This window comes from Zalophus californianus, chromosome 14, assembly GCF_009762305.2.
Source record: "Zalophus californianus isolate mZalCal1 chromosome 14, mZalCal1.pri.v2, whole genome shotgun sequence".
NCBI lineage: Eukaryota > Metazoa > Chordata > Mammalia > Carnivora > Otariidae > Zalophus > Zalophus californianus.
The window spans coordinates 89,615,069-89,687,157 of NC_045608.1; the positions used below are offsets into that span (position 1 = coordinate 89,615,069).

A 72,089-nucleotide genomic window follows, 5' to 3' on the forward strand; every position below is an offset into this window, starting at 1 on the left:
CCGAAGGCAGTCGCCCAACCAACTGAGCCACCCAGGTGCCCTGCCCACACAGTTTAAACATGATTTAGCATAATGCAACAACCTTGATCTTCATGAAGGAGAATCATACAAACTAGCGGGTGGAATCTTTAAGAGGATTCTTTCCCATCTTGAATGCATGTGAGTGAGATAAAGGGAAACAAACATAAGTAACTCAATATACCTGGTAAATTGAATACGCCTGTCCACAGGGTTGTCATCAAAACGTATCCTGTCAGTAAAGTTTTTCCCTGGATAAAAATTCTGGCTGGCCCCTATGACATTTTGTGTTTTATTAATTAAAAATAATGATGTAATGTTCATATAAGTGAATGCACATACATGTTTTGAAGAAAAAGAATATAAATGAGCACCAATGAACGCTTGACTTGACTTGGGGACTATGGGCTCCTCCTACATCCCATCCTTCTGCCACCCAAAAATCATTATTATCCTGAATTGTGCTTATTGTTTCCTTGCTTATAAAAAAATATTTATGCACATATAAATACATCAAGAAACAATTCATTGTTTAGGTTTTCTTGGAGAACTACTGAGCTTTATAAAAATAGAATTATACAACTATGTAGACTTCTAGGATTTTTTCTGAACAAGAATGCTCTTCGCAGCATTCTTCATAATAATCCCAAACTGGCAGCAGTCTAATTGTCCATTTAATCTCAGAAAAGGTAAAGTATATATATACACAGTGGAATGCTATCCAGTAATGAAGATGAATAAGATACTGCTACCCTCAATAATATAGATCTCACACTCATAATGTTTACAAAAGAAGCTAGACACAAAACAATTCATGTCATATGCTTCCATTAATATAAATTTTCAAAAGAAGCAAGATTAACTTATGATGCTAGCAGTCGAAACAGTGATTACCTTGGGGGAAGTGGGTAAGTGGCTGGGAGAGGGCACGAAGGGGAGTGTCAGAGATGCAGGTAATGTTCTGCTTTTAGGTCTGACTGGTGGGTAAACGAGGATGGTCCTTTTTGAAAAACCATAAAACTGTCTACTTATGATTTATTTACATTTTAATTTTAAAAGATTTATCTATGTTGTTCCATAAGGCAACATTTCATTTTAATGGAATAGAACTGGACATTCAGTACTTGGGAGTTTGGTGATGTGGGCATAATTGAAAACTTCAAATATCTTTAATTCTGCCTTGTTAAAATTGTTGAAGCCAGAGGCCATAAGTCCAATAGCAGAGATATTAAGAACATGAAGTGCTGACAGGTGTGCTTTTCAGAATGAAGAACACGAGACTTTATCTGTACTTAAATAGATAAGAAAAGCTAGTGAATATATACATTTATTTAAACTGAATCTATATTTATTTTCACCTTGTCCTAATGCAGTTTTTTTTCCTACGTGTATATACCAGGTAGGATAAAGAGCTTTTCTGTAATCTTCAAAGATTTGTTTTAATAATTCCAATGCCCGCTGACATAAAGCCAGACTATAAAAGTTTAGGACGGGGTGCCAGGTCATGATCTCAGAGTCAAGAGATCCAGCCCCGCCTTGGGCTCCACATTCAGCAGGGAGTCTGCTTCCCCTCTCCCCACCTTGGGTGTATGGGCGCCCTGCTCTCTCTCCCTCTCTCTCTCTCTCTCTCAAATAAGCAAACCTTTAAAAAAAAAAAAGACAAAAATTTTGTTTGTTTTATATTTGCTTCAGAAGATTGTATATCGTTCACCTAACGTTGCTGTTTGTCACAGGAGGCTCATTTTGGTCATCGATCTTGGTCATCGATCTTGTGATAATCACTTACTGTGATCTCCCAGCTGGTTATAAGTAACCAAACAAGTATTGAGCGCTTTCTTACTGAGTTACAAAATACCTAAAAGCACTCCTCTTTGCCAAAATGTATTTTGCAAGTACAAAATAAGTAAATTACTTTAGTGGATCAAACGTTAAACACAATACAAAATCTCATCCTTTCACAATACACCTTTTGGAACCCGGTAAAATATGAGGTTGAAAAATGGCTCTTCTCTTAATAAAAATATCCTGGCACTCCACCCAAGAGGTTGCTCCTCATCTCCACAAACGTACTGATGTTGGAGTCTCCCAGGACTCAGTGTAAGGACTTCTGTTCTTCCTACACTCACGCTCTTGGTGACCCGGCCCCGTGCTTTTAAATTCGGCCTGTTACGTACAGATGCTCGTCACTTCCCAACACCGGCAGGCCCAGCACTGCACCCCTCCTGAGCCTCATCCCCAAACGCACTCCTCCTCCCTCCCGTGGCCTTCCCCTTCTTGGTTAGGGGCAGCCCTGTCCTTCCAAGCCCCTCCTACAAAGCCCTCGGAGTTACACGTGGCTCCTCTCTCTGAAACCCCGGATCAAGGCACGTCCGAAACGCACGTAACGTCAAAGCATGTTCACACCCCAAACCCACCTCCCCAGCCCTCCCTGACCCAAGCCGCACCAGGGCTCTCCTGGATCACGGCCATCACCCCCAACGGCTCCCCTTCCCGGCCCTCTGTCCTCGCCTGTCCATTCTCAGCACAGCGGCCTGGCTGCACCTACTGCAACGCGCACGCCTTAGGACCAGTGCTGTGTGCCCCACTTCAACCTCTCGGGGCTCCCCCGCGGCCCGGGGCCACCTCCTGCCTCGGCCCTTTGGACTCGCTGCTCCCGCTCCTGCACCTTGTCCCCCGACCTCCGTGCGGCCACCCCCTCCATCGCCTCCACGTCCTCATGAGGCCTCCCCCTCCGTCGCGGCCTCTCCCAACACTCCCTGGCTTTCCATCCTGCTTTATTTTTCAGCAGTGCACCTACCACCCTCTACCGCATTCATATTTTGCTCATTTATCCCATTTTCTGTCCCAAGTAAAATGCAAGGTCCGCGAGAGCAGGGAATGTTATTTGCTTCCCGGTCCACTACTAGCTCGTAGGAAAGCTCCAGGCACACAGCAGGGGCTTCATAAATACCTGTCAGACGAAGGAGAGGTGCCCGTGAAGTGCTCGCACCCAGCTGCCGCTCCACAGCGTGCTGCGGAACCTTCCGGTCAGGGACCATTCGGCCTCTGCGGGCCTTTCGTGGGAGGCAAAGGGCGCCCTTGCCTACGTGAGCCCGGAAAGCCGGCCAGCGCGCGGAGGGGCGCCTACAGCTCCCCAGCGGATGCGCTTTGGGGAGGCGGGTGTCCTCTCCCCCCACAGCTGCAGGGCCTCGCGCCCCAGGCCCCGCTTGGGCCATCCCCAGGTCTTCTCTAAACGAACGGCAGGGGCCACCGGGCACGCGCGGCCATCAGCAGCGCGGGCGGGAAGAGCTGAGGCGCGCGGGGCATGCCGGGGACGCTCGGGGCATGCCAGAGGAGCACGTAGCACATGGGGCGTGTTGGGGGTTTGTGGGGCATGTCGGGAGAATGCACGTGCCGCACGGGCGGGGGGCAGGCAGAAAGCGGCGCCAAGAACGGCCAAGCGCAGAGGTTGCTGGGAGCACGTGGCGCGCGGGTGGTGCTGGGGGCGTGTGGGCCTGCCGGGACGGCGCGCGGGGGCACGCCCCACAGCCGCGAGGGGAGCGCAGAGGCGGCAGGGGAGGAGCGCGGACCCTCAGAGCAGAGGGCGAACGTCCCTTGGGAGACACCCGGGTGAGGGATCCAGAGGGGAGCACGCAGGCCCCTGCAGGCCCCGCCGGCCGCCGCACCCCCTCCTCGCGCCAGTGCGAAGGCCTGGGGGTCCGCCTCACGAGGCGACGGCTTCGAAAGCGCTGCTGGTTGTCTGTAACCGTCAGGGGGCTAGTCCGCTGGGGGGCCCGCGCCCCGACAAGCGCGGCGCCTCTCTGTGGGGTAGAGCGGAGGGCGCGGCGGGGCCGCGGGGCCCAGGGAGCACGGCTCGCTGTCATGCCTGGAGGCGGTGCTCCGCGTGTTCAAGCTGAAGAGCTGGGGGGTGCTTCCTGCGCGGTCCGTCAGCGCCCGGAGGACACGAGGCCCGCGGGCAGGCGGGGAGGCCGCGCGGGCAGGCGGGGAGGCCGCGCGGGCAGGCGGGGAGGCCGCGCGGGCAGGCGGGGAGGCTGCGCGGCCCGCCCCCGGGGCCAGCACCGCGCGCGGCGCCGAGGGCCGGGCGCGCAGCGCTCCGGCCGGGGTCTGGGGCGACGCCGGGAAGGAGGACGGGCTCTGCCCGCCGCGCGTTCACCGCTCCGGGGCGCGGAGGGCACCCGCGGCGGTGCCGGTCCCGTGCAGCAACCTCGCGGCGCCCCCGCCGGAAGGTGTTGGGAGGAAAATGGCAGGGGTCGCAGTCGGGGGAAGCAGGCTAGGGGCGAACGAGGGAACCGCAGACTCGGGCTGGTCTGGGAGCCGCGTCCCTCCAAGGCCTCGCAGTTGCTCCTCTGCGCCGTCATGAGTTCTGTGCTTTCTGTTCTGCCTCATTCACTTCGGATGCCCTTTATTATAACGCTTCAGGGAAAGCGGATTTTAGGCAGAATTGCGAAGTAGGTTGTCTTTGCCTTAGAACTTGTACTTTTCAAAAAACCTTTTCATAACAGTAAGCGTTAAAATAGGAGAGCGGAAAAGCAGAAGGAATATTTTTATTTTTAATGTCAGAAATCCCACTGATGAGGTCATTAATACCGCATGGGAATTTGTGTTCACCTTTTCAAGAGTATTTCCCATTTTAAAGGAACCACGTGGTCCTGGAGAGATGGAGGTTCCGAACGCTCAGGAGGCGGCGGCGGCGTGGGAGCCTGCCAGGAGGGCACTGTCCGCCGCCGTCGGGTACCGCACGGTCGGTGCCTGAGAGCACGCTCAGGGCTGGTCGTGCCCCAGATTCCTGCGCTGATCCTGTGCTTGCTTTTCTTCTTAAAGGGAGAGAACATGTGGATGTTTAAAAGTTGGAAGTACTGGGATCTCGGCTACCTGCCGCCTGCTGTGTGTGGGCGCGTGGGAGAAGTTGATGAACTCGGCTCCTTTAACATTCCGGTTTTCTCTAACACACAGGACAGGCGTCGAAGGCCTGCGCTGTGAGCTATCAGCTATAAAATATGTCCCCAAAGCTAAGTAATTTTGGGAAAGGAAACTAGATAACAAACATTAGAGACCTTCGTAAATACTTCTTTTCACGTAAAAAAATGAAAAATATATTCAACCTGGAAGTGCTTTACAGAGATAACCTGAAACAACAGAAGACTTTGCTATACATTTAGATTTTCAAAAAATTATTATTGTCATAGGAAATTCTTTTTTTTCCTGAAAACAAAATGAAACTTAAGAATAGCCAGGAACTTTAAAAGAAGTTTATTAAATAAAGACAAGAGGGTAGAAATATATCTACTATCTAGATCAGAGTACGCATTTAATAAATAGCTCATTTTTGTATTATTGTACTCAAATTATTTTACTTATGATATAGAGCTTCAGGCTTGTAATTCTACATTATCTTTTTGGAATGATTAAAATTTTCTAATATGTATTGTAATGATTGCATAACTGTGATACTAAAAACCATTGAATTTAATAATATAAAAAAAGTGAATTGGGGCACCCGGGTGGCTCAGTCGTTAAGTGTCTGCCTTCGGCTCAGGTCATGGTCCCAGGGTCCTGGGATCGAGCCCCACATTGGGCTCCCCGCTGGGCGGGAAGCCTGCTTCTCCTTCTCCCGCTCACCCGCTCACCCGCTTGTGTTCCCTCTTTCGCTATGTCTCTATCTGTCAAATAAATAAAATCTTAAAAAAAAAAAAAGATGAATTGGAGGTTATTTGTATTACATCTTAATAAAACTTGTAACAAAAAGTTCTAGCAGGTTAAACAATTCGTTTTTAAAGATTTTATTTATTTAGAGAGAGTATGTGTAGGGGAGAAAGGGGGTCAGAGGGAGAGAGCGTCTCAAGCAGACTCCCCACTGAGTATAGAGCCTGGCTTGGGCTAGATCTCACAACCCTAAGATCATGACCTGAGCCAAAATCAAGAGTGAGTTGCACAACCGAGTCACCCGGGCTAAACAATTCTTCAGGGCAAGATGTTAGTGTTATTTAAACGCTAAAGTCTGCTAATTTGTTTTTATTGTCTTATTTGAACACAATATCAAATATTCTGTGATGGGTTGGTATTAAAACCTTTTTGATAAGATAGTTTACTACCATTTTATTGCTGTTTGTTTATTTTTAAAGGCCTGATAGCGGAGACATTCAGTCAACAGGAAAATATGAATGATTCTAGGCAGCAATCACTGTTCTTCATCACACCTCCAGATTTACACAAACTCTGTGCTGTCAGGATAATATTGAGTAATGAGGTGGCAGATACTGAGATTAGAAGTATACAGATGAAGATGTGCAGGTAAAAAATCCATTCTATAAGTAAGGCTTTCTAAGTTTTTTGAGATCTTTAAGAGCTGTTTCAGAAGTATCTCCTTTAAAACAAAACATTCTTTCATTTAATCTGTGTATATAATTTTAAATACAGGAATTCAGTTATGTTCTGACCAGGTATATTGGATTATATTTAGGGAAGGGCTTAAAATATTTGAATGTCACATTACTCGGTTTTTATATTTGTGACTTCTTGTGATCTTTTTAATTTAAATTTTTTACGGACATTGATAAGTCAGGTTCCCAAAAACTTAGAGGTAGAAATTAATAAATATTTACTTCTGTTTATGGACACTTTAGGAGATACTGTAAACATTTTAGATTAATGCAGTTTCTTAATTTGTGGGTCAATATAAGATGATTTCTGAAGAGTATTTTTCCAAGAGCTGTTTTGAAATGTCTGACCCAAGATAGTCTTTGAAAAACAGCTTGATTGAAGCCTAAAGTATAACTCCATGATTGCTAAGAACCCACCATGTATTAATTAGTCCCTTAAATTGTTTGAGTCACTCAAAGAAGGACTCTTAGAATACAGATTATATCTGTAACTGAATTTCTTGGAGAAGAACAAACACAAGATTGCTAGGAGCCAGAAATAAGGAAAACACTCTTGGGGTGTCTTCCCATTTTGCTCTTATTTACAAAAGTTTTCTTCTCCCCATTGTATATTTTCCTAATAAAGTACATCTGGGAGCCTGTACCCTTTGTGTTAAGGTATCATTTGATACCTGTTGGACATTTACCTGTGACTCTTTTTGGAAACAAGTGGGTGGAAAACCTGAGGTTTTCTGCTGTTTACCCTCAATTTGAGGGTGGCCATGCCCACAGAGTGAGGTGTCTTGATTCGCTGTCCCAGTAACTGACAAAGAGACAGGAACAGATTGAGGAGAGGCTTAGCTATGTTAGACAAAGGCAGGCCTTGCAAAACCAAGTACCTGCTGCACCTGGTTCTGCACCAGGGTTCTGACCAGAAACAGACTGGCCCTTCTTACTTTTTGAGGTAACCCCTCCCTGCCACACATTTTTATTTTTTAAGAGTTTATTTTCGTGATATTAATTTTGAAATTTTTCATGTGTTTTATCCACCTTTTCCTTGATCTTTGAAACAAAATTCTTTTTTTTTAAGATTTTATTTATTTATTTGAGAGAGAGAATGAGAAATAGAGAGCACGAGAGGGAAGAGGGTCAGAGGGAGAAACAGACTCCCTGCCGAGCAGGAAGCCGGACGTGGGACTCGATCCCGTGACTCCAGGATCATGACCTGAGCCGAAGGCAGTCGCTTAACCAACTGAGCCACCCAGGCGCCCCTGAAACAAAATTCTTGATGATAATTTGAATTATGATTTTTGTTGTGAGTTCATTTGGCTGTTGAATGCTAAAATGAAACCACTACTCACTTCATTTAGGTTTGGAAAAAATTTCCTTTTTGAAGGAAAAGCATCTAGTCAGTAGTTCTAACCCTGAAGTAGTTGATAACTTCACTGATAGATGAATCCTTAGACTCTTGCCTCCAGTACCTCCTGACTACCGCTTAAAAAAAGGAAAACAGAAGTTAGAAGAGCTGGATTCTTAACAATATTTAGACATTTTCAAATCTCTATTTGGACAGAAATGGAGTTTTGTTTTGTTTTTTTAAGATTTTATTTATTTGACAGAGAGAGACACAGTGAGAGAGGGAACACAAGCAGGGGGAGTGGGAGAGGGAGAAGCAGGCTTCCCGCGGAGCAGGGAGCCCGATGTGGGGCTCGATCCCAGGACCCCGGTACCATGACCTGAGCCGAAGGCAGACGCTCAACGACTGAGCCACCCAGGCGCCCCCAGAAATGGAGTTTTAAATGAAGAATTTAGGTTCACAGATGAAAGAGATTGGGAAACCAAGATGCAGGGACAATATTCTTATCAATATCTGAAAGCTTGTAACAGTCTTAAGTCTTGGCTGAGTGGCTAACTATTCAAGTTACCATGTTAAGCGTGGGGAGGGATACAGAAGTCTATATAACACAATCCTTCCCTAGAAAAAAATGTAAACTTTTGAATAGAACTAAGTAATTTTCAAAATGTTCTGATAAAGTAAAATCAGACAGAGGGCAAGTCCACTTTAAAATTATACATTTCATCTCCACAGGCAATTGCTGTATTTGCACCAAGATATTCTTACATCACCTGTGCCTGGAATATTAAGCCAAATTTGGGTAGTGATGGCGGTTAGTATTTTAAAATTTTATGAAGTATTATTACTTATTATTGGGAGCAATATTGATAAACAATAATTCAAATATTAATTTTAGCTCAAATTGAAGGTGGTTTCTGAAGCCAAATTACCTTGTGTTGTAGTTTGAACCATTTATAGACTTTAACTTTGATATACCTGATGTTTAAAACTCATTTTTGTGGTTCTAATATTTACTTTTTCGTCACAAAGGCTAAGATAAAGACTATTAATGGATAGTAAAATTATAGCATAATTTTAAGATAGCATGGGCTTAATCTTTTTTTAATATTTTATTCTTTAGAATTCCACTTAATATAAAGGAAGAAGTTTCCTATCCCAATGTATCTCCAGTTGTTTTTAAAGAATTTAGATCAACGGTTTGTTTATTTTAAACTTGATATTTCCTTTCTTCTTTCTCCCCCCAAATATTTATTTATCTATTTGAGAGAGAGAGCGTGCATGCGCTTGCACACGCACACACAGAGGGAGAAGGAGAAGCAGACTCCCCACTGAGTAGGGAGCCCAACATGGGGCTTGATCCCGGGACCCTGGGATCATGACCTGAGCCAAAGGCAGATCCGTAACTGACTGAGCCACCCAGGCCACCTGACAGTTCTTTGTTTAATTTGGAAATTTTATTTAAAAAAATTTTAGGCACACTTGCATGACTCAGTCAGTTAAACATCTGCCTCCAGCCCAGGTCATGATCCTAGGGTTGAGTCCCACTTCGGGCTACTTGCTCAACAGGGAGCCAGCTTCTCCCTCTGCCTGTGGCTCCCACTGCTCGTGCATGTGTTGTCTCTCTCTCTCTAACAAATAGTCTTTAAAAAAAATTAAAAATTAAAAAAAACAAAATAAAAAAATTTACACATAATAAAATTACAGTGAGAAACATATTTCCCAGTGCTGTATGTCACTGGGAATAATAATGAAATGCCAAAAATCTTTATAAAAATTATATTATCCTGAGATTTTTGTCAAAAATCTTTCTGAAAATCCTCATATTCTGAGAATTTAGATCTTCAGAATTCAGTGAAATGAACATTTTTTAATACAAGCCATCAAAAAATCTAGTTCCTTTATTTTTCTTCTATTTTATGTGTGGTTATATATTCATCTTTTATTTTCTCATTGATATCCTTTTTAAGAAAGATAAGCTGTTGACGGACAAGTAAACACTACTACCTCTTATTTGTATTCTTCTCTACCTGCAAATCTTTATGGAACAAGGAGGACATTGTTTCAGAGTTCTAGTAAATCCAAGCCTCCTAATCTTAGCAAGAATATTAAAAGAAAAGTAACCATCTAAAAACGTGTTTTGCTTTCTTACAAAGATATTACATACTATAAATTTTTTAAAATATTTAAAGTAGAAAATTGGATTTTTATACATACTATTTTGAAACTTGCCTTTCATTTCTCCTTGAATAGCCTCTCCTGGATGTTGTTCTGTTTCAATACATATATCTTATTCATTGTTAAGGCTGTCAAATATTTCATTGTATGAGTGTATAATAATTTAGTTAATATTTTCTAATGCACATCTGAGTTTCTAGTTGTACTACTACAAGACTTCAGAAAGCATCATTGAAATTATATCATTTTTATTTGGTAGTTTCTATGGTTTAAATTCCTAGAAGTGCAATTGCAGTATATTTTGAACTAAAATCTAGGTAATGCTAAATTATTCTCTGAAAAGCTTGTACTAGATAGCATTTTAATAGCATATTGAGAGAATCTGTATTTCCACATTCTCATAAACACTGAGTATTAACAACCTTTACATATCTGCCAATCTTTTAGGTTAAAAATAATATCTTCTTTGATTTCTGTTTCTTTCATTGGTTAGTTGAAGCACCTTGGTCTTTTGAACTTTCTCTTGAGGTTACATTTGTGTCCATTTTCCTTATGTGCCTGGAAACTTATTATTAAGAAAGGTGTTAAATATTATATGAAATTTATTAGCCTTTTCCTTTTCTACATTCATATCGCTCTCAGAAAGGCTTTTCCTCATTTTGAGAATGTACCCACAGATTCTGTTTTAGGGAGAAAATGATTATCACTTGCTTCTCCAAGGAATAGAAGCTGTTAGGATGATAGCCTGATGATGGGTTGGCTGCTGTAGGTTTAAATGTTTAAATTCTTTATATTGCATTATTTAATAATATATTTGTGTTAAGTAATTTTTATAAATGTGGATTTTTGTTGATTTGTTGTTATAGATACCATTTTATAAAGCTGGAAAACTTAATGCCTATATTGAAAAATATGGAGCTAAGGTAAGTTTTTAAAAGGATAATAATTCCAAATGCTATTTATACTGATGTTGTATTCAACTTCTTTTGTCAGCAAACAAAAATTAAAATATCTTTTTCATATGATATTGCTTTGCATGTAAAAGAACCACTTTTTTAGTTTTTAGAGTTTGTATAGAATTTTTTATTTTTTATTTTTTTTAATTTTTTTTTAAGATTTTATTTATTTATTTGAGAGAGAGAATGAGATAGAGTGAGAGAGCATGAGAGGGGGGAGGGTCCGAGGGAGAAGCAGACTCCCTGCTGAGCAGGTAGCCCCATGCGGGACTTGATCCCAGGACTCCAGGATCATGACCTGAGCCGAAGGCAGTCACTTAACCAACTGAGCCACTCAGGCGCCCTAGAGTTTGTATAGAATTTTTATTTCTTCCATAAATACTTAGTAAAATTCACCAATCAAATTATCTGGGCCTGGCATTTTCCTTGTGGGAAGGTTTTTGACTACAATTTCAATGTCTTTGATAGATGATAGAGTGATTCAAATTATCTATTTCAAGGAATTTGTCCATTTCACCTAACTTATTATATTTATTGACATAAAGTTGCTTGTAATACTCTCTTAATTTCCTTTGCTGGAGAATATGTAGTTAGGTCACCTGTCTCATTCCTGATATTGGTAATGTGTCTTGTCTTTTTTTTTTTTTTTCCCTCCATAATCAGTCTTGCTCGAGGCTTAGCAAGCTTATTGATTTGCAAAAAAAAAAAAAAAAAAAAAGCTTTTGGTTTGGTAGATTTTCTCTGTTGTTTTACTGTTTTGTATCTCATTGCTTTTCATTTTCGTCTTTATTATTTACTTTCTTAGGCTTTGGGTTTACTTTGCTCTTCTTTTTTTAGTTTCTTAAGGTGGAAACTGAGGTCATTGATTCAAGAACATTCGTTTCTAATATTAGATACATTTAGTGCTATAAACTTCCTCCTATGTATGTGTTCTGTTTTAATTTTCCTCAGTTCAAAATGCTTTCTAATTCCCCTTTGATTTCCTTTCTAACTGTGGGTTAGTTAGAAGTGTGTTATGTAGTTTCCACATATCCAGGGGTTTTCCAAGGATCCTTCTATTGTTTTCTAATTTTTTTTTTAAGATTTTATTTATTTATTTGAGAGAGAGAGAATGAGAGATAGAGAGCACGAGAGGGAAGAGGGTCAGAGGGAGAAGCAGACTCCCTTGCCGAGCAGGGAGCCCGATGCGGGACTCGATCCCGGGACTCCAGGATCATGACCTGAGCCGAAGGCAGTCGCTTAACCAACTGAGCCACCCAGGCACCCTGTTTTCTAATTTAATTGTGGCTAGAGAACATGTTTTATATAACTTGAACGTTTTTTAATTTATTGAGACTTGTTTTATGGCCCAGAATATGGTCTTCCTTAGTAAATATTCCTTGTCTAATTAAAAACAATGTGTATTCTGCTGTTGTGTCAAGTAGTCTATGTTAATTTGGGTCTTATCTATCTATCTATCTTATATCTTATCTATCAACAGCAGTTGATAGTGTTGTTAAGCTACTATATTCTTCTTATTTTCTATCTATCTTTTGTATCAATTATTGAGAAAACATGGCACAAAATTTGGCCCTGACTTTAGCTGCAGTGGTCAGTGACCCCATCTTTGCCCTGAAAGGCATCCAGGTCATGAATCAGGTTGGTTATGGATGACAGAATTGCCCTGCATTTCCTCCTTGTATGCCAAGGCTGAATGTATGCTGATACATTCTACTGTATCTGGGTTAATGCCTCAGTCCAAGCAGAAAGTCAATACAGAATCAAGGAGAAAACCATTTGGCTTTCTAAGGAAGATCCTGATAGTTTATGGGATTTGTTCAGCTGTTTAGGCCTGAGACCCTGGGTTCATATTTGAGGTTAGTGTTACAGGTTGGCTTCATCCTGCTGCTTGAAGTCCTATTGATAATATCCTTAATTAAAATATCTATGAAACGAATTGAAGAGATTTGGTCTTCTTCACTGCCAACAAATTAGTTACTTGTATCCTGGGAAAATTCACCAGAAACCAAAATAGTACAAAAATGAAGGGTGAATAATATTGGGAAACAATTCTCCTTGGCTCTCTCATTTTTCTGCATATCTTGCTAAAAGCAGGAATGGCAGCATTTTCTTTTGGACTATATTTGTAAGGATATTTGTATAGAAGAAAACCTTGGTTCTTTCCCTAGCCCTGGGTATTTTCCTTACATGCATGTGGCTAATCCATACTCAGCTGATGACTCAAGAGGGACTCTGCTGATCTCAGAGTTCACTCTCTGTGCAGCTCTCCCCGGTCTAATATTTTGCCCCCAAAACTAGCTCCCTTGGCCTCCTGGACTCTCAGCTATCCCTCAACTTAGGTAGCCCACTGACTCGTCCAGGGTTCTGCCTCCCTGCACCACAGCCTAGAAACCCTCTTTAATTGAGATACTGGGGTGTGTATGTGGGGGGGTGGTAATTGTAGGATTACCATCTCTTAAGGATTGCTCTTCTTTCTTGCTAGATGTCCAGAGTCTTGTGAAATACCATTTCATATAACTTGCTCAGTTTTTTAGTTACCTCAAGTGGGAGGATAAATCTGGATCCTACTACTTTTTATTAGTCAGAAGTAAAAGTCTTGATTTAAAAAAATTCTCTACCCGTAGAAATAGTCTGCTGGTTTCATGTGTGCCCATGTAAGTAATTGTTTTCTGATACTGAACTAGAGTGAACAACAATGAAAATTATAATATAGTTGTGGGCTGGTTTCCTCTGTGCAGAGCAGAACACAAAGTATAGTGTAGGGTCCTAGCGCAGAAGCTCTAAAACTTTAGGCTTATTGGGACGGGATAAGAAGGAAGAATTTGGCCATTGTAGCATGATAGTCCTCATGGTTTCAAAGCGAATATGTTTTAACACTAATTTAACTTTAGAACCAGATAGGATTAATTGTAGTGATGACTATAATTGATATCCAAAATAACCCAGGTTTTTGGGTGGTGATCTAAACACACATTTTCTTTGAGTTTATAGGGCATGCCAATTGCTGGAAATTTGCCTGTGTTTTGTTCTTTAATATGTTTAGGTAGCGGCTCCACAAAGAGTAATTCCTGTAATTCTTCAAAACTGCCTATCATATTCACTCACAGCTAAACTTGCTCCAGCCTGGAATAAAACTGGCCATCTCTTGGTGCAAGGTGACTTTATATCTTTCAGTCATTGGGGGTTTCTGAATTAGATTACTTCTAGTCTGTGCATCTGTTTTAAATTTCAAGATACATTATGTTTAAGGAATAATTTTTAAAGCATAGCCCCAGCTAAGCCTTCTCAGGCAAGTCCACAACAACATAAATGTCGTCTTCTTACTTAGGATTATATCCAGAGGCCTGCTGATGTTTTTTCAAAGAATTTTTTAAAATTATGTAATACGTGATGTTTACAAAGGACTAAATATAAGTTATAGAGCATTATAGTAAAATGAATACAAATTACCAAAAATGGTTGGAACCAAAAGGCTATTCTGGATTTTGTGTTGAGGTCTGACCATTTTCTAAGTACTTGATGCCAGGAAATAAATGTTAGAAGGAAGAATTGGGTATTTCTGTCCTTTTAATTGAAAAGATAGTTTTTGAGTGGTTATATTTTTTCTCTGAACTGTCTTTAGATATTCCTTTGTGTAAAACTGCATTTTAAGGTATTTTCCTTAGCTTTGATAATTAAACATAAAAAGTTTGTATTTATTAAGCATGATTTAATAAGTTGTAATAATGTGGCATACCCTATGAATTTTTTAAGGGAGAGAATTTCTTTCTCAGATGGGAAAGCAAAGTGCTGTTGGTAAGTAAAAATGCATAAGTCAATAGATAAAACATTAATATGGCTAACAGTCATTATAGAAAACAATGTTACAGATTGTTGGGTTGTTACAATCTTGATGATTATCAGAATATAATCAGGTATTATTACAATCACAATTTTACCCAGGACATCATCTCTGGGTCACAATATATGTTCTTATTTATAAGAGAAAAAAATTTACTTCTCATCATTGGAATAAAATCTATATTTTTAATTTCTCTACTTAATTGAAATTATTACTCTGAAGAAGTTAAATTCTGCAGGCATTTGTAATGTATAGCTTCCAGAGTCATATCACTGAAAATTCTTTAGTACTGTTGTTAAGTAAAAGATGTATTTCTTATGAGAACATAATTCTTCTTTTCCATAAAAGAGAAAAAAAAGATTGTCTAAAGACAAAGATGACCTAAAATACACAGTTTATAGTATGGTCTCATTCTTTCATTGATAAGCATGGCTGTTCAAATAGATCTGTTCCTAAACAGTAGTCCACAGATAGCAGACAAGTGGAAGTCCTAAGACCAAGTAGACAATCAGTCATGGTAGCTTTCACTGCAGTTTGGGCATAGCCTGAGATCCTGAGCTAGCACTTATAATCCACAGCTATTTAATTTGAGTTGACTTTCAGGCTGAAGCCTATTTGCCCTCCTTGCACTAGTTTTAAGTTGGACACAGCAGTCACTGTGCTGTAGCTCTGGACGAATGGGTTCATTACAGAAATTCAGTTTCATCCCCAGACACTGTCAAGAGACTATAGCTGTCAGAGGTTAAAGATAAAACTTTAGAAGAGAAAAATTCCTCACTCTTGTGTTAGAACTTTTCTTTTAGTTTTACCAAATGTAATATTCTATAGCAGAACTGATAAATTTTAAGTGTATAGCTCATTGGATTTTCACAGACTAACCATATCCTCATAACCAGTTCTCAAATCAAGAAACAGAACGTTACCCCATGCTTTCTTTCAGGTACTACCCCTTCCCAAGATAACCACTCTCTGACTTATCATAAGTAATTCTAATTATGAGAAAGCAAGGTAGAAGCCTTGGGTCTCTATGAGATCTGTATTGTATCTGCTGGTATATTGATGGGCATTTGTTAGGAAAAGACTATAAAGTTAGGAGCTTGGCATGGCACCTCTCCCAATTTAAGAAGACAGTGTCCGTTTTTCACATGTAAATAGAAATCAGGCTTGTAAAAGGTACTTGTTGAATTGTTCTAACTGTGGGATGTCTCACTGTTCTTACTGTAACCTTGCCCTGTGGCCCCCCAATACATACATGTCCATATATCCATGTTGTTTCAGGCCTCTGTCTCATCTGCAGACTCTCAAACATTATATGGTGATTTTTTTGAATTTTACCATGTGAGGAAAAAATACATATTCTTAATTGAGTTTCTAATGTGAATAAATAAAGTTAAGGTTATTTTTTTGTTACTTAAAATATTAACTTAATAAAATGGAGTAATAATTCCAGAAAATTCACAGTTAAATATTTTATTTTCAGTATTAGACATCAGCGTAACCGAAACTCAAGTTTGTCTAAGTATAGAAGCTTACACAATCAGACTGCCATTACCTGAGGTACCACATATTTTGATTTCTATAATTAACTTTGCTATATTTACTATATACTTTATTACAAATATGCTAGTAGGCTTTAATTTTTAACAAGAGTGATAAGAAGGGTTTTTTATTATCAAAATCCATATTATTAAATGCTTGATATGTTGATACTCTTCTAAATCGGTTTACTCAAAGGAAACGTCAGTTTAACAAATTTTTTTTTTAATTTTTTAAAAGATTGTATTTATTTGAGAGAGAGCATGAGCAGAGGGGAGGGCCAGAGGGAGAGGGAGAAGCTGACTCCCCACTGAGCAGGGAACCTGACTCGGGGCTCCACCCTAGGACCCCAAGATCATGACCTGACCTGAAGGCAGATGCTTAGCCAACTACAATTACACATTAATAGTAACTCAATAAATATTGTTTTCCTTCTTCTGTGACAGTGGTTCTCAGTAGAGGGGGGTGGAGAAGGAAATGAATGACTTTGTTCCCCATGAGTCATTTGGTAAAGTCTGAGGAAAAATTTGGTTATGACAAAGGGGGAGGGGTATTTAGTGGTTTGAGGCTAGGTATGCTGCTAAAAAACACCCTATAGTGCTCAGGACAGCAACCCCACCTCCACCCCAACAAAGAGTTTTCCAGCCTGAAGTGTCAGTGGTGTCCACGTTGAGACAGATGACTCCTTTGCTTAGAGTGACCCTCTCATTAGCTATACATCCTGCCCATCGTTTAAGGGCCAGCTTCAATGCTATTCCATTCATATTTCTCTTTAATTTTTTTGATTACCTGCTATGTTGAGGCAATAGACAAGTCAAAAATAAATAGGCTCTGCTATCTGGACTTCAGGAATTATATAAGCCAGTAGGGAAAATGACCTGCATAAAAATAAATGGAATGGGCAGCATGACATGAATATCTTGTACTGCTGAGGAACCTTTCCAAGGCTTGGACCCACTATGACCTCCCAGCCTCTTTTAAACCTTCATTCTATTCTGCACCATGCTCACATACTTAGGTGTATGTTTAGAATTATACTCATTTTTATATCCCCAATTTACTTTATAATAAGCTTCTTAAGGACTAATACCATGTCTTACTGCCCTTTGAATTTTCTGCAGATGAGACTTGTGCTTTATATATCTGAGTTTTGAATCAGTTAGAGATTGACAAAGAAGAGTAAGACATATAGAGATCAGAATACCGTCTTCATTACTAGGATGAGAATATAACTTATGGTCCCAAATGGATACTTTTGAGAGTGAAAGGGACAGTAACCTAAGGGGATACTGGCCCAACATATATGAACTGGGGTGTGATAAAAATAAAATCAGATCAATTAAAATTGTATTTATTGAATTTATTGTACATAAAAGAATAGTTTGTGAACCAAGAGTCTTCAAACTAACAGTGTAATGAAACTCAGAAGGGTGTTGTTGCAGGACAGTTTATATAATGAAAATGTAGAAGCTATTTTATCTTTATAATGATTGGTTATAGTAATGGGGTTTTCCAGATGACAGGGAATTAGTTAAAACTGATTGTCTTACTCTGTTTTGGAAAACAATTTAAGTTTTATTTATGATTTTAAGAGGCATTTACAAGAAATAATTGAAGTTAAATTTCAGTTGTGTTATAGAATGAGCTGGATTAGGTTTTACTTATGTGCTTAACTGGTTTTGTCTGCTTAAGGGATTTTCAAGTTTGGTTTTCATTTTATTTATTTTAACAGATATATGGTCACACTGTTTATTATGGGAAAAAAGAAACAGTTGTTAGAGAATGTGTCCTATCTGAACCCTCGAATTAGGTAGCTTCCCCGCCTACTTGTGGGAGTAATGGAAACCCACAGGCTCCCTTGAGAGATCAGGAACCGTTCCCCACATGACAGAATGCAGTACCCACCTTCTGCCAGCAAGCCAGTTCCCAAAAGGAAGAAGGAATTGTCCCAGTTTTATCAGCCAGATAAGTCACCTGATCTGCCCTCGGGAGGAATGAGTGGAAGGGCAGAGAGACATCAGGAGTATGTGTTAGAGCTTTCTCTAACATGGAAGCAAACACCAAAAGTGGAGAAGATGTACTCCTATCTTCTACTCAACATTATATACTCAGTAGACACTTACTCTATTCATTTAAATTGATTTCCTAAATTATAATCGATAATCAGCTCCTCCAAATCTCACTTTACCTAAATTTTTGATATGGCATTTTTCATGTTCTCACTGTTATAAAAATTAGTTTCATACATGTCTATGTTCCTATTAAGTTGTGATCTCTTTGAGAGTCTAGTTTTTCCCTTATTTATCTTTGTTCCCCAAATAGACTAAAAGATAATTGCATTGAATTTTCCTTTTATCAAAATGTAGTATTGGTTATAGGTCTGGTGAGGGGAATAAAAGTGAGGAGGAAGATGTTTACCCCTTCTCTCCTTTCCAGTTTATCTTCTACATTTTCATTCCCCATAAGTAAGCTGGGACAGAGGTTAAGTAACTTGCTCTAGGTCATAAAGGTAGTAAGAAAGTGATTTAGGATTTAAAAGTTTTTCTTTTGACTCTGTCCTTTCTGCTACACTGCATTATACTTCCTTCACCTAGCCTTAGGTTTCTTGACTCAAATTTGTACGTCCCATAGAGCCTGACAGGAGTAGGTATTTATTATGTACTGAAAAAAATAACAGTGTTTGATAATATAGTACCAAACTAAGCATCATAAGAACGACATGACTTTAGGAGTTCAGAAAAAAAAAAGGAGATGTTTGAGAGAATTCATATTTGAAACCTTGGAACTGTGACATTATTTTCTACCCTTTCCTTCTTGAAATCATATCCTTTTTTGGTTTCTCTGAAACTGCTTTATCCCGAATTTCCTACCACTCATTCGTGGTTCTTCCTCTCTTACTGCACCTTAAATGTTGCTGTTCCCTAGGGTTCCATTTTCAGCCCACCTTCCCTTTCCTTAGCAGGTTCAACTCTTCCAGTGGTAAGCCTATACACTTACTTCCCAAATATTCTTGTATAATTGCAATTTGTCCTTTCTCAGATATTTTCACATGAATGTACTGATGATGCTCAGTCTCGGTTATGCCTGAAACTGAATTATTTGTCACCCTCACTAGCCCCGACTCTGTTCTTCCTGTATTTGCTCTTGGTTACTGGCATCAATAGCCAATAAGTTAACCAGCTACAGATTGCAGAGTTATCCTTGGGTCTCAGTCCCTACATCTAATCAGCCTTTAAGAGCCTACCTTGGTCTCTGAAATCCCTTCCTCTCTCTCCATTTCTGCTGCTCTGATTGAACTCTCTTCTTTTGCCTGAACTATTAAAATGGTTTCCATATTGGCCTTCTTTTTTCCAGTCTTTCCCCTTATTTATTCTCTAATTCTTCTTCAAAGTATCAACAGAGTTCTCATTCTAAAACAGATGGCCCCAACCTAAATATCTCTAGTATCTCAACATTGCCTAGAGCAAATAAAGTCCAAATTCTTTAGCTTGGCATTATAAAGAAGAAGGTATATTTACTGAGTACCTTGTTAGTGCAGGTCTGTTCAGGAAAGGACACATTATAAATATTTGTTAAGTAAATACATGTAAGAGGTTAACTTTCTCTTGGGGCATATGGTGAACACTTGGGTAGTTAGCCAGTCTTCAAAAAAATCTATGTTGAGAAAAACCAATATAGACATTAAGTGCTGGTACCATGGAGATCTCTGCAGCAATTTGCTTGAATCTCTGAATAGTGTTGAAAATAGCCAGAAGGATATAAACTCAAGCTATATAAGTGAGTGTATATGAGAACCCATAAATTGAATATTTGGACATGATACCTACCCTCTCTGAATTCAATTTTAGGTTCTGTTTTCCCTCAAATAATCTATTTATTCACCTGCAGTCAGTCTTTCCTGACATTCACAGCCATCCCAGCACTGACTACGCTTTTGTTTTTTTTTAGATTTTATTTATTTATTTGACAGAGAGAGAGCACGCACACACAAGCAGAGGGAGCAGCAGAGGGAGAGGGAGAAGCAGGCTCCCCACTGAGCAAAGAGCCCAACGTGGGGCTGGATCCCAAGACCGGAGTCAAAGGCAGATGCTTAACCGGCTGAACCACCCAGGCGCCCCATGACAATCCTTTTCGTAGGTCACAAATTAGACAACTTAGCTCCTAAGTACAGTATATCACCGGGCAAATTTTCTCCAGTGCACAGGACAATATGAATCCTTATTCATTCTTACTGTCTTTGCTTTCTTACCTCACAACATAACCAGCAGTTCTTATCTTCCTATTTCTGCATTCATGTTTTTCTGCTCTGCCCTGCTCCCTAATTTCCATTAGTCTTAATAAATGCTATTAGAATTCAGGGAGGGATCAGTCACTGAACGTAGAGGAGATGGGTCTAGCTCTAGGCCTGTAAGGCTCTTACTGGTAGAACTCAGATAAATCAGAGTAAGGGCAGTGCTTTAAGCAAGTGTATTGTTATTTATGACTTGTCTAGGCAATAAAAAACAAAATGGCCAGTTTAGTTGGAGTTTGTTGAAAAACAGTAGTAGAGAATGAAGTTAGAACATTATTTCCCAAAATCTGTATGATGATAGGTTAAAAAGGGGGTGAGGGATTATGAACCATTCTCTCTGATCCTAACGCAGTATCCTCTTAGGAGGACATTAATACTTTACTTATAAAGTCTCTCCTTATCTTTGATTCACTGTATTAAAATGCCCCACAGGGTAAGAAAACCATAAGTAGAAAAGGATTGGTAAACTATCAGCTTAAATACCCTGCAGATAGGGCACCTGATGACCAGAGGAAAAGCATTCCAGGAGATGGAAAAGGGATACAGAAGGAGAGTATTTGCTCTGTGCTCTACCCTTCAAAGACCAAAGAGAGGAACAACTCCGTAACTCATCCTCCATTTAAAAAAAAAAAAAATTAAGACACTATTCTTACAAAATGTAAATACCTTCCTTTAGAAGGAATTCAACTTCCTGTAAGCATAATCAAAAAGTTGAAAACCAGTTGAAATAAGTATGAGAGAGGTTCAGGGTTGGAAAATGAGAGAAAGCATGAAATACTAGATATATTGTACAGAGAGAAATAGGGAGAGCTGAAACATTGATTACATTATGTAAAGTGTTATGTATCTCCAATATAAAGTAAGCCTTTAAAACTACTTTGTAATTGACTATGTATGTGTTTCTTTTTGTTTGACAAATTCTTTTGAGGACTTACACATTAAATCTTATTTCTATTAAAAGCTAAGAGAATTTGGTATTTCTCAGAGTATTATAAAGGATTTTGATACCGACAAGAATGCTGTCATTGAAGGACATTCAATTTTAAGCAACTGGTGCTACGTTTTGCCAAGGTGAGATTTCAATTTGTATCATCTGGGATGGGTCCAAGTTATAGTTAGGTCTCTCTCATTTTGCTTCAGCAACAATGTATACAGAAGTATAAAGGAATTTTTTTAAAGATTGTATTTATTTATTCATGAGAGACAGAGAGAGAGAGAGAGAGTCAGAGGGAGAAGCAGGGTCCCAAGGAGCAGGGAGCCCGATGCGGGACTCGATTCCAGGTCCCTGGGATCATGACCTGAGCCGAAGGCAGACGCTCAACCATCCGAGCCACCCAGGTGCCCTATAAAGGAATTTTTGAAACTGAATTTTTGAAAGCGATTTGTAACTTAAAAAACATCATACAGAAGCCCTCAATTTCCTGTATCAAATTACTAAAACAATTTTATTACACACATATACTTTTGTTAAATATAGTCTTTACAAAAGTAAAATTTCCAGATATCTCATTATGAACCATTATAATAATAATATATAATATATATAATATAATGTAATAATATCAGTAAAACCTTTTAAACTGTGCATATAATTAATGTTTCATTATCATTTGATAGGAACTGTTTTAAGTTTGTACTGTCTTTAGGGGAAAAAATGGCTTGTTATTAATATAAATAGGACTATTGGGATGAAATTTTAACCTTCTTAGGAAAAAGAACTTTAAGTAACAGAATGTGCATGATAATTTAATCATCAAAGCAGAGAGGAGGTAGGTAGAGAACACAGATTTGACTCTGATTCATTTACCTCTTAACAGAATTTTCCTTAAAGTCTAACAGTTACTAGGCATACTTCTGTATGGCCACATTTACTAAACATTATTTTCTGTTTATAACTGGCACATTGTATTAATTCAATTTAGTTTTTCCTAACAATTCTGGTTGTTAAGGTTTAATAAAATGATGTACTTGGAACTAGGAGCAAATGATTAGTTTATTACTTATGTATTGATAGTGGCTAAATCTTTTTGAGTATTCTCTAAATTAAATTATATAATTAAATAAAATTATATCCAAGCACTGGCTCATAATATTTTATCAACTCTTATTTTTCATAGTATGAAAAGGGGACAAATAATAAGTATTCTTCACACCACACCCCCTGACTGTCCTTTTCACTCATATGAAGATTTCCAGATGCACTGGAATGACCTGGTAAGGAATAGAAATGTATATTATGTTAGAAGCTATTCTTATAATTGAACCTAAGTTTAGCTTTCTCTTAAGAGAATTTCAGCTTTGTTCTTAATTTTTAGTATGGCTATAAACTTCCAGAAGATTGTGGAAATACTAAAATATACTGCAGCATCTACTTTAAAATGATAAGAGGAAAGATCTTCACATATCCTTTTATACACCACTTATAACAGAAGCCCCTGCCAACCTCATGATCCAGTCTTACTCCTGGCTCTGATGTTGTCCTCATTTTCAAACTTCTCTATGTCTAAATGAAACTGCATTCCCCTCTACTTTTTTTCCCCAGCTTGAATGTTTTTTGTTTTCCTTAGAATTTTTCTATTTTTATTTGAGAATGAGCTTAATGATTATTTTTTTCTCTTAAGCACTATTGCAACAATTTAGGCAACAAAAGGAAATTTAGAGTAGATAGAAAAATGTTCACATGATTGCTAGTAGACAGTAAGAAAATCTTAGGATTCTCCTTAGCCAGGGGCTCCCTCCAGTGGTATTTTGGATATTATTGAAAGGGTAAAATTAAAAGAATTAGTCTTTTTACAAAGATTTTTGTCTTTGGAAGATTATTTAATTTTACAGGCAAAATTTAGAGGATCTGACTTTCACTTAATGCACCCCAATGATTTAAGAAAATATCTGTCTTACCATTATTTTAAATAAGTTAATAATATGAGTGTTCCGGTGAAACTTTTCAATTATAATTGGTACTGATTTCTCATTCCTATCTCTGTGTTCTGACCTGCTGGAGTTTCGGATTGGAAGAAGGAAGAGCCATGGTGTTCTCTTTCTCCATTCTACACTTCCTAACCCAAATCTTAATATAAAATTGAGGTTGACAGGGATCAACTACTCCCTTTCATTAGATGCAAAGGCGTTATTCCAAGTCCTCGGAATATTTTTCATCAGAAAAAGTAACTGCTCTTCTAAAAGAATTGCTTTTGGAGCTTGAATACACTCTATATGTGTTGTTTCTTTGTATTGAATTTTTATAGCTTTTGGAGATGAAACCTCTTTATTGTTTACTATCAACACTTATTTTTGTGATCTCTAAAGGTCATAGTGTCTTTCTTATAAATTAGTTTTGGAATATCTTGGTCTGCCAGTCTATACAGAAAGCTCTATAAGAAGGACACAATGAGCAGTCTTGATTTTGAGGGTTAAAAGAGAATGAAGCAAGATCCCTGTGATAAAACACATTTTGCTTTGGAAAATATGAAATAAGCAATATATGAAATAGGATTTATTTATGTGTGCCTTTTTAACAGTTAATATTGTCATACTTTTCTAATTCCATAGAAATTGCTATCCCTTGGGGCACCTGGGTGGTGCAGTCAGTTAAGCGTCCAACTCTTGGTTTCAGCTCAGGTCATGATCTGTGTTGTGAGATCAAGCCCAGAGTCAGGCTTTGCACTCAGCGTGGAGTCTGCTTGAGATTCTCTTTCCCTCTGCTTCTCCCACTCGTGTGTGTGTGTGTGTGTGTGTGTGTGCATATGCATGCGTTCTCTCTCTCTCAAATAAATCTTTAAAAGAAAAAGAAAGAAATTGTTATCTCTTAAGTACAAAAACTCTTCTACTGTTCTTTAACATTGTTCAGATATCCTCTCAGCTGCATCAGAAGTCAGCCCATACAGTTCTTTCCAAGGGTAGATTTGGAAGGTGTGTTGAAAAGTTTCATTTCAGACTTAAAATCTAAACTGCCTCATATCTGTGGCTTTCCCATAAAGATGACAACTAAACCATGCTACTACACACAAGAACTGATGAAACCTCATGTACAGGTAAGAGATTTCATGCCCTACTGAGCTCTCAAAGACATAGCATGTACCTATCTTGGACCTCTTGCTTTCTGTGAGGGACTGTCTAACCCATTGTACTAGAATTCTTTTCTCTCAGTTCAGTGTTTCCTTTAATGTTACTTGTTATTGTACTTGACCATTTATCACCGCCGTTTGTTGTCTTTTTTGTATTTATTGTGGCATTGTAGTAATAGTTGTTTACTGGTCTCTTCTAATTTGGCATGAGCTCCTGGAGGGCAGAGATCATATTCATTTTCTTATGCCAAGTACCTGGTACAAAATAGGTGATCATTAAAAGTTTTTTTCAATGAATAAATGATTTTATAGGGCAGTTTGGGAACATTTGTCTCATACAAATTCAAGTTTACTTTGAACTGCCACTTCATTTGAGTCTGCTTGATCCAAAAAGCCTTTGTGTATAGTTCTAGTTACATAAATTGAATTAATTAAACAACATTTTCCTTATAAGATGATGTGTTAAGTAAAATCTTCCAAAAAAAAGTAGCAGCAATTAAGCAATACTGATGAAGAAAATATGCTGGCCTATCTTCACACTCACTAGAATAAGATTTCTTGTCAACAGACAATAAAATTGGAAGAGAGGTTTTGGAGAAACAAATATAAGGAATTTAATTTAAAATTTTCAACAGTGACCTTTCTTGTAAATGACAACTGTGTGTTTTCATAAAAGGGAAAGACAAAAGTTTGAACAATTTGAGCAGTTTGAATTGTAATATGAATTATATGAATATTTCTGTGTCTGCTTAATCTTTTTTCTTGACTAGGTCCTCTGTTTATTGTAGTTTCCACTGCTCCAATGATTTCAGCTTTCACATGGTGTTGACTTGCTATGGATTATGGCATTTTTTTCAGCTTTTGTTTCTATGCTAATTGTTTCATTCTCTTTTTGATCCTCAACTAAAATTAACCAGAGCCAGGATCTGATAGGCCCCACTCATCTTTTCAGGCCAGGCTATATCATCTGTCACCCAGCTAGTATTTGGATTTGCTATCCTTGAGTCAAGAACACCTCATGTAAATGATATAAAAACATGGCACCCCAGACAGACATCAGGGCCAATAGGCAAGGCCATTTCCTACGAAGAGAATGCGAGGAGTGCCTGGGTGACTCAGTCGGGTAAGCATTCAACTCTTGATTTCAGCTTAGGTCATGATCTCAGAGTTGTGAGATTGAGCCCCACATCAGGCTCGGCATTCATGGAGGAGTCTGCTTGAGATTCTCTCTCCCTCTGCCCCTCCCCCTTGCGCTCTCTCTCTCTCTGGAATAAATGAATCTTTAAAAAAAAAAAGAAAGAAAAAGAATGTGAATGGACAAATTCCAACTGGCATCCTTATGATAATGAATCTTAAAGTTTTGCCCAAACATAACATTCTTAGTAGTTCCTGGCCAAGCCCAAATCTGAGAATTTAGAAGTAAATACATCATTATATAATGCATTTTTATTGGATATATTTATCGAATACTTATTATTTCCAGCCCATGTCTGTTTTAGAAATAGTGAATCTGGACAATATACTTGTGCAAATTTGCTTAACGGTAAAATAACACTTAATTGGAAATTCTGGTCTTTGTATTGCTCCTGACAATAAGAACTTATCCTACTCAGTTTTATTTTTTTTTAAGATTATTTATTTATTTATTTGAGAGAGAGAGAGAGAATGAGAGATAGAGAGCACGAGAGGGAACAGGGTCAGAGGGAGAAGCAGACTCCCTGCTGAGCAGGGAGCCCGATGTGGGACTCGATCCTGGGACTCCAGGATCATGACCTGAGCCGAAGGCAGTCACTTAACCAACTGAGCCATCCAGGCGCCCTATCCTACTCAGTTTTATTGAGTGCTTCTGTGTGCCAGCTTCTTTTATGTGTATTATTTCATCTTAATCATCTTGGAATAAAGAATTGTTTTCCCACTTTTTGCAGAAGAAACTGAAGTTCAGAGCATCCAAGTAATTTAACCAAAGCCACGCAGTTAAATACATTGCAGGATTAGAACTGAAACCCAGAGGAAGATTCTTAGTCATGAAATTGGAAAAAGTTTAGATTGGTGTTTAAGAGCTCTGGTTCTAGGAACCCGTACTATGTGCATAATCTTAGGCAAGTTATTTGATCTCCTTGTGCCTCAGTTTTCTTGTAAAACAGGGCATGGTAGTGGTGGTAATAATAATATTTGTCACAAATTGGGCTCTCTAGGAAGCTGACTCTGGAGTCTAGTGCACATGTTTATTGGGGACTGAATTTGGAACACCTGTGGAAGGTGAGGATGGAAGAAGATGGGGTAAAGGGAGAAGTCATTAGCAAAGCAGGTACCAGGTAGCTTTGGCCAATCTTCCCAGGATCTCTAAGACTAAAACAGCCCATCATGGTGGTTTTGCATTGTCCAAATAGCCAGGCCTTTATAACCCCTCCTCCATCTGTCATTGGATTTGGGCCACCCAGGGATAGGCATGTCCATAGGTGAGGTAGGTTTCTGGAACTAGGGCATCCCTGCAAGGGCCAGCTCCCAGCAGTGGGGGCAGCAGCCCTTTTGTGAAGGGGATCTGAGCAGCATGTCACTGTGTCCTTCACAGTACTTCACAGGGTGTTTTGTTTTTTGTTTTAGGATTAGATAATGCCCAGAAGAGTTCCTAGTACTTAGCTCATAGTAAATGTTAGTTCCTATTATTGCTACACCACATGTTAGCTCTAAGATTCATGCAGCCTAAAAAGCGTAAGTTTAAGAAATGAAAAACAGGGCGCCTGGGTGGCTCAGTCGTTAAGCATCTGCCTTCGGCTCAGGTCATGATCCCAGAGTCCTGGGATCCAGTCCCACATCGGGCTCCCTGCTCAGCAGGAAGCCTGCTTCTCCCTCTCCCACTCTTCCTGCTTGTGTTCCCTCTCTCTCTGTGTCAAATAAATAAATAAAATCTTTAAAAAAACAAAAAATAAAAAAATAAAAAGTGAAAAACAAATTGATCAGACTATTTAATAAAACTCAACTGACTTTTAAAAAAATTAAATTAGCAAGAGTGCTTAACCAAACTAGTTTTCTTTTTTATTTGATGGAAGTTCTCAAAGATAAATAAATTAGTATAATAAACTCTCCTATGCCTGTCATCTAGCTCTTCTTTGATGTAGTTTTTGGGTGGGGAGTAAACTGGAGTATTTTAAAAGAAACCCAAGATATGATGTTCTTTCATCTGTAAAGACTTCAGTATGCATCTCTGACAGGAACTTTTAAAAATTATTTACAATAATTCCTTAATATCATCTAATACCAGTCCATATTCCAATTCCCTGTTTATCTCAAAGATTTAGGGGGCTTTGTTTAAATCGTAATCCAAGCAAGGTCCACATATTTTCATTTGGTGGTTATATCTTTTAGGTCTCTTTTATTCTATAACATTCCAAACCCCCTTCCCTTTTTTATTTATGTCAGTTATTTGCTGGATAAACGACCATTTTCCCTGGAGAACGTTCCATATTCTGGATCTGACTGTTGCTTTCTTGTGCCATGTCATTTGCAGTTAACATATTCTAAACCTCCTATTTCCTACAAGCCTGTGGTTAGATCTAAGCTTAACTGAATTCTGGTTCAACTTCAGTCAAGAAACACTCAGGTGGTACAATACACAGAACCAGATTTTAATAGATAAAACACATTTGATCAGTCATTTTGGTCAATCCTCAAGTTTCATTTAATCATTACCTTAATTCTAGGACTCCATTAAATGACATCCATTCATCTAAATATATGCTAAGGCTTTTGGTTTTCTTCTACAGTTTATGTTAATGTGCCAAGTTATGTTAAGATGTTTGTAAAGTTCTAGAAATTAAAAGTCAACTTAGCCACATTTGCCAGTGACACCTGGCAGAATAATGGTAATAATGTAGTAAAATATAAGATTTTTGTTGAGTTATGACTTCATAAAGCTTTGGTTTGTTGACCATTTAAGTATTTTAGTTCCATGAATTATTTATCATCTCATCTGCTGTTTACATTCTCCTTTTTGTAGTCTTTTTATAAATTTTGAATATAAACCTAGAGGTTTCACCCTTTGGGCTATTTACTCTATTTTAGAAGTTGAAAGAATGAGTAAATAATACATCGACAGGCTATGGGGCAAAACAAGCCCTTGGAAGTTATTCTCATCAGATGTATGTTTCTGAGACAGATGAAGATGAAACAGGGTGTGAATATAAACATATTTCAGACACATATTCTACATAAGTTTTATGTCAGAATGCAAGTAATTCTACTCTCATCTAAATCTACCTAGAATGAGTTTTTCTTTTGGAATCTCAAGTAGTAGATATGTTGTTTAAAAGTTACTACAGTTTATAAAATGCAGGAGTCAAAAAAATGGCTTAGTTCTTGAATCCTTTTTTCATCAAATGGAAAAAAATCTATCTAAATATTTTAAGATGACTTAGTCACTTCTGATAAAACATCTCTTTGAGGTAGAATTTCATTCAAATTTAAGAATTGTTCTTCTCCCCTTGATAGCATCTATGTGCAGGAAAAGGCTGTGTGTGGTGAGGGCATCTGGTGTATTTACCTAAAATGATCCAGGAGAATGAATGCCTTAAGCTGTTTCTGGACACCTACAAAGATGGTGAGCTGGATACATGGATGCTGTTAACTCAGCAACTGAAAAACCAAAGACATTAGTAATTGAACTTTTCAGCAGAAACTGCAGAAGTGTGGCTTTACCTTATTTCTTCCTTCCAAATAATGTATGAGTTTGTCTGATTAGTTGATCCTAAATTGCACCTGAACCCTAACTGCAAAGGAAAAAAATGTCCATTTTAGATTTCCAGGCACCAGTTTAGGAAGGAACACTAGATGGAGGGAAGAATGGATGTTGAACTTCAGTCCACCAATATCCATCACACAGTCACAGCTGGGTAATGCAGGGGAGAGAGGGCATTCGTTTCTTGACCTGGATTGGTCTGATGTTGGTGGTATCTTGACAAAGATGACGTATAAGGTTTTCTTCTAAGCCCCCTTGTTCAGAGAGTCCTCAGAAGAACAGCTGCATCCCCTCTTCATTGTCTTCAGAAGTATATGTCAAACCCTGTTTTGGGTTGAATTGTGTCCTCCTTGCCCCTTACTCATGTGTTGAAGCCCTAACTCCTAGTATCTCAGGATTTGACCTTGTTTGAAATAGGATCATTGCATATGTAATTAGTTAAGATCAGGTCATACTGGAATAGAGTGGGCCTCTAATCCAAGACGACTGGTATTGTTTATATAAAGGGGAAATTTGGAGACAGACACACGTGCAGGGATACCATCATGTGAATATGAAGATGACCATCTATCTACAAGCCAAGAGGAGAGGCTTAAAACAGATATTTTCTTCATGGCCGCAATCCTAACAACACTTTGATTTTGGACTTTCGGCCTCCAGAACTTTGAGGCAATACATTTCTGTTGCTTAAGCCCCTCAATTATGATACTTGTTAAAATAGCCCTATCAAACTAATACAAACCCGTTTTTGATGAATGCTTTTTCATTCAGGTTAGCGAATCTCCAGGGGTTATAAGCCAGCTCTTATTCTTAGTCAACCTCTGTATCCCTTCATTCAGGGTCATGAAACCTGGCTGGGTCTTCTGTGCCCTCTGAAAACTATGGGGAAGTAAAGTAAGGTGACTTCTTGCTTTACTGTCATGGATAAGCCTCCAACTTGAGAAGTGAGCCCTCCTCATCTGTTTTCAGCATCAACTCAAACCTCACCCAAGATTTTTCTTGGAGTCTTCCCACTTCTCCCAAGAATAGCCAGGGTGGGAGAAAGAATATTGTTCTCTATGGTGACTTTGTATTATGTCAACTTAAGTATGCCAGAAGTATATTTTTCTGAATTCCTTTCTCTACACAGTTCAGGCTTAGGGTGGCACGTGACTGGAGAGGTGGAAGTGAAGCAAGAACCATGTTTACACTTGGAAAGTCTATGTGAAGCCTGAAAGACAACTCAGACCTCTGGGGATGTGCTATGGCACCTTGTTAGTTGGTGTGGAATAGGAATTAGGCCGTGGTTCCTTCATCTCCCACTATATCTCTTCTTTAAGTCTCTCTAAATACTGCATCAGGTTTTTGTGCAGCTTCATTGCATAGTGCACCAGCCCTTCAGTAGGCCACCTGTATTGTGACATTGGAGGCTTGAGGGTGGTAAGAGATGACGTGGGTTCTGGTTCGAGCCAGCATGCTTTCTGACATGTACTCCCATTTTTCAAGATGGCCACAAGATTGTCCATCCACATGCCCTTATGACCAGTGACAACACTCATGCTGTTGCGAGGTAGGGGTCTTTGTTCCCTCCTCCTGTGTTTGGGCAAGACTGTGACAGAGGTGATGCTGCATCACTTCCAAGACTAGGTTAGGTGGAAGTTGTCTGCTCTGGGATCCCAGACCACATGAGGGGGCTGCCTGAAGTTAGTCCAGGTTACAGCCAGCATCTAGCATCACACATGAGTGAGGAAGTGACACCAGCCCCAGGATCATCTCACTGCAGCCCCACGAGAGACTCTGAACTAAACCAAATCAGCTCCCAGAATCGTGAGAGAGAAGAGCTAATTATTGTTTTGAACCACTAAGTTTTATTGTGACTTACTCTGCTTAATAACTGGATCTCTCACTTTTCCTTTGCCTATTTACAACTCTTATCTCCGAAAACTCTCTCCAGCTCTCCTCTCAACTCCATTCAACAACTGAACCTCCAGTAGTGGAGAGAGGCAAACCAGTTCTGGTTTGCACATTATTCCTAGCAATTTTTAAAATTTTATTTCAAGTTGTGACTCTGTTTTTGATGCCAGAGGATGAGAAAAGAACTCCCCATCCCATGTTTCAGATTATTGTCACATGTCACTTTTATGGACTCTAGGACTCAATAGATATGTATTTTAAAAGACTATAAACACTTCCCATCAATAGGTGAATGGATCAACAAAATATGGGATTTCTATATAGTGTAATATTATTCAGGCATAGAAAGAAAGGAAATTTTGACCCCTGCTACAACATGGATGAACCTTGAAAACATGCTGAGTGAAATAAGCCAGACACAAAAAGACAAATATTGTATAATTCCACTTATACAGGATACCTAGTGAGGGCAAATTCATAGACCTAGAGAGTAGCATAGAGGTTCCCGGGGGCTGCAAGGAGAGAAAAATGGAATTGTTGTTGAAGACTACTGAGTTTCTGTTTGGAATGAAGAAAAGGTGGTGGAAATGATCATGGTGATGGTTATACAACAGGAGTGCAGTAAGGAATGTACTCAATGTCACTGAACTGTATACTGAAAAATGGTCAAAATGGTAACTTTATGTTTTATCTATATTACCACAATTTTTAAAAAAAGACTAAACACTTGGCTGTCTTTGAGCTGTCTGACTTTTTGTCAGTCTGACAGATTCTTGTTGAATTGCTACCAGGCACCAGCACTCTTTTAGGCAACGAGAATACAAGATGATCAAGACACAAACAGCCAATGTCCTATAGTCAAAATCCTACTTATTCTTAAAGGCCTGCTATAGATGCAACCACCTCTTCCATTCATTTAATTTCTTAGAACAAGAATTTTGTAGTAACTGTGAATGATTTAAGAATCTGAAATATAGGGGCACCTGGGTGGCTCAGTAGATTGAGCATACAACTCTTGGTTTCAGCTCAGGTCATGGTCTTAGGGTCGTGAGATAGAGCCCTACCTTGGGCAGCAGAGAGTATGCTTGGAAGCCTCTCCTTCTCCCTCTGCCCCTGCCCCTTCTTGTGCACTAGTGAGCTTTCTCTGAAATAAATCTTTTTTTAAAAATGTCAAGTATATGAGAATAAATACATCATGGTTCCTACCCTCAAAGAATCTAGTATCTACATAAGGTGATGGAACATGCATGCTGAAAGATAAGAACACCACCTTTTACTACTATTTTTTTGGTGACAAATACTGATAGCATATTCTTAGGAAGTTGAGGGGAAGAATGTAAAGAAGAGGGAAAGACATTCTGAACGAGAGCAGCACGGACCTATTTGGAGGACGATGGGTAGCTAATTGTAGTTTTCATAGTTGATTTATATAGAATGTAGAACATGTCTTCATCTAAAATATCTTGAAAGGTTGGTATCTTAAAAAGGATGCAAACCATAGAAGCGTACTTGTTTCCTCAAGAAAGCTCATTGGTTTTATTTGTTTTTTTTTTTTCTGTTTTATAGTAGTGTTACTTTATACTCTTATTTTGATATTTTATGTTATTTCTTTTCCATTAAGAACATTTTTACATTTTAAAAATTTCTTAATCTCTATCCTTTCAGGAAAACAAAGTCAAGGCACCTAATCTGACCACTAAACAAATGTTCAAGTTCCCTCTGACTCAGGCGTCTTTCACACGACCTGCTCTGGCTGAGCGTCTTCTACCGTGTTCAGTAGTCATGGACCACAAGGTGGAGCATTCAGGCAGCCATCTGAAGAAGCCCTGGGTGTCCTCAACTCTGCACCTCCAGCAAGAAGCTGTCCAGAACAGAAAGAAATCCGTGTCTGACAAGGCACCCCAAGTACATTTGGAAGTACCAGAGCCCAACAGAGAAAAGATTCAAGTTCAAAGCACAAATTTTAGTTCCCAGAATAATATTGCTCCTCAATTCATACCAGTTTTCAAAAATCAGTCATTACAAATGAACAAAAATATCTTAGAACCTGGCAACCTGAAAAGAAAACAGCATGTTGTTACAGAATCTAAATTGTTTTCACTTAAAACTAGCATGATGCAAAATGACAAACTGAATTTAGATCCAGCTATGAGAAAAAGACTTAATCATAACATTCAGATGAATGCTAGAAATTTAAATCGGAAGACTTCTAGACTACAAGAAAAAAACACTGGGTCCTGTGAAAATATGATAAAATATCCCCCTTCTAATGGAGAATCATCAACTGTGAGTTTAAATGAAAGTAAACACCTGTTTAATAGTTTAGCATTTCAGATGTCAAATAACAGTTTAGGTGTAACAAACAGTGCTGTTGACTTCCAAGTGAATGAAAAAGAACATTTAACAAGCAAATATATAACACAAATTTTAGGAAAAGGCCACAAGTCACTAAAAATAAAAAAACAACCGCACATTTTTGAATCAGACACAGAAACGGAAGATCCCCAACTACTACAGCAACAATCAATAAATCAAACTATGAAAGTTGATATAAATGACCACAAATTGGTAAGCAAAACAGCCCACAGGTCTAAAAGAAAATTGTGTCAGGAATCTTCAAAAACTTCAAAGAGACCTCATTCCAATACTATCCATTATGGACAGTCCAGTTTCTCTAGGAACAAGGTAAAAAAATCTGGGGTATTTATCATATGGTAGGCCTTTCAAACCCCTAAATAAAGATTTAAATGATTTTCCCCAGATCATCTAGAAACATAAAGAGAAACAGAGTATCTACCCTAACACAACTGCAAGTATATACAGCTAATTTTAACCAAGTGTGATTCTTTAATCTGATTACAGGTACATGATGTGGCCAAATCAAAAGCTCAGAAATCTCTCATCCCTAAAGCTTAGAACATGGATGTGAAGGAAGGAAATGTCCACCAGGTAACTTAGGTGATATATTTTGATTTATTTTTTGTTACATTATCTGAATTGGTATTGCCATGTATAGGGATCCCCAACCTCTTGGTAAGAAGGAGCTGCTTTTAAATTCCCTGAAGCCTTATAATCAGCAAGGAAATAGGAAATATTGGGAACAATGCAGCCCTTGAATAAGGACTGTACACAGAATCTGTTGCGTATAGTAAAGGCCCCCACAGAGGGATGAGATGGAGAAAGGTCCCACAGCTGGCTGTCTCCCACACTGCTCTGTGGTCTTTGCAGACTAAAAAGAGGGCATAACGGTAACAGACCGCCTAAAGATATAAGATTCCGCAACCACTAGAACGTGTACCTTTGGGACTTTTACCCAAGATAATTAACCTTATATGATGTTTCAAAGGTTAATCAAGTTAAAATTTACTCCACAAAATTGCAGTGCCCGCTAAAGTGTAACTTGAGATTTAGCTGATAATGCTGAATCCAAGGCACTGAATTCACAAACCATGCGTTTGGAAATTGCATTTTATTCCATTCTGCCATCTGTTTTATTCTGAGAACAAACATTTTACTAAAATATCCACAAATACTTTTTTTTGCATAGAATTACTGGAATATTTTCAAATTCCTGTGAACTAGAAAACATTTTCTTCTTTTCTCTTATGAATGCTGTTTCTTCCTGATAGAATTTCAGCCTGATTTCAATTAACCAAAAGGTACTTAATTCTGTTCCTATTTTTTAAAATTATCTTGTATTTCATGTAGTTTTTGACTTACATTTTAATGCACTCAGTAGGTGGTTAAGGAAAAAAGTGTGTGCTAGAATGCCTTAAAATTTTTCATTTTCATTTTTAAAAATCTATTCCAGATTTCATAATTTTTTAGAAGTATAACACTTTCCCACTTTGAATTACTTAAGATCTAAGATAATTTTTAAATTAAAAAAATCATTCCATCACCTAGAAAGAATAGCATAATGAGAAAAATTACGGCTATCTTTATTGAAAATAATTTCTGCGAAATGTAAAGTTAGTATATACCCCTGTAAAAAATTTGAGTAATTACAAAACAGTTATGAGAAAAGTAAAAAAACAAAAACAAAATACCTGTAATTCCTCTTTGCAGAGATAACCACTCTGAATATGGATGGACATTCACACACTCCTATGAGCATGGAACCAGGCTCCATACACTGCTGGGGAACTTCCTTTATCACTTCACAATTGTTATTTTCATGGGTGCATAGTATTTATTCCATGGCTTGTGAGTATATTATATTAACTGTCACTACTGATTGACACTTAAGTTTTGTTCCCAACTTTTCACTGTGGCAACAATATTTTACAAATGGTTTTGAACAGATATTTTTAAAATATCCAAGTGTATAGTAGTTTTGTTAGTTGAAAATACCTTTATTTTGCCCTGTTTTTATGGAGATTTCTTTGAATATATTATTTTAATTATTGAATATTTCAAGCTTTACAACCTATAGACAATAGTGTAAAGATCCTCTAAGTAGCCATCACCCAGCTTTAACAATTAATATTTTACCACTCTATTTCACTTATTTCTCACAGATCCATTTTTTTACTACACTATTTAAGACAAATTCAGTACATCAGACAGTTCACCCATAAACACTTTACTATAGCTCTCTACCAGACGAGGGATGGCGTATTTAAAGAAAAAAAGAATATGTGTATGTATATATTACATTTTTGGCCTATCTACAGTATCTTTACTAACTCACTAAATTTTACTTTAACATGTAAACTGACAGAAAGCCCTCAGTAAACATAAAACCTATTTTACAGAACAGCTAGAGCCTTCAGTCATACAACCAAAATAATGGCGTGAAGATTTATTTATTCAGCATACGTATGTGCTCTGCGCCAGGCAGTGGACCAAGCACTGTGCTAGTGAAATAACAAAACTGCCATTGGCTATGTAGTCTAGCCTCTAGCCAACCCATTCTGGGTTCCTAGCAAAGATGGAGAAGTGCATGTGCAGTGAAGCAAATGCAACGATGACGTTTTGGTCTATATTACAAATAAATTATTGAGCTTATAAAAGGGAGAAACAGAAATAGAGTTTCTCACCTAATTAGTATTATTCTGGCTTTCAAACATTTTAGATGTTTAATTTGCAAAATGTGATATAATTGTTGTGTAAGATATTTAAAAGAAATACAAAATCCTCATTAATATTCTACTGAAATAATTCTTCATTAAATTTTTAAAAACCCAGCAGAGAGCTGAGTGTAAGTTGAACCTTGATTTTTTTTAATGTGATTCACTGTTTTTGCTACTTCACTAAATCATTGCAATTAAAGGCAAAAGTGAATACAAACTCTGCTTCAAAACTGTAAATACAATTCTTGCTCTTGAAGTTGTACCTGGTTGATTAATTTACTGTGTTTCCTTTTTCCCAGAGTATTTCTATTTTGAAACATTGTGTCATTTTCAGAGGGAAACACAGCTGGTTTAAAGCCCATTTTGAGTGGGTCTTGTGCATTCTAAAACTGGTATGATAGATAACTAGTAGACTGCGATAAAAAAAATGGCATGTCATTGTGTTTGTGAGGCTGTGGTGACAATATTTGTTAATGAAAATACTATGAATATTTTCATTAACATATTCTGTGAATATAGGATATATATTTGGTCACTCAATCATTACAACATGTACTTCCTTGAAACCAGTCTTTCCCTCTGCTCCATGCATTCCTAGCTGCCTTCCTGCTACTGTCCTCATGCTTTAGGTAATAAAAGACTTACTTTATTATAAGACTATGCAAAATAATTAAAAAGATAAATCCACTGCTTAGTGTGTAGTATCTTCCACCTCTTTATATAAATAACCTTGCTAGCTCCTCCTCTACTCCATTGTGTCTAAAGCTAATTTATAGGATAGTATTTCATTTAGATAAATGTTAATCTACATGGCAAAGCCTGTTTATGTTAGGATCAGTCTATTTTCTGGTGTAAAGTAGGTTTCTTTTTCTACTTACAATATTTATCTTAATGAAAACTTAACACACAAAATATATGTAACGTGTATATTTGATATATATGTACATATACGTATGTACATATTATATATATGTGTATATATATGATTTACTATAGAGATACATGAACAGATTGATTATTTACTATTTCATATTCAGAGAAGAGGTTCCAGGCCAAATTGCTGTGCTCAGACTCACTGAAAAAATTAATGAAAATTTTGGTTCATTTTAAAGATTATTAATTTTGAAAGCCAGGATAATTCCAAATCTAATAGGGAAAACTAAATTGCACTTCCTTGTTTAAGTTTTTGTTGATTTATATGCATTGTGGACACCACCCCACCCTGCCCTCAAATCATTCTTCATATTCCAATTGTATGTTAGTTTTAGAACCATTACAGTTTTAAACCATAAATAATTTTATGTTTGCCTATATGCAGAACCTTAAAATATTAGCCATTTCATTTAAAAACCTATGGCAATATGCCAGAATTTATGTTAAGAATCATCTTTATAGAAATGTAAACATGTTTTTCATGTGCTATTTGTATTTTCAATTTCACAGTATTTTTTGCTTACTATATTTGAATTTTTCTATTTATTTTTTTTATATATTACTAAAATTATATTACACATTATATATTATTTTCTTTGTATTTGTTGCTTACCATATCAAATAGGTAAAATATATGGGTTTGTCAATGATTATTAACCAGTTCACTAGCCAGTTTTTGCTCTCTTTTTCAAATTGCACATCCCATCTGGTGTTAATGCTGGAATTGACAATATATTGTATTTACTGATACTTAAGAATGGTCGGTATTTATAACTGTTTAAAGATGTCATGGTAATTATTTATTGGTGCTTAAAATGTCCATGTTGTATCCTACATAGTGTCTTATTTTAAATAAGAAAATAAAGGTATTCAGATAGGTGTATTTTCATGTTTTGGAGAGACTACACAGAGGAATAGAAAGGCTTGGATAAATTCCAAACACTTTTACATTTATGGTTCCATTTCTTCACATGCATTTGCTGCTGGAGCCATGTAAACTAGTTAGGTCATCACCACTTCCCAGAACTTCTATTCTCAAAAGTTGCTTCTTCATTTCATTCAGCCGATAGTTATTTAGTATCTATTACATGCCAAGCACTATTGTAGGTGCTTGAGATACATCAGTGAACGCTAACCTTGGGATATATCAGTGAACACTGAGAAAGACAGACGATAAACATGACAAATAAATAATATAATGTATTAGAAAGTGACAAGTATAGGGAAAAGAAAAATAGAGAAAAGTAAGGGAGATGTTTAAGGTAGGCTTCCTTGAGCAAAGACGTGAAGAAGGTGAGCTCTCCAGGCAAAAAGAACAGGCTGTGCATGTTCAAAAGAGGTCAGGGAGCCCAGAGTGGCCAGAATAAAAAGAGCCGGGAGCGGGGACCAGAAGATCAGATCTGATATTGGGCCCGTCAGCCCTGGCGAGGACAGTCACTTCAACACCGAGTGAGACGGGTCTGGGATCAGAGGGGTGACATGGTCTGACATGGGTTTCAACAGACTCATTCTGACTGCTGCACTGAGAACAGACTGAGGCGAGAGGAGAGCAGGAGAGAAGAAGTGGGGTCAGCCCAGAGGCTGTGCAGTCATCCAGGGAAAGATGGAAGTGGTGTGCCACCATGGCGCCTGCAGAAGAGATGAGGAGTGGTCGAGGCTGCGCATGTTGTGAAGGACAGCGTACACTGGAGGATTGGGATTGAGAGAGAGGTGCTGCGGATGACCCCAAGGTGTTCGGCTTGATCGCACCTCACTTGAAATGAAAAGGAGCAGGAATGGCGTTTCCCAGTGTGGAGGCCATTGATGATGAGCAACTCCATGGAGTGATGCAGGCAAAAGCCTGACTGGGTGACGGGAGAGGGGAGCATTGGAAACCCTGAGTGTAGACAGCTCTTTTGAGAAGTGTCGTCAGTGGACTTCTCTGAGTCCTTGTTAATTACCCTTGACAATATTATCCTTTGATTATCCCCTTTTTGAAACCATATTTCCCCCCAGCCTCCATAATCTTACGTCTCTGGACACGAAGTTTCTATTTCTCTTACTGACTGGCACTGAGTGCCCAAGGACTTTGAAGGATGAACAATAGTCACGCCAGACACATTGGGACACAGGAGGAATGGGAGGAAGGGCATTCCGAAGAGAAACCAAATGAGAAAAGGCCTGAAGAGGTACACATGTTTGGGAGTGAATGCTGGTTCTTGTGTGGTTAGCTTGTGCTTCATATGGGGACCAGAATGACTGCAGACCAGGCCACAGTGGTAAAGAAGAGTGTTAGGCTGGGCAATGAAATCATCTGGAAGCTGTTCCAGAAACCTAGTCCAGGCAGCAGAGAAAAGAAAATAGGACAGTACTGACAGACCTACAAGTGGCCATCAGGGAAATGGGCTGGAGAGGTAGGGTCAGAGGTGAAGCTGGATTTTCAATCTTGAACCACTGTAAGAAGAATGCCACCTTCTGAAAATACAGAGAATAGGGGTGTGGTGGGGAAAATATAACAGAAGATGGCTGACTCAGTCCATCGTGAACTGAGTTAGTGGCATTAGCAGAAGATAAAGATAGACCACAGAGACAGACAATAGACCAACAATATTAAAGCTCAGGGAAATGGGGCTTGGGGTATCATTCACATAGGACTACTGAAGATGCGTGTGAGTGTAGGGAGTGAGGAGAAGAACATGAATGACAATTTTGAGGACACAGTATTGGTGTGTAAGGAATGGGGAAAGGGAGAATGTGCAGAGAGGAGCTGTCAGGGTAAGGTCAGAGAGGTGAGCAGTCCCCGAGCCAAGGAAAGGAGAGTGTGGAGATGGCAAGGTCAGCATCAGTGCACTGGCCAGGAGGTGCCCTGAGAGACAGCTTTGGTCTACAGTTCAAAGGGGGGATGGTCAGGTGCACAGGAAGCAAGTGCTGGGGTCCCTGCAGGAAGTCTGGCTGCGGAGGGAGGACCCGCACACCCTGGTTTGAAGGGATGGCAAGATCAAAGGGACATTTGTGAACAAACAAGAGGGTAAAAACACGAACCAGGAACAAATACCTGGTGAGAATGAATCAAATGGGTAGGATTTTTCCATCCTAAGCTTTTCCTCTATAATTTTTTAAAATTCTGGAACCTACTGCCAATATTAACAAAAATTCATAAACAGTTCATCAGCTTATTAGCTTTGGGTTTAAAAGGAATGTTCATGATTGATTTTCTTAATACTGCATGTATCTTTCATTCTGTTTTCTGCCAGAGAAAATTTTCCTAGTTGACACACACACACACAAAATGCATCAATATTTTATTGTCTTCTACAAAGATCATCCTGGCTGTTAACTATATATTCATTATATTATTAAATTTCTGAATTTATTCAAAGAATATTTTGCTATTGACATTTATCCATGAAAGAAATTACATATATGCATAATATTTTTAAATTTTGTTCCACTAGCTTTTTTCCAGAGCATCGATGGGAATTATTTCTAGTTGGTAGCCTGTATTACTATAGAAAAGTAGTAGAAATCTGCAGTTATAATTAAGGAGAAACTTGGCAAAACATAATTGGCTCTGTGGTTTATTATATAGCTACTTATCTTACCACTAAAATAATTTAGGAATAAAATATTTAAATCTCTGAAAAACATGAGTTAAGCTGCCTTAAAATCATGGGTCTACACTTGGAACATATATTAATATAATCATTTAGCTCAAATGAGTAACACAATGGAATTTTATAAACATACTGTTTTAAACCATTAAAAGTTTTATTTAAAAAACATTTTTTCCCAAATCCATTCCTAGTTTTGCTCCATACCAGTGTTGCCATACTGAGATAAATAAACATGGGACTACTTGTATGAAGCAGAGAGCCTCCCCTACCCTCTTCTTTCAGCTCTGGACTTGGTGAACTTGTTTTGGTCTGAGTCAGAATTTGAAAACTAGCTTCCTCAACGAGTTCCTGTTTTCGATAAAGACAGGCTAGGTTATTTAAACTAAACCTGTCACAGAAAACCAATAATGATGGATACATTTTTTAAAGTTCATAGAAACATTCAAGAACCAAAATGACAGAAGGAATTACCAGTATAAATGCTAAGAGAAAACCAGAAAAGTAAACAGAGAATTCAAAATTACTTTTGCTCTTAAGATATTTGATAACCCAGACTGGAAATGTAGCTGTGTTTTGATGATGTTGAAGAGTGAGGGGAACAGAAATGTAAACCCTTGGCGCCTGTCAAAGGCGGGGAGCCTACTGGTGATGCCCACCTCACTCTGCAGTAGACGTGTTTTGCTGGGAACCTGAAGACTGTGCCCAAGGTGAAGGTACCATCAGCTACCACCCCCAGGAGCCTGGGGGGGTGTGTGCAGAAAAATAGGGGGAAAACATGAGCTCCAGTGAATCTCTGCCCGTATTCACCAAGGTGATCCAAGAAAATTCAAACCAAGAATATAAAATAATATCAGAACTATAAAGGTGCCAGAAATATCAAAAACTTTAGGGAGGAAACTAAATGTTTTTGAATGGTATTAAAGAATATCAAAGTGAATGGAGGGCTGTGCCATATTCATAGACTGGAAACTGGGTAGTGGAAAGATTCAGTTGTGATTTTGAGCCACATTTCAACATGTTTGTTTTTAGAACTTGATAAGTTTATTCTAAAATTGATATGGGCATGCAGAAGTCACAAATAAAGACTCTGAACAGAAAAGAAGGAGATAACTTGCTCTCCAGATAACAAGATTTATACAAAGCTATGATAATTAAAACAATATGGTATTGGTGTTCAGATTGACAAACCACTGAAACAGAAGAGCCCAGTAGACTGTATATAAATAAGATTTCATACTATTACTGTTCATAATGGCTCAAAGGCAATCTAAATCGCCATTATGAATCTTACTACCGTGATAGAAATGAGATGTGAATGAGCTTGCATCCATGTGAAGTTTAAAAACAGGAAAAATTCAACCATGTTGTTTAAGGATTTTTCGTTATAATTTTTTATTCTTCCTTTCAATGTTGTTTAAAGGCTGCAATATATTAAAGAAATCTTTGCTAATATAAGTGTTAATTCTCTGCAGACAACCATATAATCCTTAAAAATCACATAAGCAATATAAAGGTTTCTGCAACCTACATATGCCTCTTTTGGGAAAAAAGAAAAAGCAATGTATTAACAATTTAATTGGAGATTTAAAAAATGGTTTTCTTACCAAACTTTATATTAAATGAACCTATCATCGGAGCAGTGAACTCAAGTCAGATCAAGCAAAAGAACCGTGTAAAAATTATAAAGAAAATCAAGGGAATAATTATTTAAAAATTCAGCATAGTGGTGTGTCATGAGGGAGAGAAGGGGCTATGGCTGGGGCAGGTAAATGGTAGGGCAGTCCTTCTGGGATACTAGCAATATCTGTTCTGTGTCTTGTCCCTGGGTGGTAGTTATACAGGCATTGACTTAATTATTACTCATTAAACTGTACCTATACGTTTATATACTTTTCAGTGTGTGTATTATATTACACAGGGTTTTGTTTTTTAAAGAGAAAAATAAAATGGGAAAATATAACAACCTTCACATAGTGTAGAATACTGAAGGGGATTTCCTTTAGGACCATAAGAAAGTAAACTGGGGCTGTAGGTCATAAGGATTGCATTCTGACCATTCTCTGAAGAATGGCGGGTGCCCAGGACTCTCAGAATGAGCTGCTTTACAGAAATATAGGGATGAGAGGTTGCAAGATAGCATAGTAGGAGGACCCTAGGCTCCAAAAAAAAATCCCAACAGAGGCATCTGTGTTGAGTGGTAAGGGCAGAGGGCAACAGAAACCTGCAGCACTGTAGCATGGAACTAAGTGGTCAAATCAGGTCAGATGCTTTGAGAAGTTTTAACTAGAAATGGTTAGTGTGAAAAGAGTTAACTGACCTTAGGTCTACAGTCATATTGCATGGTTTTACTTTGTGGACCTCAGTTTTAAGATCAATTCATGTGAGTTCTGGAAAAACAAAAAACAAAAAAAAAACCTATAATCTCTGCTTCCAACTTAGTTTTATTCAACCCTTATCCACGTAATGAGGATGCTGAGGGGTCGTCCTGAGGAAGAAAGCAGGGAGGGAAGTCCCATGGCAGCTACGTGTGACCAATAAGAGTCTAAGGTATTATTTTTTTTATTTCATGGATTTGCTTCAGGGTTCAATATAAAGAAGACAGTGCATTAGAAAACCATTCCTTTATTAACTTGGAAAGCAAATATAAGTAACCATACTGTGGAATATAGGAAGTGTTATTAAGAAATGGCCAAGTCCTAGCACATCTCGTAAACTTTAAAAGAGAGGAGGGAAATGCCCCCACCCCGGCCAAAAACACAAAACCTAAATTGTTAGGGAATGGAGTTTGGGGGGAGAGAATTCACAATTAATGTCACTATTGCAAGTTGGAGGGGGAGAGTCGATGGGAAATGGACTTCAAAATTTCAGGAGCATTATTAGGAACTTGCAGGATGCCTCCCCATGATGCTCCCCTTCTGTTACTTATGGCATACGTGGTCTCTTCCCACTGCAGAGCCACTCTCGAGTCCCAGACACACAGAAGCCATGAGAGAAATACTCACGGTTGTTTAAAGCCACTGAGTTTGGGGGTTAATGGGTTACACAGCAGTAGACGAACAGTACAACGGCACAGTGTAGAAACGAGGACGAAGAACAGGGCTCACAAGCAACAGTGCTAGGCAAGCCCCTGGGAACATGAGTATGAAAGACATGAGCAGACACCTGTGCCATGCTGTCGGGCTCACTGGCGTGCTCTCCATTTGTGTAGGAGGACAACCGTTCAAAGTGGAGCCGGGAGGCCTTGCCACTGGAGTCTGATGCCCTGGGACGTTGGGACGTCTGTGTTTCCCAGTCTTCCGCAGGGTGGGAAATACTGATCTGCCTGTGCTGGGAAGTGACAGAGCACCAGGTCTTTGTCCCTGGTTAGCGAGTGTTTCCCACAGATGCTAGTTCCTCCGGGAAGCCTGCTAACCCCCTACACCAGGGTTGGTGCCCCTCCCTGGTACCCTGCATTTCCCTCTCAGGGATTTGTCAGTGTTGTAATGGCCCTTCTCCTTCTCTCCCTGCCTTCTGTGGGGGCCGCATGGCATTTCTGCCTTGGAAACACGTTGGGGGCGGGCGATGCAGAGGGACCCGATCAACTGGCCAGTGACAAACGGAACACTCATGCAGCATTCTTTCTGCTAAACTGCATTGCTTCCCATTTTCAAGATTTTTTAAATGTGTGATATAAGAAGGATTTAGAAGACATATTCACATGATCATTTTCATGGGTATTGGTGACCTCCGAACACATACAACCCTTCAAAACCTTTCCTCAAGTAAGCAGTTCTTCATCTTTTCTCTGCTTCACTGCCCCCTTGTAAACTTGCTCCCTTTAGACACTTCTCACCCCACTCAGTGGATCTCTAGATGGAGGGAGGGTTTGGCAGTGGTGCATGGAGCTTAGACATTGGCAAAAGCCCTTCAAGAACTGAGGAGTGTGGGAGGGGAATTCTTCCCTTCTCTCCTCTGTTTCCCTTGAGACTCACTCTTGGGTTAGGCCAAAATGCCCAAAAGTCCTCCCAGCTTATAGCACTGAGACCTATTTGAGAAAGTGTAAGCTTCTCTCAGTTTTCAGCAGAAAGACCTGTTCCCTCAGAGATCATGCCTGAGGCTTCCAGAGTCCATTCGGTGTTAGCATGTCTCTGTGCTAACCTCACCCAGGCCACAAGATTGCCTTGTAGCTGCTGAGGATGCCACAGGCCTGGCAGAGCCGTCGATGCCAGTGCCGCCCACGCAGTGTCCCGGCTCAGAAGGTGCCCGTGAGCTTCAGCGAGCATGCTTTGGCACTCTGTATACATGGCAGTTAATGATTATGACCCAGACTTTCATGGCATAGCTATAAAACAAAGAACTTCTATGTTATAAAATTGAGCAAGCTCTGTATTTCCCACAGCAATAAATTCAGCTTGCCTTTTTCATCCTAAGAACTAGTTTTGGGACTTTGTAAACTAAAGTAAGCCACGCTATATATGGGGCTGCTAAAATGAAACAAAGAAAAGTATTTTTAGTCCTATTTCTCTTTAACCACATTTACCACATTTCATTACTTCTCTGCCTACTATTGCTCTGTGGTCCCTAAGGAAATAACTAGATGAAATTGAGAATAAAAGCAACATGAAGTAGGATATTCAATATGCCAGGTTGCATATACCCAGTGAGGTCCCACAACGATTAAATTTAGCTCTGGTTAACCTGATTTCCAGTGCAGTTCAATCTTGGGGGCTATGAGAAACAGAAGGCTTCTTCCACAGTGTCAGAAAATACTTATGTTGAAACATACAGTTTTGCGTGTCCCTGCCCTATAAGAACATTGACACACATCAGGCAGGTTCTCCTTTGAGAGATTACTGAACATTGTATTTGTGCCATCAACTTGACAGAGACTTTATTTGGCCCAAGAGCACATTAGCCCAGCGTTCCTCTCCCCACACGCGCACTACGCATCTTCATCCTGTTGTGCTCTAGGAGCAGGTATAGAGCTCCATCTGGGTGTGGGGAGCCATGACATTTCTGACGGACAGCCCCGTTTAGTCTAAGTCTCCCCAAACTTTCCGACTTTGAATGTATTGTCCCATTGTTTGAAAAGAGGTCCCAAAGTGTAAACCAACTATATAAGTCAGAAGGAAGAATTTTCAGACATTTAAAGTTAATTACATAACAAGGCTGTGTAATTTCTTCCTGGGGAGATGGAGAATGGGATTTCCAAATCAAACTGGTTTACTTTTGTCTGGACTGGTTTTAATTAACTGGCAATTCCTCTGGAACATATGGAGATAGACCAGATCTCCTCTCAAGGTCCCTTCAAACCAGCCTGCCCTGTGCTGAATGACAGAATGTAAGAACAGGAAGAGATCTTGGCTGAGGAGTCCAGTTCCTTCAACTCAACTCTGAGGGAACCAAGATACACAGAGTAAGCATAGTTCACATTATTATTTTAATCCTAAGGAAAAAATAATTCTGTTGCTCTACAGTCCCATCTTAAAAAAAAAAAACACTTTTTATTGTAAAAATACCATTAATTCAAAAGCACTTATAAAGTATACATGTGCAACTTAAAGATTAAAAATGAAACAAGTATCTTATCCTACTGTCCAAGTTAAGGGACAACCTTACCAAACTTCAGAGGCTCCCTATGCACCCCTTACTCCCCCCACAGAAGGGAGGTCACCATCTCCCTGAATACTTTGTTAATCATTCTCTTGCTTTTCTTTATAGTTTGAGCACATATGTAGCTATATACCCACACAATATATTTGAAAGTTGTGTAGGTTAACTCAACACTGTGTGCATTCTTCTGCGACTTCCTTCTCTCATTCATCGTCATGACTTGAGGTCCAACCATGCTGATGCCCTTGCTCTTGTTCGTTCCTTTTCCTTTGCTGTACTCTCCCATTATATGAATATACCATGGTTTATCCATTCCACTGCTGACGGACTTTGGATCATTTCCAGTTGGCATTTTTCTTTGTTTTCCACTTGTTTTGTGTGTGATTTGCATATGTGCAAGTTTTTCAGACTCTGGAGTTAATATGTGAAGGGAGAGCCAACTTTAAATTGTAAAGTGACATTTGAGGTGAGTCCTGGGTGGTAGGAAGGAGGCAGTCATGTGAAGATTGGGAGCAGAATGTTCCAAGGAGAAAGAACAACAAACACAAAGGCTCTAGGGTGGAAAATGGTGGCGGGGGAGAGGAAGAGCAAGATGGCCCAGGTGGCCAGGGCATCAGTGCCCGGGGGAGAGTGGTCAGAGGTGAGATCAAAGAGACAGCAGAGGCCAGGTGGTGAAGCAGTGGGAGGCTGGTAAAGAGGCCGCTCTGGGGGATGTGTGGAGAACAGGTCACACTTGGACAAGACATAAAGCCTGGAGAGCACTGGAGGGGCTGCCAGGCCATCCAGGCAAGACATGGTGAAGGCTTTAGAAAAGAAGAGAACCACTGGAGATGGAGAGACAGACTGAACTCAAAAATATTGTGGAGATAGATGAACTTCATAGTGGGTTGGATATGAAGTGGGAAAAAGAGAAATGGGCTTGAGTCCTACATTTTTGTCTTGAAATACCAGTGACTCATCATGGGAGTTACTGAGTTTCAGAAGAGAGGGGAAGGATGGAGGCATTTTGAAGAGCTGGGGGAACTAAATGTTTTTGTTTTAGCAGTGTTAGGCTTAAGTTGCCTAACGGACATCCGAGGGAAGTACATCAGTTAGGCAGTTAATCTGTGAATCTAGAGAAAGGTCTGACCTGGAGAGACACATTTGCAGTCATTAGCATATCACTGGTGGTTAAAGTCCAGGGAGAAAATAAGATTACCCAGACAAGGTATAGAAGGGAAGAGGTCCGAGATCTGACCCTAAGGTACCCCCAACAGTTTTGGACAAGCCGAAGAAGAGCCAGCAAAGGATGTGGAAGTCCGAGAACCAACAAAGATGATGTCGTGGGAGCCAGGAGCTGGGACTGTCCTTTGGGAGGAAGGTAGGCTCTACTGAATGTTGCCAACAAGTCAGGGACAGTGAGGACAGAGAAATGCATGAACAAGCAGAGATGGAAAGCGGTTTTCCTGGAGGGGCGGGGCCGTACCCGACCAGAGCTGATGGAAGTGAATATGAGGTGAAGCAGTGGAGCTGAAGTCAGGATCGGATAAAGGGAAAGCGGTCAGCAACTGGAGTAGGGAGGGCCTGGCAGCTGGAGAGGGTATGGGGTGACAGGGGCTTTGCTTTGTGCAAGATGGAAGTTATTAGAGAAAGTTTGCACACTGATGGCAAGGATTCTCAAGCAGGGAACACTGAGGTAGGAGGAGTGTCCTTGAGAAAGGAAGAGAGGGTCCAAACACCAGAGGAGAAGCTGGCCTGTGATTTGAGCAGAGGGGCCCATGAAGATTAATATTCAATGTGCTCACCACCAAGTAATTTACAACAGTAAAAACCAAAAACCCACATGTTCAACAATAGGAGAAGAGTTTCTTGTAATTTATATCCGCAAAATGGCAGGTTATACAGATTGCTTCTTGGAGTCACATATGTGGACACAAGTGATACACAAAAACATACATTTGAATTTTGAGAAGGAAAATGTACATCTGTATTACCTGTATAAAAACTTATGAAGGGAAATGCATCAGAACATCACCAGTGGTTACTTTGCATCCTGATTTGCGTGATCTTTCTTTTTTCTGTACCTTTTAAAAAATGTCCCAAGTGTTTATAATGAGCATGAACTATTTGTATCATCAGGAAGAAGACAATTCATTTATTTTGAAAAACAGATGGCACAAGACATAGCATTTTCTCTTTTGGCCAGACATCCATTTCCTTTTGCCTGATATATGCAAAAATATTGAAGGAGTGATACTGTTTAAATTTAGATTAATTCCACATTGGTTTTTCTTTTTTATTCTTATCTGTTGCATCTCCTCATGGTGTTAGGCATGTTTCACTCCGACATGTGCCAAGTTGTTGCTTATGCTCTTTCTTGAGCACTGGGCAATCCCCCAGGTACTTCTAAATAGTCCTGCCAGGAAAGTTGACAGGAATACTGCCAGGGAAGTCACCCAGCACCTTCGTGATGGGAAGATGACGAAGCGGGAGGGCCCTGGAGCCTTTTAGGGAATCCCAGTAACTCATTTAATTGAGAAATGTGGCTTCAAGCAGTTGAAGCCACAAGCAGATCAGCTTTCTCAATGCTGAATATTTAAGTAACTGCTGGAGCCAGAGTAAGTATATGGGTCCCAGGAACCACTCAGATTCCCAAATAGAATTCAGGGCTGTTGTCAAACTGGAGGAGCCAGTGGATGCCAGCAAACAACTGACATTGACTGCAAGCTGTGATCCAAAAATCCTGACCTCACTGACCTGTAACCACAGATGTAGTGGTCATATTTCCACTCGAGTAGGCTTTCATTCATTTTCAAATATTTACTTAGCACCTACAAGGCACAGAAGTTATGCTAGAAGCCAGATATGCAGTATCAAATATAAAAGGCCTGGTTGCTGTCCCCCCATCCGGTGGGGAAGAGACACAATGCAACACGTTTTGAGGATGTGTTAAGTGCTACCACAAAGGAAGCACTATGAGCTATTATGGAAGTGATAGCAGGAGTGTGGCTTCCAGAAAGAAGGGAAGTTTCAGCTAGGACATTTCTGAGGGTGGGAATTAGTGGTGTGAACTGGAGGAAAGGGTGAAGGGGGGTGGGCGGCAGGGAACGTGTGTATGAGAAGACCCAGAGGAAGGCACGAGAACTCCAAGGGGCCAGGGAAGACCAGCAGGGCTAGAGCACAAGGCAGGAAGGGCAGCGAGAGCAGCTGTAGAGGAGGGTCTGGAGACTTAGGTTGAAGGCAGGCAAGACCGGAGATGGGAGATCGCGTAGGGGGCTGCAGTCACATGATGTGGAAAAATAAACTGCTTGAGAAATATCCAGGAAGTAGAGCTGCCAGGACTTAGTGGTTAACTGATATAAGGGAAGCTTAGATCACGGGTGTCAGATCTTTCTCTTTACTAATATAAGCATTCAGGGCTATCCATGTCCCTCTAAGCACTGCTCTAGCTGTATCCCACAATTTTGGCATGTTGTGTTTTCATCTTCATTCAGCTTAAAATACTTACAAATTCTATTTAGAAGTTTGTTTAATTTCCAAATATTTGTGGCTTTCGCAGATCCCTTTCTGTCATTGTTTTCTAGTTTAATGCTACTGTGGTCATTCGTTTTAAATTTATTTACTGAGACTTTTTTTTTATAGCCCAGGATTTAGTCTGTGTTACTGTGCCTCCCCAAGACCAGTTGATTCCCTTCTCTTTTTAAGCTGACCTCACCTTGCCTTACCTGACTTCTTTGTCTTCTTCTTCTTCAACGATCTCTCCCCAGTACATAGGAGTGAAGAGAAGGTCAGGCCTGCATGCATTTCCTGCAGTCTGCAGATTTTTTCTCAACACTGCCTGTGAAGAACTATGCACCAATGCCACAAAAATAAGCAATAAAATATTGGCACACTGTAGTCTAAATCCACATTTGGAAAATAAATTAAAGAATCACAGTCTGCAGAAATGAGACACTGACCACAATATTTACAACCTTTACATTATTATGCAGAGTTTAGCCTCCCTGGGGCAGAGCCACACAGTTGCAAACATCTCCTTCCCAGAAGGTCTTTCCCCATTAGGGTGGCTTCCCAGAAGAAAAAGACATTCGTCTTCAAAGGCCAATTCAACCTCCTATCTCTTAAGATATTGCAGGAACTTTAGAATTTTAATTACCATTCTCTCTTCAATGAGGATATATACATATAACTTGATATCTGGTCTCCCCCAGCGGCATCGCCCTTTATTATTATTGTTCAGTGAGGAAGAGAATCATGTGTTGGGCTGGGAACATGAGCTGGGAATTGTGGATTCTGCTTTACCTCCTGTGAGTAGCTAGAATGTAAGCTTCTGAATGCACGTGGGTGCCTACTGATGTCTAATACCAGCTCCCGGCCCCTCTTCCTTCTGCTCTCCTCTAACCACAGTGGCCCCTGGAAAGTGCTTGTTCAACGTGGTTCTCACAACACTGTAATTCTGCTAAGATTTGAGACGCTGGTCTCTGCAGAGAACTCGTTGCCGAGATGGGATCCTCTTTGACCGCGTCCTCAGGGAACGCGGTACAGGTCCCTCCCTCCTGACCTAACAAAGGAGCAACTGATGAAACTAAGTGAGGAAATTCTGGAGTTGGTAGTTTAATTTCTCTAAGTCCTTAAAGTCACCAATTCCAGGGAATTTGGTAGTATTTAAAGGGAAGAAAACAAGGAGTTGTTTGGGTTTGGTTTTTTTTCCCTGTCATTCGGAACGTTGTCCGTGGAAGGAGGAAGTGGGATAGAACCGAGGCTGTAAAGCGGGTTAAGAAGTCATGCGGTAGCCTGCCGCGGCTTTAATCGAGACCAACTTGAGGGCACTTTTTATTCTCTGTTGAAGGTTATTTCTTCTTGGGGGTCTTAAAAACCATGAAGTCTACCCACACTCCTTAACTGGAAATTTCTAGCCTCATCTGTGCCACATCTGAGGAGATCACCTGTGCTTCTGTGGACGTCTTGGGAAGCTCTGTTCGAACCCTCACATTCTATTTGATTCCTCCATCAGGCTCCGGTTTTGAATTCCACAAGTCCTGACTCAACCACAGCCCTAATGAGAGAAGATGTCCTGCACTCTCGAGCGTCCCTAAGGAGTATCGGGAACCTCCATGTCCCATGAGGCTGCCAAGCCAGGGCAGTAGCTCAGCTTCTCCGAGAGTGACTGTCTGTCCCTGTCCTTAGGCCACCGGCCCTGCCCCCGTCACATCAGGACCCAGCAGTTGGCAGCTGTCCAAGGTCGTCAGAGCCCCAGCTGTCGCCGCAGGGGACTTCTACAGTACGGTCATGCTCTGAATGTCACTGTCCACCACATCACAGTGCAGGGTTCTTCACTGTAGTCTGCGCTTGTACCCCAGAAGCTTCTACTGGCCTGTTGAGCAGCCCGCATCTGTTCCCAGGTGGATCTGGTAGTTTGCATTTGAGGTAAGATGTGGGAGACCGCACAGTTTCTTCTAAGATGATTATGTAGAAAAAATCCAGAAAAGAATGTGTTTTTAAGAAAGCAGTGGTGGGAATTACTGGAGAGGCATGCTGTGGAGGCTGTTCCCTCAGCCCCCGACAGCAGAAGCATCCACCCCAAACGGTGGTGATGTTGAGGCTGAGTGACCCCGAGCCATTGCGGGGCTCCCGGCGGTGACAGCACTGCCAGAGTTAGGTTTTCTGTAACCCAGTCACAGGAAAACGGGGTCTCTTCTGCAGAGTGTGTTTACGTGGGGAAAATAGCTTTGACTCACAGTACACGTAGTAGAGCCTTGTGAGTGGGTTTAGACAGCGGTGCTCGAGGAGCATAAGGGCCGGGCGTTCCCCCTGAGCTGGTTGGGGGAGACCCGAGAGCCAGGCCCAGGAAGGATGCTGGAATCTTACAGGTCTCTTTGGGCACAGACGGTCCCAGGCTGACCCGAGGGGATACACTGTGGGAGAGAAGGTGTGAAGGTGGGTTGGGGTCCAATTAGGGGCCCTAACGGGCTCCAGACTTCAGTCAAGGCCAGATGCTGATTGGTGGGCACTTGGTAACTTTGTGAAGTGAGAGGCAAGGGTAGAAGGAAGACATGCACCTCAGATCCCCCTCCCCCACAGTCGCGAGGCCTCTCAGGATGTCAGTTCACAGTCCGCGGCTTTCCCTCTGGCCACTGAGAAGTAGACTTGACCCCTTTGCCAGTAAGAGATGGCAGTGAGGAAAATAAAGATGTTTTGAACAGTGGGAGCCACCAGAACCATGGTCCCTGCTATCTCATACTTGTTCATTCAACAGATAACTGATCGAGGGCCTTCTGTGTACAAGGTGCTCTCAACACTGGTTCCTTAGGGAATCAGATCTCAGGTGAGAATGAACCTGAGGTGCAATCCAGGACCTCAGAAAAGGCCCTCAATAAACCCATGACTCGAGTGAGCTCCCAAAGCCACAAGAGGAACAGATGGAGTCTGGTGTCGCCTGCCTGTGGCTGGAGAACACAGACAAGCCTGTGTCAGAGGCCAGTGAGGACACGCTTCGAAGCCATGTCATGCTGGTGGTTCCTGGAACGGGAAGACGATCGCTATGCTACATGACTATCTTCCTTTGTGTTTTCAAGCCCCAGAAACAGCACTGAATGGAACTGTTGGTGTTTGTTCCAACACCGGATCCAAGTAATTCCAAAACCTAAATCTCAGCCCCAGCCTGTCTGCAACCCGTCGGTCTGTCATGATGGCTGACTGCAGAGCATCAACCGCTGAAAAGTCACCACCGATCGCCCTCCTGACAGAGAATCAGACCACAGGGGCAGTGCGTGGTGAGTGTGAGTTCCTGCCTTGTTCACACAAGGGCTAGCTCTTTACGCAAGTTCACAATGTAAGTCGAGAAGTGCCGCCTTCCTTATTTGGGGGAATTAACCCAGGGAAGAAGGAAGAAAGAAGAAATGCTGTCCAAAGGGTCCTGAAAGCTGCAGGTTTGGCTCCTGGGAATAAAGTACTGGGAGGTGCCAGCGCCCAGTGGCCCTTGAGCCAGGGCTCCAGCCGGCTTGGCGAGGGGAGCTTGCAGGGGGGCGGGGAGGCCACCCTCCCGCAGGTGTGATTAGGAGCCGCTGATGATCAAAAACACTAGCTTATCCTTTCACTTCTGGAACCAGGCTGGTGAGCAGATTGCTTTAGACACAAATGTGCCTCAAAACTGATACCCACTGTGCTGTCCAGTCCCCTCCCCACGGCTTAGCAGACTCCCTACTGACAGCTCTTAGGTCACCACAAGGTTTTGGAAAGTTTCATTTGGGCTCTTTAAGATGCAGTCATATACATTTGAAGATATAAATCTCCTGTTTGATTGGCAGCCCCATCCTCCCACAGTGCAGGCTAGCATCACGGCCCCAGGGGGGTGTGCGTGTGCGTGCGTGTGTGTGTGTGCATGTGTGTATGTATGTATTGCAGAGGGGTAGTGAGGGAAATCGGGGGCAGGTTCTGCTCTTCCCCTACCTTTCCCCCTCCTGGCTTACCCTCTGAGAGGGGGTCAGGGACAAAGAGAGAAAGAGACAAAGCCTGTGCCCCATGCCTGCCCTGCAGAGTGGTGCTCCCCACCCACCTTGGCTGGTCATGACAGCGCTGCAGCCCCTCCAGGGGGGCTAATGGGCAGGCGACTGGCCAGTAACCCTGTGTGTCTAGCAGAGCCTGCTGAGACCCTGCCTCCATGTAAGGTCACTTCTCTGATGCCTGGTGCAGCGGGTCCAGGCAAGGGTACAGCTTTCTCCAGCCCCACCGCCTCTGCCTTTAGGAACTGGGACCTCAGGCCAGGGTAAGATATTGCATATATTTTTATATACGATGTATATTGTATATAATCTAATACACAAACATATAGCTTTATATAGTTCTGTAACTATATTATATATACCCGCCTCTTCACTCCCGTACTTTAAGAATCTTTCCTCTTCACCAGAAATGTGTTTCTCCACGTGGCACCACTAAAACCCAGCCCAGACACCTCCCCCTTTTCCTCCTGCATGTCCTCTCACTTCAATGGAACATAACACACTGTCCCTCCCAGGCCATCAGCTCCTCAAGGGCTGATGCTGCACATACTTGATTGTTTTTGCCCCCAGCACCTGAGGAAATATTGAAAAAGCTTCAGAAATCCTATAACAAATTGCCTTTAGATACGTCATTTACTATTTGTGTTCATTCCACTGGCTGCGGCAACTACCACTCTCCTTCCATTGTTAGCTTTGCAGCCAGCACAGGCCCATTCACAGAGTGAAGGAACATGGAGAGGGACCAGAAATGTGGCCTAGGCGACCGGAGCTAGAGGCGTGTCGGATGAAGGGACGGCAGAGCCACCCCAGTCATACAGTCACTTCTCTGAGTTGCCTGTGCCCTGTGTTTGTGTCTTCCTTATTAATCGAGATTGCAAGTGAGACCTTAGATAAATATGTCAGCCTGCACAAGGCAATGCCCATAAAATGTTTATTGATGGCCAGATACAAATTGCTGAGGGAGGCGTTCAAATTCCTGGATAAGAGAGCCTTAAATGTCATCCTCCCTTGGGCCTGCCTGGGACCAGTTTGGACGGAGGGGACGTGCTGCTTGAGGTGGCAGGTGTACCCATGAGAACGGCTCAGATTTTAATAAATGGGAGTTGGATGCAAAAGCAGATTCAGAGACTGGGAAATCCGAGCATGGTTGAGGGAAATGGTGTTTACACGTAACTTTGTGGGACACACCATGTCTACGTGAGGCGAGGGGCATTTTCGCTGTACCGCTCTATCCCAGGTGGCCGAGAGGCTGGACGCACAAAACTCAGATGTGTAGACTTATTGTGTGTCCAGGCAGAAGAGGCCAGAAAACGCCTTTCAGTTGCTGCTGATGAATGAACGGCATCTGCCTAGGGAATGCTCATCAAAGTGTTGGCACACCCATCATGAAGGCCGTTCCCCAAACCGGGGTGTTTGCTCTTCTTCAGTCAGACACAGTTTGAGAATCCCCAACAGAATATAATGATGAACTCTGACCTTCAGTCTGAAGATGCTGATGTGTGGGTGGAGCTCTCTGCACAGAGTTTGGGGAGCACAGACCCCCGTCTGCCAGAAAAGCAGTTGAAGGAACACAGCTGGGCTCTCTATTCAGGAACATCATTTATGATTTTCAAATGGACGGCAAATGGCTCCTAATAAAGTGTTTACAGAGTAGCTGATTTACTCAAGTAGCCGTGTGGTTTTAAAATCTGGAAGGCATCTGAACAGGTGACAGATGACTTTGCCTGCCTGGATGGAGTCGGGGTGATGCAAGGCAATAAAATAGAGACGTTTGTCTACAAGCAAACCCATATCTTCCCCTGTTCTGCCATCCAAATGTGCTGACCCCGAGCGCCCCAGTGAGCCTGAGGTTCTCTGCAGGGTATGAACAGGCTGTCCTGTGAGGCATGCACGCCTGAGAGCCGGGTACACACCAGAGTGAGGATGAAAGGCCAAGACCATAGACTAGCTGCTCAATAAATATTTATTGAATTGATTATTATTGATTGATTAATTATAACTTAATAGATAAGAAGACTGATGATTCCTCTTAGGTGTCAGCCTAGACTACGGCTAGGCCGTAGTCTCTAGTTACTTAATGAAACACAATGTTGCTGTGAAGGTATTTCGTAGATGTGGTTAACACCGACAATCAGTTGACTTTCAGCACAGCGGATTACCCTTGATAATGTCGATGGGCCTCACCCAATCAGTTGGAGGCCTTAAGAGCAAGACCGAGATTTCCCAGAAAAAAAGAAATCCTACCTGAAGATGGTAACATTAACCCTGCCTGCATTTGCAGCCTTCCAGCCTGCCCACTGGATTTCAGACCTGCCAGCCCCACAATCGCATAGGCCAGTTCCTTAGAATAAATCTCTGAATATATATGTATGTTCTGCTTCTCTGGAGAACCCCCACAGGCACAGAAATCCTCAGCCTTCCTCCTCCATGTTGCTCCTAGAACTAAGTCCCTCAGGCAAGAGATTGAAAAACACTTTTCCAGTGAAGCTGAGCAGCTCAAGGAAATTCCTGAACACAAATACTAGCATCACAGGTTCCCTGGTTCCAGAGCTCAGCAGGTCTCCCCACAATGAACCCTACGTCCATAGACCCCACCCAGATCCTCAGAGCTTACCATTAGCTTCTCAGTCCCCAATACTTAAATCTGAGTATCTTCCCTCTGACATCTTCCCTCTGACATGAAAGAGAGACCAACACAGGAGACAACCAGGTGGAGGGAACAGAGACTCTGAGGAAGAAGAAAACTTCAGAAGTACTCTCATTGGTATTCTCAACAAGATGATTGAACAAGATACTATTTTTCAGAAAAGGAAAACTTAGAGAATAACAACAAAAAAGAACTCTTGGATATTAAGATATGACAGCAAGGTGGAAAACTCAGTAGAAGTATTAGGAGGTAAAAGTCAGGAAATCTCCAGGATATAGAGCAAAAGGAAAAATATGGGGAAAAGGACAGAAAAGTTAAGAAAAGAGAGAATAAGTTCAGGAGACCTAATAACTGAAAAGAAAATGCAAAGAATGTGTGTGAGAGAGGAAATCATCAGAGAAATAATTCAAGAAAACTTCTGGAAGTACAAGACATGAGTTACCTGATTGGAAGGACCCACTGAGCACCCAATATAATAATTGATTCTTTTGCAACATTGGAAGCAAAAAAGAAAGAAAGAAAGAAAGAAAAAATCCTGCAAATGTCCAGAGAGAAAAAATAGGTGGCATACACACAAGCAAGAATCAGAAAAGTATCACAGCTCAGCAGTGGAAGTTAGAAGGCAATGAAGTAAATTCTCCAGTATTCTGAAGGAAAATTAAATTTCCAGTTTAGACGTCTATGTTCAGCCAAACTGTCAACCGTGCATCAGATGGATCAAGATATTTTAGACACGCAAGGTGTAAAATAAATTAATTCCCATGCTCCCTTTCTTGGAAAGCTACTAGAAAATGTACTTCCCCAAAACGAGAGGGTGGGAGATGGGGGGCACAGGAAGTAAGACACCCAGGATGGAAAGGCACTGAGGAGAGTCTGCAGCGCCAGCAGAGGGCAGGCCCAGGGGTGTTCACCGGGCCCACAGGCACCCATCAGTCCTGGGCAGAGTAGAGGGGTCTCAGGCACGCTCAGAAAGTGAAGTCAGTGCTTCCACATGTCTTGAGAGGAGATTTGGACAGATGCAGAACAATTTGAGGCTGAATTCATAATAAAAACGTGAAAACCAAATAAGTAAAAAAAAAAGATGATTGTAAAGTTCAAGGAAAACAGAACTTTGGACAGCAAATTGCTCATGGCTCATCGATGAATAAATATTCTTTAGTTATAGTAACGTAAACACTACACACTGACCTAAACAATATTATGATAGGCCAGTATGGGGGAGGGAGGTGCCCGCTCAGGTGCACTGTTAAATCCCAGGGCACCATGCACTCAGCTCTAGATCAACGTGGGGCTCCAGCCCCCACCGGCAGAAAAGGAGAGACAGATCGCAACACCATGAGAACACAAAGGAGAGAAAAATGCTTCAAGTCTCTAACACACATCAGATCTTCTCGTTAGACTTGGAAAACATTTGCCCAGTTCCAGATCTCTGGACATATTCTCAAGAAACATGGCTACTTCCATCTATTATAAGAGTCCCCAGGGAGAGCATGGTTGAGTACTTAGGATTCCAATTTATATATTATGGTCTTGTGTTTCCCAACTTGAAATACCACAGCTAATGTGTCAACATTAAAAATGCAGCACTCGAGGTATATGCTAATGTTTAATTTAATTTTGCATTTCTCTGGCACCTGGAGAAATTAAGAGCCTGGGGAAAATAATGATTAGCAATTATTTGTGACTTAGATCACCCTGCAATTGCAAAAACCACTTTTAAGTGCTTTTAAGGTATTTATTTCTCAGCACCCCTCCGTGAGAAGGTGGCTCTGCTCCAGACAAGTTAAGCAAGGTGATGCCCACAAATCACAAGGAGTATGTAAGGGAGAATGGAATTCTTATGACCTTCCATCCAGGTTCATCTGTGTGTGTAAAATTTAGGGGGCACTTCCTCAGCACAAAACTGAGTATAACCTGGTATCAAGTGGTTACACTCTGCAGCTGTCCACGCCACTAGCAACAGAAGAAGGAAACCCTTCACCCAGGTAGACGTTCCTAGGTAGAATGTGCAAAACTCTTGTATTATTTTCCTCTGACACGGTAAATCCTGTCTTCCTCATACTTTTACATCTCATTCTATAACGTTAAAAAACAGTATTCTTTAGAAGGCCGTATTCTTTCAAATGGTACAGAGTGCCCTGCGCCGGAGCTGTGACCCTTTCTCCTCAGTTGTGCAGTCAAAGTAGCTGCTGGTCCGAGGGATGCCCTGGCAGGTCCCCAAAAGAGCACAACATAAGCGACAGTGTTTCTCAATCTCTTCTATTTTAAAAAGGGGAGGTAATGCTTAATATAAAAGAAATGCATTGCTAACTGTGAGATTTAATGTGTCCTTGAATCTCCAAGCTCAGCCCTGGGAGGGGGCCCTGAAGATGACACGGGCTCCTGCAGGCCAGACCCCTGAGCCTCCTGTGGGGGCTTGTCCGCTGGGGCAGGGACCGCACCTCTCCCCGTGCCCCGTGATGCTGTGGGGCTGGTGCGAGGACCAGGGCGCTCACAACCTCTGGGCAGGCAGTGCCTTTCTCAGGTGACCTCAGGCAGTTGTAGAAGCATCTAAGGCGGGCTTCTATCCTTTTCACTGCTATTGTCAGGCTCAGGGTTTGAACAATGGCATGTGTGGGGTTTCCCACCCCCACCCCCATATTTCTGTTCACCATAGTTGAAGTGATTAAGCAGAATTCATTTAAGAGGGGTAAAACCTTTTAAGGTTAAAAAAAGAGAGACTGTGAACCACTTTGGATTTTGTTTTTAAAGAAAATTCCTAAGCTTTAAAACTGTCACCTTTAAGACAGAACAGTGTCCCACATACATTCCTGTTGAGAATCTCCAGCTACCCAGGCAACGTGTTCTATTTTTTTTTTTTTTTTTTGCTTCCTAATCTTAAAATTCACATTTCTTAAACAACCAGTGGGCTTGTCTTATATTTCCAGCTACAGAGTTATGTAAAGGCTATTATTTTTCAGGGGAGGGAAGAGAACTATTAAAGAAGCCAGCCTAAAAGGGGAAAAAGCCAGCAGATTGCAGCAATGATTTGAAGTTCCAGCACATTTCTGCGCTTAAAATAATCCGGTTCCAGACTGCCCCACTTGCCGTGGAGCCACCTCCTCAGGCCTGCCCACGGCTGCATCTGGGGACCGGAGCCGGAAGAAACGGGGCTCCTCTGTGAGCAGCCCTCCTTTCCTCTGTAAGCTCTGGAGCTTTCTCATGCAATCAAAGGACATAAAAATGAGGTGGAAGTTGATAACAGACAAATCAAGACAAAAAACAAAGAAGGCAGAGGGAGGGATGTGGGCTTTCCCAACAATGCAGCCGTCAGTCTGTAAGGGGAAAATCGACGGCCAAGAGAAGCTTTTTACCAGACTTAGTCAATCAACACCGGACCACTAGATGTAGTGCCGGTGTTGGACTTGGGGGTGGGAGGGGTCAAAATTAGAAGCAGCACAGGACATGCCTCCAGGGTCTCAGAGTGCACAGGGAGGGGTGAGAGACAGAATGATGGCCCCATGGTCCTAACTCCCAGAAACTATGATGTGTTACCTTATATGGCATACTTTGCAGCCTTGATTGAGTTAATCTTGGGTGAGGACATTATCTAGGACTAAGGGGACGAGGGAGGCAGGAGAGTACGAGAAGACGTGAGGATGGGGCAGAGGGGAGAGATAGATTTGAAGATGGCATGTTTCTGGCTGAAGACAGAGGAAGGAGCCATGAGCCAAGGAATTGAGTGGCCTCTAGAAGCCGGAGAAAGCAAGGCCAGGGCTTCTCCCCTAGAGCCTCTGGCAGGAACACGATCCTGCCAGCACCTTGATTTTAGCCCACTGGACCCATATCCGACTTCTCCACAACTGTAAGGCAATTAGTCTGGGTTGTCTTAAGTGTGTAAGTGTACGGTAAGCCATTAGGTGGGTGGTTATTTGCTACAGCAGCAGTTGGAAATTACACAGAAAGAGAAGAAATCAGAGAGAAAATGTGAAACAGCCTGAGTGTCCCCCACCCAGCCCCCCAACTGGGGCACCCCCCGGAACCCCCCAGATGCAGCCTGAGTCCTCCCACAGGCTGATCAGAGCCTGGGCACAATAATGTCTCCTTACCTGTAGCAGGGGGTCACTGAGCTGGGTTCCCATCGGCAGTGTGCGCAGCCCTGCCCAAGGGTTTTCTTTGCCCCCAGGATGTGTAGTTGGCCCCTTCACTTCTGTTGTTGACCACAGGTCTTTAGGGACTCCAAAGGCCTTATGCTGGTCCGGAAAGATTGGATAGTGTGGAAATCCTAGTACAGGTTTTCAGTCCCTCCGCCTCTGTGGAAATGGGATGTAAGAAATAGCTCCTCCAGTGGAGAACCCACTTAGAATTCTCTGACGGGGGGCAGGGGGGGTGTGCCTGGAGGGCTCAGTCAGTTAAGTGTCCAACTCTTGTTTTAATTTTTTTAAGAATTTTATTTATTCATTTGAGACAGATGCAGAGAGAGAGAGAGAGCATGAGCAGGGGGAGAGGGAGAAGCAGACTCCCCGCTGAGCCAGGAGCCCAACGTGGGGCTCGATCCCAGGACCCTGGGATCATGACCTGAGCCGAAGACAGATGCTTAACCATCTGAGCCACCCAGGCGCCCCCCAACTCTTGGTTTTGGCTCAGGTCATGATCTCATGGGTGGTGAAATCAGGCCCTGCATCAGGCTCTGCCCTCATCAGGGAGTCTGTTTGAGATTCTCTCTCTCCCTCTGCTTCTCTCTCCGCTCTCTTTCTCTCTCTCTTAAATAAATATTTTTGAAAAAAGAATTCTCTGTCGGGCTAGGCAAATAGGGTGTACACTGCATCCGCATGGAGGCAACTGATTAGGTACAGAAAGATTTACGTACAAGAGACACTTTCCAATAATACTATGAACACTACATGTGGACAAGCCCTATATTAAGCATTTGGAACAGAAAAAGTTGATTTAAAGCCATTCCCTGAATGAGCCAAAAATAATTGCCCAAGAGGCTTGGGATAAAGCCAATGAAAGCACAGAGCAAAGCCCACAAAAAACACATGAAGCCTAGACATACATTAGCTTTAAAATTTGTAGCTTACAGACCAATTGAAGTTGGTCCTCCTGTTCTGCACCGTATTTAGAAATAAACCAAAGAGGAGGTGATATACAGCCCCCCCAAGTGCAGGTCAAGAGGAGTGAAGAACTCCCAGTGGCTCAGGGCATAACCCTGGTACAGCTGATTCTTTATGTGGCAGATACATAGCAGACTTATTTACCCTGGAGGCTGCAGTGAAAGTTGTGGCCACAAGAAAGGGGGCCAGGTGGATTGAGTAGAACTCTGCCCATCAGAGTGCTGTGCTGGGCAGTGGGGATACACAGGTGCATGCAGGGTTCTGCATGAACACTGATGAACCCCACCATGTGAGCAGGAGGTTCTGCATGAACACTGATGAACCCCACCATGTGAGCAGGAGGTAGGAAGTGAAGTGGCTACAAAGATAGAAGTAAGTAATTATAATCTCAAATATGGAAGAGTGACTCAAGGCCCCGGGGACATACCTGGTGAGCAATTGGTGGTCTTGTCTTACTCAGCAGATGACTAAGCTAGAGTGTGCAGGCTGACAGAACTTTGAGTGTGGGTTGGGGAGGAGAAGGGTTGGTTAAGCTGAAGAGGAGATTCGGAGGGATTGGGGAAGAATAGGGATGAAACCACTGCTACAGGGAAAAGAATCTTGGAGGAGGAACAGAAGAGTTTTAAAAGGATTTTACAAATTCATGTGATTTGCAATATAACATCCTTCTCCAGTGTTCAGTAAAATGAACATTATTCATCCATGCTTCTGGAATTTGTGGGAGAATTTTGGGGGCAAGGATATGCAAGTGTACCACTTAACATTCAATTTGGGCTGCATATAATGGAAATATCCAAAGTAACAGTGGCTTAAATGACATAATATGTATTCTTCTCTTATGTAAAGGAAGTCCATAAGCAGTCCAAAGCTGGTCCATGATGGCCCATGACAGGTCTATGACAATAAGTTCCAAGCACCTTGAAGTTTTATGCTTCACTATCCAAGCAATGGCTTCCATACTCAAGAACACCTTATTATCCAGAATAGCTGCTGGAGCTCCAGTCATCACGTAAGCTCTCCAGGCAGCTGGAACTAGGAAGTTGGGAAGGGCCAAAAAAGTGCACCAACTCTCTTAATAAAATTAGGATTCTATTATTAAGGAAGAAGAGAATGGCCATTGCAGACCAGCTGAGCGGTCTCTGATGGAGTGGAGTGGAGCAAAAGCAAGCATGGCTGTGAGTTACTAACCTAACAAAGCCGCAGTGAGGAGATACAGACAGGTCTATGAACCATAGAGGCAAGTGGGGCAGATTCTGGCTGGGCAAGTGCTGAGGGGTTCCCAAGGAGCTCCTGCTGGAATCGAGTCTTAAGGCATGAACAAAAGTCTGCAGGCGAAAGAAGGGGCATCGCAACAGAGAAAACAGGACAACCACACTGTTCAGACTCGCACCCCTCAGGCTGCGATTCCTCCTGGGCACATTTCTGGAAGGGGAGACCCATCACTATAGCACACCAGCTCCACAGCAGGGCTCTCAGAAGTGACCAGCAGCCCTCTCTGCCCAGCTCTGCAGGGTCTGGAGCCCTCGCTGCCTGCCCCCCATCCTCTCCTCACCTCCATCATTGCCGCTGCTCTTCCTCTGAAAAGGGGTAACTCCCATTTTCCACTCCCAGCCACATCTGGCAGTTCTGCCCCCAAGTGATCATGGATTCGAACCAGCCTTCTCAGTGGAGCCCACAGACCCTGGCTACCAAAAGACTTTCAGTTCCAAAAATTAATCTCTATGGGTATGAAATAAATCTTTGTTTTTTGTTTTTGAATTTTGGGGTTGTATTTTTCTGGTTTGGCATGAGGCACAGCGGCAATATCTCTGCCCTCTGATTCAGATGTAGTCTCGTGGCCCAAGCCCAGCTAGAAGGCAACTGTCTCCAGGAGAAGCCTGTCCAGGAAACTGAGAAGCCCGTCTACCCTGAGTTGCGTGATGGAAAAATACTGCATCTCTGCTTTCTGGTCTGCAATTCTTTTACTCTAGTAAAATACACATGACATAAAATTTACCCTTTGAACCACCTGGAGTGTATAGTTCATTGGCATTCAGTATACTCATAATGTTGTGCAACCCTGCTACCTAGTTCCAGAACTTTTTCATCACCCCCAAATAAAACCCCTACCCATTCAGCAGTCACTCCCCATCTCGCTACCCGCCCCCCACACCCACTGATGTGCTTTCTGTCCCCCTGGATTTGCCGACTCTGGACATGTCCCGTAAGAGGCATCTTTATGACACGCGGCCTTTGGTATCTGGCTTCTTTCACACAGCACATTTTCTTTTCTTTTTTTTTTTTTTTTAAAGATTTTATTTATTTATTCATGAGAAACGGAGAGAGAGAGAGAGAGAGAGAAGCAGAGGGAGAGGCAGGCTCCCAAGGAGCAGGGAGCCCGATGCGGGACTCGATCCCAGGACCCTGGGATCATGACCTGAGCCGAAGGCAGACACTTAACCATCTGAGCCACCCAGGTGCCCGACACAGCAGATTTTCAAGGTTCATCCGAATGGTAGCGTGTGCCAGTGCCCCATTCCCTTTGATGGCCGAGCGACACTGCATTGTGTGGAGAGCCATCCGGTGTTTATCTGTCCACCTGCTGATGGACATTTTGGTTGTTTTCACCTCATGGCAATCATGAATCTCACTGTTATGAATACCCCTGTGCAAGTATTTGTTTGAACGTCTGTTTCCAATTCTTTTCAGTATGTACCCTGGAGTGGAATTGCCGGGGCATCTGGTCACTCTGTCTAAAGTGTTGAAGAGCTGCCAAACTGTTTTCCACAGCAGCTGCACGTCTGCATGCCCACCAGTGGCGTGTGAGTCGGGCCAGGGTTTCCGTATCCCTGCCAACACTTGTCAGTTTCCACTGTGTTTTATGATGGCCATCCTAGTGGCTGTAGAGTGGTGTCTCACTGCATGGCTTTTGTATTTGAAGGAGGCTTCACGACCCGGAGACTGAGTCGCGTGCTCCACCGGCTGAGCCAGCCGGGTGCCCCTCATTGTGGTTTTGACGTGCATTTCCTCATGGCCTGAGCTGTTGAGCATCTTCTGAGCTTGTTGGCCCTTTGTATGAGCAATTTTTAAAAGCTGCTATATCATCACATTCAAAAGACAACTGGAGAAGAATTAATTTGTGCCACTTGTCTCCATTTTTTTTCTAAAATATAGGAAGTTAAGTCCTCTCCTGTTGAGGACTTTTTCATCACATCAAATACATATTTATTGTAACCATGAAGGAATGATCAGAGAATGACCTCCACTGAGAAATAGTCAATTTTGCAATAACCCCCGGACACTTTATTACACAAACAATTGACTACACATTTTCTCAATTTCCAGAAAATGAGTGGAAAGGGTTGCTTCTACCTGCATGTTTTCCAGCCTTGTTCTGTGTAGTACCTTCCCCTCCAAGAGAGCAGTCAGGAAACCTGTAAACCTATAATTAGCGTGCATGGAAGTTGTCACTCTCATTCTAGAAATGCCACCATCATTTTCCCTGTGGTGGCTCATGATATCCATGCATGTTGTCTGTTTTCCAAGGCAGGCAATAAATACACAATTTTATCTTAAAAACTGAGATCAAGAAGATAAATAGACTGCTTAGGTTTACAAAGCACAGACATCTACTCATGCTGAAGAGTGAGAGCGAAAAATGAAACCAAGCAACGGAGACATTGCAGACAGCACCTGAGCTCCAGGGTGCCGACCCCTCATCCCTGTGTACGTGAGTGTTATAAACACGACATTCTCTCTTGCTATCTAGGACTGCTTTGTTTTGAACACTATGGAAGGGATATCAGTAACAAGAATGTCCTTGCACCATGAAGACCACGAAGTTTCTACCTTGGGATCAAATACTATCTGCACGCTCCTGCTCAGTACCTAGCGCAGCCATGAGAAGGCCAGGCCCCACCCAGACCACGTGCAGGGGCTAAGGGCCATGCTCAGACCAGGTGCCAGACCGCAAGGGAAGGAATCAGCTTGGAAGTGGGTTCCTTCCTGCCTCACAGGAGGAGGGCAGTTCAGTGCCTGCTATGGCCTTTCCAGACCATAACGCAGAGTGTGAGCATAGAAAAATGCCTGGTTTTCATGCCACTGAGTTCAAGGAATTTTTTACACAGCAGTAGCAACTATGAGGAAAAATTGACATATTCATTAATATGTCTGTGAATACATGGTCTTTGTAGGTCTCTACACTTAAGTCTTCTTTAGGTCCTTAGAATTGTATCATTTTCTTCATAAAGGGTGTACACGTCTCTTATTAAATTTATTGCTAAGTATTTTGTTACTAGTTTTGCTATTATAAGCAACATCTCTACCAATTACATTTTGTAATCATTTGTTACTTCTTGCAAAATGGTTAAATTTTATATTAATTAAAATTAGTTCTTGATTGATACTTTTTATTCTTTAATTCTCTTGAGTTTTCTAAATCCTAAATTCTTTCCAGTTTCCTACATATGCGATCATATACATAAAAAAGAATGACAGTTTTATTCCTTTTTTCCAGTTTTTATAATTTTTATTTGTTCTTCTTACATTACTGCACTGGCTCCAACGCATATTCAGTACCACATGGACTTCTTTCTGCCAGGCGTTTGGCTCCCTATTTGCCTTCCTTTTTATTTGGTTCCTTTGTTTCTGCCTTTCCATTTTCTGTTGATTTATCAATTTTTCTTTACTTCCCATCTTTTTTCTCTCTTGGTTGGGAAGTTACAGTTTCTATTTCTATTCTATTTTAACATGCATTCTTAAAAAGCAGGTTCTTGTGAAAGCCCTGAGTGTTAATTCCTGATGTATCTGCCCCTCTGGGCTGGCTCCATCCTCCACAGAACTTTGCCCCCATTGTCCTGAATCAAACTGTTCTGAAGGGCGAGCCCTCCGGAGGTGCTTCAGCCTTTTCCAGTCCAGGGGATTCCGGCTTCAGAGAGTTTTCCAACTCGTAATGCTAAAGGAGGCAAATAAGACCTTGCAGAGTTATGGTATACTGATTGATTATCTAATGCTGATTCCACTCAAATCATTGATGACAGCTGCCTGTCCCTTTCTTGCTGCTTAAGTGGTCACAGCTTCTTCCAGAAAGTAGTTAGCACGGATTGACCCTGGTGAGCCTCTGTGAGACTCCCCATTTCAAGGGGCCTCCACCAAGAAGTCCATGACACATCCCCCAGTCTTCCGCGAAAACCCTGGTGAATGTGAGCCCTGATGCTGCTGTCCTCCTTAGCCGAGCTGGACAAACACAACCCACATTTCCCTTGAGCTGCATCCAGGTGGTTGGCATCCATTTGAATATTTATTACCCAGACAGAAGACTGGAATTCTAATTTTAATAAAAAGGTGAAGTTTGGCTTTTCTCCCCAGAAAGTCTGGTTGACTTGAACTTCCTGATTTAAGTCCTTTAAATTTCAGTATCTAAGGTAAATGCTTCTCTCTCTCTCTTTCTGTCTCTCTCTCTCCCCATCTTTCCCCCTCCTCTCTCTCTCTCTCTCTCCTTGCACAGTAGGGTTCTCCATGAAATCTTCCTGCAATTCATTCTTCACATTCAAAATTAAATTTAATTAAAATTCCTATCATTTTCTGGAACAAAACCACTCCCCTCAGGATGTGTTCATTCCTCATTGCCTCCCATTTTCCACATTATTCTTAATTTATTATTTTAATCCTGCCTTGTTTTTAAGTTTCCCCAAATTTGTCCTTTTTAATGAATTGTCCCATTGTCTTGCAGGAGTCCCATTCCCTTCTTGCTGGATACACCCTGTAGTAATTATTTCGGAAAGGGCTTAGCCCGGTAAATGTCTTAGACTGAAAGTGTTATTTCACCATCGTTCTTGACTGATAAGGTAGCTGAGGACAGAACTCCAAGCTCACAATTATTTTCTCTCAACATTATTTACTGGTGTTTGTTATTACTGATGAAAAATCTGTTTTTAGTCAAATTGTCAATATCCCTTTAGAAGGGATATTACTTCTCTCTAAAGTTTGTCTTTATTTTTAATAATCTACCATTTCATTACGCTGAATCTAAAAGTGGAGTTGTTTTCATTTTTCCTGCAGGGACGTTGTGTGCTTCTTCACCCTGAAGACTTGTCTTCCTTAAATTCTGAAAACTCTCAGCCTCTGTTTCTTCAAATTCACCTTCCCCATTCTGTGCACTGCCTCCTTCTGAAGGAGCGCAACGACATACCCGTAGGCCTGCGCTGAACGTCTTCACTTGGTCTGACACGCTGCTCGGCTTCTCTGCTGTGTTTTCCCTCTCTGGCTGTCTGTGCTGAGAGCAGGCTTCTCCAGCACGTTCGTCCATCCCTCAGCTCTCTCTTCAGTGGCATCTAGCTTACCCTGCTGCCGTCTTCTGAGTTTTCTTTAGAATAACCATACTTCCCATCCTAGAATTTCTACTCATTCCTTCCGGGGTCTTCCCGTGCTTGTTCATTGCCGCCTCGGTTTTGAGAGTTCAAGCATAGGTACATGGACGTCTCTTCCAGACTGCTCTTTCCCGGGGCTTCCAGGGAAGTTCTCTGTCCTCGCTGCTGCAGCCGTGTGCTCTCAAGCAGCACCTTGTTTCTTTGCGTGATGCGCACTACTTGGCCGTGAGGTCGTCAGTCTGAGCTATTTCCACATGCAGTCCCTGCACCTGCCCTGGGATATGGGGACATCCTGCAGGGCTCCCTGGGTTTCACCAGTGCTGGACCAGGATCACAGGTGAATTTCTCAGCTCGGGGTTTCTGCACCTCACACGTGGTGTGATTCAGACCCTGCACCTGCAAGTGTCCCAGACCTCTGCTGATTCTGTTTCCACCTCTGACCCGGAGGGAGAGGCGTGGTTCTGACCCATAACCCCCGGCAGATGGGCAGAATTTTCTTAACCCTGCTCACAGATGGGGCAGTCTTCCCTGGCTCCCCATGAATGTCCGATTCCAACTCTGTGCTGAGTGTGGGGGACGGGGCAGCAGTGAGAGGGCGCCTTTGGCCTCATCTCCTCCTTCCTGCAGGTGAGGCAGAGTTCTGACAGCCTGTCAGGTCACTGCGTTTCCATTCTGATTCTCAGCTGCAGCTTTGAGTTCTCTTCTCTTTGGCCCTGGAGAATTTTCAGCCTGGATCTGCATTTCCAAATGTGTTGTTATTTTATCAAGCATTTTTCTGTGGTTGGACCAGGGTCATACTATGATTGGGGGGGGGGGGGGTCTCCCATGTCAGCCCCATCCACCATGTCATGTTGACCAGAAGTCTGAGGTCACGGGGCAGAGTTGGAATTTTCAATTGATAAAACAACCAAATCCAGCTCGAAAAACAAAAACCCAAAGATGCTGTCCAAGTGCTAGCCAGCCGCTCTTCAAACCTGCAAGCTGCAGTGCTCTGCTGGCTGGGGAGCAGGGGCAGGCTCTGTGCCTCCTTTGGATCTCAGGATGCAACACCGTGCCAGGCCCCACCTGCACGCTCAAGCAACGGGCAGCTTCTCCTTGCGCAGGCCATGCAGACATCTCCTGCAGTTCTCATAGCTTCTGGAAGGAGGTGTATTTTTAACCTCCACTTAAAAATGCACAGCCTTGCACCCAGTGACATTAAGTCACTTGCCCAGGGTCACTCACTGGAAAATGGCAAAGTGGGAAATTCTGCTTGACTTCTGTCCAAAGTCCCTGTTCTTGGCCACTAGGGCACTCTGGAACCTCCCAAATGTTTGCTGAACAAAGGAGTATGGAAGTGGAAGGAGAATTATTCTGCATGGCCTCAGGGGCAAAACAAGATTCACAGGTAGAAGCTAAAGGGAAACTGATTTTGACTCATCTGAGAAATTTTTATACAACTTAGAACAGGTTACCAGACCCCCTTGCGTGGGATTGAGTTCCCGGGCGCTTGAAAAGCTCAGGTATTGACAGAGCTGCGCGGACAGGAAACCTGCCAGAGGGAATTCCAGCAATTAGCTGATCTGAGCGATTAGACAGATGGCTTTAGGTCCTTTCCGACCCCGGGATTCTGGGATGCTGGGACTCCAGCAAAAGCTACTTTCACATCTATTCAGAGCCTGCCATTCACTGGACTATAATGCCTCGTTTGATCTCATTGATGACCCAAATAGCTTGAAGCGGCTCTCGGCGGGTGGCCCATCCCTGTGCAGGGTGTCCGGTTCCCAGAGCTACGTACCCTGGCTGTGTCTTCTCTCCACTGCTGGGCACTGCAGGGCAGCCCATCCCCGCCCCCTCCAAGCCAGGATAAAGGAGCTCTCAGGCAGGTGGGCCCCCATCCAGTCCCCCCTCCCCCCGCCCCATGACAGTCTCATGGCCTCCCTAGGGAGCAGAGGGGAACAGAACTGAGAAGGGGAGGAAGAAGGAGAGGAAAGGAGAGAGGAGTTGGCTAGAGGGTGCAGGGGAGGTGGGGCAGAAGGAGGGAGAGACGGGGTCTTTTGGAATGTTTTCCAGCAATTGATTTTGATTATCTTCCGCCTTCACCACTGCAGAAGGGAGCTCATTATGCACGTGCTGACTCGGGCTCAGGCGACAGGATGGATGCCCACTCGTTCCCCAATCCAAGCAGACTGATTAGCTCCCTGCTCTGGGGTCCACAAGGCAGGACATGAGTCTCCAGGGTGAGTGAGAGCAAAGCCGAGAGCGTGAATGTCTGCGGGTCTCATCAGTGAGTAGGGTTGTTACATCAGATCCAGCAGCCCCTTTCAGCCCTCCGCAGATCTCTGTTCCCCGGGTCTCTGTCCTATGGGAACCTATGGCTGAGCCCCAGGGGACAGGGCCCTAGTGGGAGTGATGGAGCGGCCCCCCGCCGTGCCCACCCCCTGTGCTGGCTGGTGCCGTCTTGGTTCTCCATGCAGCGCCTTCACCCAGACAGCCCTGCTTGTCTCCATCTGCGCCGCACCCACCGAGGGGCCTCGACACTGGGGAAGTGCTTCTCCTGCCCTCTCTAGAACCCCCAGCTTCATAGCCCAAGACTTGGGCCCCTGCCCCACCCCCAGAGGGCAGTAGGTGAAGAACACACAAAAAGTAGTAACAGCCAGTAACAGGTAACAAACAGTACCAAAAAGCCCTCTCCTGCCGGTTATCTGTAAGGGGGAGAGAGAGAATGACTAACAGAGATCGGTGCTGCTGGTGTTCTCACTGTCATCCCCTACCCCTGGCACAACCGGAAAGGCACCCGCGTTCATCGTACAAGCCTTCAGCGAAGCTGCTGGAGATCCCGGAGCAGCCCAGCCGCCCCCCCAGCTCCCAGCACAGCTCGGCGTTCGAACAGGAAGGTGCACCTGCTGCGTGGGGAAGGCGGTAAACGATGCCCTGGTTTCTGTCTCAGGAAGGAGACCTGCACAGGAGCAAAGCTTCAAAGATTAGCATTTTCAAGAGGATATCGCTACTGTCTGAATGTTCGTGTCCCCTCAAAATTTGTAACTTGAAGCCTAACCCCCAAGATGATGGCATTAGGAGCTGAGGCTCCCCCTGAGTGCTTGTGTCCCGGGTTGCATGCGCCCGCTAAGAGCGTCCCGGACGGTGTGGGGACCCCACTCAGGGGACCTGGCTGGGTGATCATCAGGACATCACAGACTTGTTCCCTTCGACTCCCCTCAAACAGAGACAGTAATGTGAACTCACAACGTGCTCCAGGCAAAGCCATGCATGTGCGGGGGTGAGACTCCTTTGTCAGCCAAGGTGGCCTCACCCAAACCTCTGCAGGCCACCTGACAGCGGCACTGAGGGAGAAGATGCAGACGGGCTCATCTGTCCTCGCGAGTTTTCTCAGTTGGCTCCTAATGGCCCCGCGGCCTGGGCTCGACTTTCCCCTGATTTCTGCCGTTTGACTTGGATGAGGACCAGACCCCGGAGCATCTCTCCACTGTTGTCATTGGTGTCCAGCCACAGGGCCACTCTCTAGATAAAGCCTCCGGAGCACCCAGCCAGGACGCAGAAAGTTCTGGACACAAGAATCTGGGCTATGTCGGCCGTGGGGCCGCGGCGGCTTTTCCTCCTGCCCCCGTGTGGCAACCCAGCGGGCCAGACCCGAACCCCAGCACCGGGCAGCGGCCTGGCAACGAGAGGAAGGGGCCCTGGGTCCAGGCCCCCGTTTCAGAGCTGCCATCCATTGGGAGTGTATCTGACACGGTGACCAGGTAGACACGATGGTCCTTGTGTAGAGACAACAACCATCCATGTTGCCAGGAAACGAGTTGGATGAGCCATTCCTAAATGGCAAGGTCAGGTCCTGGGGACCCGCACTGCAGGCCTCACATCAACACCGTCTTTCTATGCACGGAGGCTCTGGTCTGGAGAATGCCGTTCCATGAAGCCACTCAGCATTCATTTGAGCCACCACCTCCATGCCAGGCTCTGTGTAGCCCTGCGGTGTAGATGGCCGCAAGCCCTGGGGGCCCAGGCTGCGTGGCAGGCTCTGTGCGGAGCGCCTCTTGTGGGGACAGCGTCTGCCCTCCGGGGGGGAGGCTGAGGCTCCCGTGCAGGAGTGAGGGCGGGAT

The 72,089-nt window shown here is 42.1% G+C and overlaps 1 protein-coding gene across 1 annotated transcript; it reads left to right on the forward strand.

The window, feature by feature from the left end:
- The first annotated feature begins 3,565 nt into the window (after nucleotides 1-3,565).
- On the forward strand, nucleotides 3,566-38,232 carry C14H18orf63 (chromosome 14 C18orf63 homolog). Its single transcript, XM_027575210.2, has 14 exons — nucleotides 3,566-3,627; nucleotides 6,141-6,309; nucleotides 8,467-8,545; nucleotides 10,776-10,832; nucleotides 13,909-14,020; nucleotides 14,619-14,660; nucleotides 16,187-16,263; nucleotides 21,495-21,604; nucleotides 22,651-22,747; nucleotides 22,849-22,934; nucleotides 24,381-24,564; nucleotides 32,891-33,910; nucleotides 34,088-34,174; nucleotides 35,294-38,232. Exons 2-13 carry the CDS (start codon nucleotides 6,176-6,178, stop codon nucleotides 34,139-34,141), a joined length of 2,052 nt encoding a protein of 683 aa, XP_027431011.1. The 5' UTR covers nucleotides 3,566-3,627; nucleotides 6,141-6,175; the 3' UTR covers nucleotides 34,142-34,174; nucleotides 35,294-38,232.
- The last annotated feature ends 33,857 nt before the right edge of the window (nucleotides 38,233-72,089 follow it).

Excerpts from the sequence above, each read along its gene's own strand:
- C14H18orf63 (XM_027575210.2), top strand. The coding sequence starts at position 6,176 with ATGAATGATTCTAGGCAGCAATCACTGTTCTTCATCACACCTCCAGAT. Across the intron at positions 14,661-16,186 it reads GGGAAAGCAAAGTGCTGTTG|TATTAGACATCAGCGTAACC; the intron begins GTAAGTAAAAAT and ends TTTTATTTTCAG. Across the intron at positions 24,565-32,890 it reads TGATGAAACCTCATGTACAG|GAAAACAAAGTCAAGGCACC; the intron begins GTAAGAGATTTC and ends CTATCCTTTCAG.